The sequence below is a fragment of the Micrasema longulum genome, unplaced genomic scaffold, assembly GCF_059751315.1.
Source record: "Micrasema longulum isolate JH-2025_06_02 unplaced genomic scaffold, ASM5975131v1 h1tg000541l, whole genome shotgun sequence".
Lineage (NCBI taxonomy): Eukaryota > Metazoa > Arthropoda > Insecta > Trichoptera > Brachycentridae > Micrasema > Micrasema longulum.
This window is the reverse complement of record NW_028277737.1, coordinates 285,245-357,333: the sequence shown is the minus strand read 5'-3', so window position 1 is coordinate 357,333 and position 72,089 is coordinate 285,245. Positions and strand designations below refer to the sequence as shown.

General features: G+C 31.1%; 1 protein-coding gene across 4 annotated transcripts; it reads right to left on the bottom strand.

Annotated features, from left to right (window-relative positions):
- Window positions 1-18,288: 18,288 nt before the first annotated feature.
- Window positions 18,289-50,574, bottom strand: LOC148280773 (uncharacterized). 4 transcript variants are annotated; one of them, XM_088227834.1, is made up of 4 exons: window positions 50,307-50,574; window positions 34,720-36,128; window positions 29,526-29,582; window positions 18,289-18,571 (listed from the first exon to the last, which is right to left on the bottom strand). In XM_088227834.1, the coding sequence occupies exons 2-4, from the start codon at window positions 36,126-36,128 to the stop codon at window positions 18,370-18,372; spliced, it is 1,668 nt and encodes a 555-aa protein (XP_088083960.1). In that variant the 5' UTR covers window positions 50,307-50,574; the 3' UTR covers window positions 18,289-18,369. The 4 variants fall into 4 exon arrangements, with proteins under 4 accessions (XP_088083960.1, XP_088083961.1, XP_088083963.1 ...); XM_088227835.1 differs by having other exon boundaries at window positions 29,526-29,579; XM_088227837.1 differs by having other exon boundaries at window positions 18,289-18,594; window positions 50,307-50,551.
- Window positions 50,575-72,089: the final 21,515 nt, after the last annotated feature.

Sequence of the window (72,089 nt, the reverse complement as noted above, 5' to 3'; positions counted from 1 at the left end):
AAAATACTAACTCTTGTGCTTGGAGAGTGACTTGCACTGTTGTAGTTGTTTATTTATAAGAGTTTATACAATTTTGAATATACGAGCATATGAGTAAAAAATAAAAACATAGAATATATTAAAAAAAAACATAAAATAATAATACATTCATACTAATTAAAATTAAATCCAGTTTTTACACGTGTTAAAAAAAATATTTAGATTTACTTTAAGTTTTTAAAATATTATTTTTAATTTTTTTTAGTTCACTGGGGAGATTGTTATAATTTTTTACACCTTTAAAGACAAAGCCATTTTGACCATGACTTCTTTAGAATTTAGGAATTTTAATATAATGTTGGTATCTGAGTGACTTATTCATCTCAAACTCTTTTATTTTTTCTTGTTTATAAATTTGCATAATGGAATTTAATTTATAAAGAGTGTCTTCTTTATGAACCTTAAATATGTTATAAAGACTTTCCGTGTTGAATGTTGAGGGTTTTTTAAAAATTACTTTAGTAATTAATCTTATAAATACGTATATACATGTGTACATACATATTCGCATAATATTTGATGAAGTAAATGAATTATTTATGTCCCCTCGGAATTACATGTTCACACGTCAAAACTCGGTTCGAATGAAAAGTTTTTATTTAATCTTCTCTGAACCCTTCTCAAAGAACCCCAAACTAGCAGGTCCTAATGTAACCTATTTGTTTGAGGTTATTCCTTTACTTGGCAGTTTTAACATTCGAATTCAATTTCTTGGAAATGTCCATCTTGGATGTCCCTTCCAACTTTTAGAGTTGTTTAGCTTGGAAACTGTGAAACTTTCTAACGATGTACCGGCGTTTTAAATAATTTATACAATCGATAAATTAACAAATAATCAAACACATGTAATAAATATTAAGACCTTTTGGATATTTCGTTTGTAACACATCGTAAATTTGATAAAATAATAGGCATAATTCAAAAAAACAGAATTTCTAGGAGAACCTAAAAAACTTAACTTCTTCTCTTAGTGCCCTGTCAGGTATCCTCAACGTTGGAAATCACTCTGGCAAAAGTCTCTCTGTCCTGTGCTGCCCGGAAAGTCTGCTCCACAGTCCTGAAGCCTGTCTAGTCTCGTATATTTCGCAGCCAGGACATCTGTCTTCTTTCAGCCCCTCTGTGACCCCTAATCTTGCATTTCAAAATTAAATGAAGTAAATGGTAGTTTTCTCCATGCATTTTATGCCCCAGAAACAAAATTTTACGAATTTTTATGGTGGTTAAGAGTTCTCTGTTTGTTTTAACTCGACTAAAGACTTCTGAGTTTGTTATCAGGTCTGTCTAAGATATCTTAAGCATTTTGCAATGCAACTACATCTCAAAAACCTTCAGCCTGTTCATAGTGTTCACCTTCAGATTCCAAGTCTCACAGCCACCCAACAATACCGACCACACATAACATTTTACCAATCTATGCCTTATTTTCAAGTTTAGATTAGCATTGCAGAATAGGGATTTCATTTCATTAAAAGCAGCTCTTGCTGTCTCAATTTTGCATTTAATTTCTATATCTGGGTTGAGAGTCTCTGTTAGAGTGCTGCCGAGGTATTTAAACTTGTCCACCTTTTCAATGTTACTACCCTTCAATTTGAAAGAAAATGCCGAGTAATCAAGTCGGCCAAATGTTATTCATTTTGTTTTACCAACATTAAGTGTTAAAGCCAGTTGTTTGCCAAACGCATCCACACTATTAAACAGCTCTTGAAGATCGGTAATGGTATCCGCCAGCAAAACAGTGTCGTTGGCGTAACTAACATGTTATAATAAAACCATATTTTTTTCATCAAGTTTTTTCATTTTTCTTTACACCATTTGAAGCAATGCCGATGTGTCATATATATTTAGACTAGCCAATACGATAACTTGTCAATAAAATATTCTAGTGTGCCTACTAAGACAAACGAAAGTTGTATGTAGACTTGGTTCATTGACAGTCACGAACACGTTGAAAATATGAACGCACTGTAAGATGATCAGCCTTACGCTTCAAGTGCCAATCCAGATACTAACATTATAATAAATAATATTTGTCCACTATGTCGGTAATCGAACCTCTTGGGCTCTTGCATGATTGGAATTTTTTTCCCCCCCTTTTTTTTTTTTTGTTTTAATCTTGTAATAGGGCACTCATAAACATATTTATATGTGTGCTCTAATAATAACAATGTACATATATTTCATTGACAAGTTATTGAACACATATTATTTAACCTTCTGCTTGAATTTGGATATTTTTTTTTTCTTCATAAATGTTTTTTCCCATTTATTAATATTTTTTAATAGCCTTATATAAAATTGAATATTGTGACTTTCCTTTATTTCTAAATGGGAGTCTGATTTTTTTTTCTTTTGTTTTGTGATTATGTTCAATGTTCATGTTGGCTTTGATAACTTTTTCTGAAATTCTGTGTTTTTTTTTGTTGAATCAATATTATTATAAATAAATATCACCGTATTGTAAAATATCCTTTGCTTATATGTTAGTACTTTTAATTCATTTAACATCACATTTACACTTGGGTACCTGTTTTTTTTTTCAAAATGATTATTAAAGCTTTGTTTTGTAATATGTTCCAATACATGAAGGTGCTGGATATTAGACAACTGTACCTAAAAGAAGCACTTACACACTTCTGGTCGAACAATAAGGAAAGGTCAAAGCATAAATTACGTCATACCCAAAACCCATACGACGGTTGCTCAAAGACATCTCTCATTTATCGCACCGAGAGTGTTCAATGTTTTGGAAGAGCAAATTAAGCTCTCAATGACAAAAACTATTTTCAAGAAAGTAGTTAAGGACTGGTTTTTCCTTAGTGGGAGAGGTTTGAGTAGGAAACTCCTTGATGATTTTCCGAACGTTTGAGTTGACTGTTTACCATATTGATGTGCCATATATATATGTATTAAAATATATATATTTATTTGTGATGTTTCTGATCGTATATTTGTGGTGTCTCATGTGTCTGTGTCAACTTATTGCTAGTCCCATCTCTCAACACAGGACTTTTAGTCCAATGAAGTTGGGACTTATGTCTCAAATAATGTGCAATAAACTTATATTTGTAAATAAATAAATAAATACATGTGTTTGTTTAAATTTTCTTGGTTTGATAAAAATTATATTCTGATACAGTAGTTAATGTGTGGTTCAATAATTGTAAAATAAATAATTTTGCATGAATCCTTATTAACAAATCTTCTAATTCATCTTATTTTTTAAAATTTTTTAAGTATTTTTCTTTACCATCCTAGTATTTTTATGAAATGTAAGTTTGGAATCCATCATTACACCCAAATGTTTAATTTCACTAACTTTATTCAGTTTTTCGTTATCTACTACAATTCACGTATATGTTCTCGTAAACTTGTAATTTGGAGATTTTGTACTAATGAACTGAACGATTGTTATCGCGATACATATAATTTCCTTGAAGTTCCTTTTTAAAGTAATGCGTTGCAATAAGTTGCAAAAAATGAACCTTTTAATCAGAGTTCTGTTTCTCCGTTTGGGTACCGTTTAGCAACCTCCAGTGGCGCTGCATTCTCCCTTCCTACATCCAACTTCAGATTACTTCGCAAGATGGCAGAGTAGTATTGAAAAGTTTGACTGCAAACTGGTGCAGTTCCGGAACATTTGACCTGAATCGTAATTATGGGATAAAGCCAAAAGTTTGCAGCTGAAAAGAGGGAGTTACTTCAAGTATTTCCTACCCACTTGGTTATTCCGCTCTTGCCTCGCCCTTTTACTCTCACGCCGTTTAAATTTACATACATAAAAATCGATTTTAGTTTACCAGTTTTTATGGAATAATACATCCGATTTTATGTCGTGTCCAGACGGATAAACAATACAGTTCTGTGTGTGAAAGAGAATCAGACCCCGGGAAAAGCGTTTTAGACTAGGTGAATAACTTATTAAACCATGTTTGAGTATGTCCAAGTGCTTGCAGACTTGCTGTCAAACATTGTTGAATTAGATAATTGGTATTCCCAAATCACTAGGTCAATTTTTGTATTTATTTTAACACATATGCGTTAAAACCAAAATTACATAAAAAAATACCTTGATTGCGCCACTCACCGGATAGCAGGTAGACGCTTAAGTTTGCGGGTTTTACTTGTTTTTGGATTTTGTAGTTGCAATTGCGTTATTTTTTACATATTTTGCTACTAAACTTCAAAACAAATGAATGCACTTACCTACCTTGCAATTTAGTGTCAGTGAAGAATTCACTTCCCTCTTTTCTCAATCCAATAAAATGTACATTATGTTTAATTTTGTTGCAACAGAGAGGGAAAACATTTTTGAGAACTCAAAACATTGTTAAAGTAACTACCTGGTAAAAGAAGAAGTATACAAAATTGGAAAATCGTTTTCAGGCGTTGCCTAGTAAGTGAATTGGTTCAGCAGGATGAATCTCACCCGCATGCTAAAGGTTTCAGCTCTTTTACATCACAAAGGTCAACAGATGGAAGAGTTGAGGAAATGTGGATGTTCAAACATATGCAGAATAGTGAATGTTGCACAGTGTGTAAAGTGGCCAATTAAACCAGCTAATGACAGGTCATAAGCCCTGTAAATGACTCCCATATTCCTTTCTCAAAAATGTTTTCCCTCTCTGTTGCAACAAATTTAAATATAAACATCTCCCTAGGGAAAAAATCCAGCCAGTCTGCAAGCATTTGGACATACTCAAAACACTTTGTTTTTAACCATTTTTTTCCTACTCACCGGTTTTAAAGTTACACAAGCTTCTTATTAAACGTATAATTAACAAACTAATCATATTCATTTCAAACTTAATAATGTTTATAAAATATAACATCGAACCTATGGAGCTAAAAGACCACGTCTTTTTGTCTCGTACTTACTTATCGGGTCCGGACTTCAGACATTGCCACTCCAGTGTGCAGCGACAGATATTGCCTTGTCAGTGGTCATCCTCAAATCATTATTATCACAAGTTGACTGCGTTTGTGGACACCGCAGCAGATGAGGATCATCCTGCACCTCTCCACAATCACAGTTCATGTCATCTCCCCCCAGAAAACCCCACCTCTGTTGATTGTATTTGCACCTAGACATCCTACCCTTAGTCTATTGAGATTTTTCCACGCAGAGAAGTCCAAACTGTGAGCGGTGTTTGTGGTTTCGGATGACATTATCCAGAGCCTATCGCCGAGTTAATCTTTCCACAGATCCTCTTTGCGTTTTTCTGCAAAGGTAACGATAGAGAGCGTATTGTAAGATGGGTATGATCTATAAAACTAGACTTGAAATGTACAGACTTGACTTGAAACAAAAGAAATGTGTTAAAAATAAAATATTAAAATTAAAAAAGCTCAATTTACAATAAGAAAAAAAAAACAATATTTCCCATAGTCCACTCCTAATTGGGTACCCCAATATTCTTAACTTAAAACAACTGCGGAAACATATTGTTTATATAACATACCATTGTCCATTACGGTGCAAAGATTGACAGCCTTAACCCGCTTGGTCGTGAAGTGTGCAACATTTAAGTACATATTTGAATAAACTATATTAGGACACATTTTTGGTGTAATATTTTGGTAATATGAGTAAGAGTTTTTTCGGTTTATTAACAAGTTTAATAACAATCCGTATAGTCAACTTCAAATAACGTGCATTATTTTTTAATGTCTTCGGTCAGTTATGTTTCTGTTTCGACTTGTAAGAAAATGTGTCTTATGCCCAATACCGGGTAACCGATAAATAACGGGCATTTCATAATGTCTTACCATTCTTGCAAGAAGGTCAAAATATGCCATTTTACAGACATAAAATGAAGTTTTTTTTTCACATTTATATATTTTTTATGTTTTTTTTTATTTTTATTTTTATAAATAACCTACATCTTTTCTGTACTCTGATGTATTTTTCTTTTTGCACCACAATAGACTAGGAGGCTGAATTATATTTTTTGATTTTTTACACTTTTTGTACATATACAATTTATATACATATAAGGGCTGGCATATTGCTTTAAGCCAATTTCTTCCTACCTACCCAAACCGTTCAGTTTGAATAAATTACAAGTAAATGGACAAATTTTTACAGAATATAATTTTATATAGCAATTTAAAATAAAATTGAACTAAAAAATTTAGTAACTAAAAAAAAGAGAGGAGAAGAGAGGTGATAGTTTGGAAAGAAGAAAGAAATAGAAACAACTCAAACATTTAGATACTGACATTTCAATCTTGATTTAAATGTAAATACAAAAGTGACGTCTGTAGCATTAGTGGGTAGATTACACAATTGAGCAGCTTCTACTGTGAAAAAGGAGGCAATAAAATTAGAGTGGTGAAGGGGTATTGAAAGGGTTCTCTCGTTTCTAGAGCGAAGAGATTGTCCATGTTGTGATAGAGGTTGGAAGAGCTCTCTCATATAAACAGGCAAAGTGGGATTATTCAAAATATTGTGAAGAAGTGATAGAATGTGAATATTTATTATATGCCTGATGAGCCAGTGTAGTAGCGAATTAGAGTACAGAACACCTAGGCTTGAGAAAAATGATATTTTGATATTTTTTTTCTCACTAGTTATCAAACCCGGAAGCTTCCGTGCGAGACTCAAGTGTCTTAACCGCTACACCACGAAGTCCGCCATTTGTATCGAGGGACGCATACTTACTTTATAGCGTAACGTCTGACGATATCAAAAAACAATTCTGCATGCCGTAAAATAAAGTATTTTGTATGTACGTTTACAAATATGTTAGTAGACAAAGTAAAGTACAGATCTGAAGAAGTGTCGTCGGACGTCTATTAAGAATGGCAAATATTCTCTCCACGGAAAATAAGTTTTCAACAGCCGTTTCCCCGAGAAAGGATGTTGTTATTTTGTTATAAAGGGAAATACTTCTGCTACATCTCTTGGGAAGCGACGGGGCGACCTCTACCGGTAAAGTTTTTGAGAAGGATATCCTTAGGGTCCTGGTGCAATGTTTCCTGGATGTTCGAAATTGGACGAGAAAGGCGAGAATCGGTGGTTTTATCACGAAAAAACTAGTATAATTTATTCACCGGTAGAAGTATCTTAAACATAACCATAATACAAGCGTCACGTATAATGATGGCTAAGTAGTACCAATATTTTGTAATAAGTATGACGATACAACTCTTAATTATTTAGTGCCTAGCATTTTTAATTTATTGCTAAAAAAATAAATTTAACACACTATGTAACAAGAGCAAAATTAGAAAGTTGATACTCGATTATAAGTTTGTAAAGGATCTTTCATAATGAGTGATGATTATTCAGTGAGACATAATTTTTTTTTAAATTTGAAATGTTACATTATGCCATTAAGTATGAAAAATAATATTGTTCATGTGAGCACCACGACTTCTCTGTACATACAGCATTGTGTCAACCTAATTTTCCATCACTTTTTCACATAAATTTGGTGTTATTTCACCAATAACACGTTTCTCCAAATTCTGCAATTCTGTTTGTTTACATAACCGTTTAACCAAAAATGAGCTTCATCACTTAACACCAATGAACGGTAAAAAATGGATCTGCATTGCTTTGTTCTTAAGCAAAATCAGCAAATAAACGACGTTGGTGGTGGTCTGTTGGCTTTAATTCTTGAACCAATTGCATTTTGTAAGGGTGTAAACTTAAATGTTTTCTTAAAATTCTCCATTTTGTTGTTTGAGAAATTAAATTCTTAAAGAAGAAGTTCAATTGATAAATTTAGATTATCTCTTACACTTGCTGCTACTGCATTAAAAACTATCTTGTGGATGTGCATTTCTTTGTCGTACTGGTACTCTTGTATCGCGTAAAGTAAATTTATTTTCAAATTTGGCTACAATTCGACGAATAGTGTGTCGATTAACTGAATAATGTCGTCCATGAATTATTCTTAAATTTCTTTCAGTATTTACATATGAACACTAATTTTGATAAAACAATTTAATAATTTTGAAATGTTGTTGAAGCGTGTATCTTTCCATGATTCAATGGCATACTATACTGAACTCAAATGACACAAGGAATGATAAAAAAATATTATGCAGCGTTGCAATTGTAGCTATTTAAAATTGTATCATTTCTATTGGAAAACCCCTTATATAAATAGTTATTCAACTAGTTTATGTGTAAATGTGTTTATTTTTATTTTTATTGCATTTTCTTTCTCATATTAAAAAAAAAAACAAAACCATTTATTTGCAATTATATAACTGATCTTTTTGGCTGTCAATTATATCTGTACATTCATTGTTTGTATAAATTTATATAATATTATAAAAGTGAAAAGGTTTTCATTTTATTGATTCATAAAAGTCAACTGATGGCCCGTTAATTTAATTGAACTTCTAATATGAATTGTTTCTTTTATATTGGCACAAAAAAAGCTGAGTTAAAAAAAGTAAAATACTCGTTGCGTTTTCTAACAACCCATTTTAAAAGTGACAAAAAAATAATGTTTTTTTTAACACAGTTAAATTTTTATTGAAATAAGTAACTTTGTTAATCAATTGATTAAATTTACATAAAATAACTTCATTTTAACTGAATTACATTTTTGATCGATGTTCAATACTAATTTCTGCAAAAAAATAAAATAAATGAATTATTTTCCTTATTATTCATTTGATACACCGAAAAACAAATCCCCTAATTTAGAAACGAAAATTAATTACAGTACACCTGAATACTGAACAATGCATCCCGTTTTAAAAGGAATAAACGATCGAACAAAAATCCTGCCAAAAGCGGGTTCTAAAAACAAAAAGCCAATAAGGAACAATGGCGCCGCGCGCACCGAACCGCGCATAGATTTGGTAATTTAATTAGCCCATGTGCGTGCGTTTGATGTACAAGAATTGCCTCACTCCGTAATATATTCAGTCAAATAATAGCAGCCTCCATTGTCTGATTTTATTTGGCCTCATAAACACAGCCGACCAAGGACAAGCACAAAAGTGTGTGAAAACATTCGACGGCCATTGTCCGTCCAATAATGCGGATTCGCTGCCATTTTGAGTGCGCGGAACACGGTACTGGAAGCGGTGTAATTAACGATGTTTAATTAATTGTTGCTCCACAATGTCGTGTAATGAGAGCTTTTAATGAGATCATGATTTTTGACGATGGAAAATAGTTGAATAGATTAATTGTGCCATTATTCTAACTTTCTTCGCTAAACGTGTTGCGTGTCTACCAGCTCCGTTGTATTTGCGAACATTCTGAACATCAGTTCAGAAAACGTGGTGAAATTGTGCACTAGACAAATGAGGCAAAAATCTACTGCAGATGATTATAAGTTAACAATTTTATTATATTATAAATCTTTTTTCTTTTACATATTTCCTAGTTAGATTAATACAAGAGTTACTAATTTTTTTCAGAAAAAAATACTTCTTTTCTTTTAAAACGATGATAGTTTTTGGTAAAGCTGATAAAAAGCAAATAGGTACCCATGTTCATCCTTACGTAATTATTTTATGTGCAAGTTGGTATTCAACAATTATATGCGAACGCCTTGTTGTGCCTGAGTTTCGTTTCCGATCACGTCAGTAGGAAATATTTATTTTGAATGTTCTTGTCTTTGGCCTGGATCTAAATCTTGACATCTGAAAGCGAATGATTAATCATTTGTTTCCGCGGATCAAATTATTAATGGTGTTACGATTGATGCTAATCAGAGTAAAAAATAAACATATTAATGCGTATGCAAGCTTTTATTTTATCCAAAAAAAATACAAGTATGTTCTTAAAAGATTTTGTTGACAAAAACAAGAGTTCTAACTTTACTTTAGAAATTGCAAAGAAATTTATTGTACATAAACTTAAACAAACTACAAGCGTGAAAAATAGCAAAGCTGAGCATGAACAATATATTTTCTTGTGAAATCGCTACTTAAATGAAAATATATTGTTGCTTCTTCTTCAAGTAAGACATAAAAATGCACAAAAAACTTGTATGGGTAAAAATGTTTCGCAAAACAGTGCTCCTCACAATACTATAAATTCAGAATGAAAGTGAAAACCTTCGGTTATATAACGCGAGTTTTGCTAGTAAAAGCAGAACAAGCGTCGTATTACAATGAGATGGTAAAACATTTACCGATGACAGTAAATCTTTTTAGAAATATTTTTATTAAAAAAATATTGATTTCATAACAACACGAACAAATGAAACATTAATTCTAAAGTTCTTAAATGGAGTATTTCTTTGTTCCTGGACTAGCTCCGGAATCGTAAGAGTGATCACCTTACCTTCTAGGTTACCAAAATGATTTAGTTATGCTGCAATTTGAGTGAAAAATTAGTGCTCTATGCATCATTGGGTACAGATATGGAAATTATGATGATGAAGTAATGCTTATTGCTGGTGAATATTAAGTCTAAAAAAAATTAGTATATTTATTTAACTGTTGAATAAAAAAACCTCAAATTGAAACAACGATGCAGCAGATAATCCAATAGATTTTTTCTTACAAATCTATCTATATATATAAATGAACGAACATATGTATGTTTGTTCTTTAAATAATCAATAATTACTGGTCCAATTTACATACAATTTTTTCAAAATAATTTAATTTACGTGACTTAGGTTTGTAAATAATAATATCTTCAATATGTTCATCAGAAAAAAAGTAAGGAGTGAATATGTGTTTATCCTCGAATTTCCAGGATTGCATTAAACTGAAATGTGTATTAAAGATAAGAAAAAATAGGAAATAATTTATAAGTCAAGTCCACCCTGACGAAAAAGCTTGCTTCGAAACCGGTCGGTGGAAAAAAAAATAGTGGTTGAAACCAAAATCGTTTTATTTATTTTGTTTTTAAAATAGAAAATATATGCCTCTTAACATTTTTCAACGGCATATTTTATTTTGGTGTGTGATAATTTTTTTTTATGACTAATGTAAATTTTAGCGTGGTTAGCTATCTATCAATCGTCATTCTTTAATTATTTAAATGAATATTCTGTTTCAAAAGTTCATGATGCTCAGAAAACAAACACTATTTAGTTTGTTCTTTTGGAAGAAATTCCAAGTCTGAAACACAACAATAATAAAATAAAACCAAAAATATCACTATCGTTTTTGATTGCCTTGGATTTCGTTACGCTTGACATTTTTTTAAAAAGGAATACCCGCTAAGCCTCTATTTTGAGGCTTGTCAGCAAGTGGAATAGAGGGGATATAGAGCACGATGATGAAAAAATACACCACAACACCCAGACCAATTAAGAACAAAATATTTCTTGGATTTTTTTCTTGCAACTGGCGAGAATCGAACCCGCGACGCCAGTTTCACAGTTGGCCGTCTAACTAACTGCGCCACGGCGCCTGTCTTATTAATTGTTTAGTCCGTTTTGTTTCTTTACTAATACTAACAAGAATAACTAATACTATTACGAATAACATATACAAGTATGAGTAAATGCACAAGCATACGCACCTTTTTCATAAATGTACGCAGAAATGTGATATGCTCAAAAAATAAACGATGGAACAACCTCAGTATAGTTATACTACGTCGTAAATGTTTTTATAAGTAGCCTTTTTCGTAAATAGGTACTAAGGTTTTCACGGTCACTGTTATCAATATGTTTACTTTTTGGGTGATACCGTGTGCGTTGGATTTGTTCAGACGTTTCGGCTACCATTGCAGGAGCCATCTTCAGGGATAACTGAGTGTTTTGTAAAAAAAAAGTGTGTGTTTAAGTACAAGTAAATTTTACCGCGTCTTTTTCGTATACCGGGTACAAATAGTTACACCGGGTATATTTATTCCTTAGTATAAGGAAATCTAATAAGTAAGGCCCTAAATATATAAAAGGCCAAGTCTTGTTATGTCTCGTATGAATCAGATATTATTAATATTTCAATCATTAACTTTGTGGTCAAACATTTCGATTAATGTTATTAAATACTTGTATATAACCACTTACCGACTTTTCTATGTCTACCGGTTTCGAGCCGTACCCGTCTCTTCGTCAGGACACTAATTAAACCAACATGCAAACCAACATGCAAAACCCACTATAGTTGTTGCACAAAATATAAAACCAACACGACATGCATTTTAATAAGCACATGCACTGATTAAATTATAAAAATATTATGTTGTTTGAGAATTAATGAAAAAAGTAGAGGGGATGGAGGGAGGGGGTGAGCTTAATAGTTTTAATAGGGTGACCATTACAGTGGAACATCGTATAAAGGACTATATTGGTGTTGGTTTGCATGTTTGTTTAATTGGTGTCCTGACAAAGAGACGGGAACGCCTCGAAACCGGTAGACATGGAAAAGTCGGTAAGTGGTTATATCCAAATATTAAATAACATTTAGTAAAATCAGAATTTAAAATTGAAATTCGTGTACTTTTTATAATAAAGACACTTAGACATCATTCTTTCAACTCTACCAGTACAAGTGTTTGCTAAGCTTTATTCATAAGAAATTGCTCGCAATCCAGAATGCAATTTATTATTGTAAATGGCTGTTTTTCATCCTGTTCGGTTGCATTGTACTGAGCAAAGATTTGCTTCACTGCATAACTAAATGAAGAACAAAACAAAACTATGTATGGGATTCATTGTTAGGAGAAGAAATTTGATATCCCGGAATGGTCTTGCAAAAGCACATCCATTGTCAGAGACTCGTAAAACATTAAATTTAATGTTTGTAAGCAATACAGAACCAAGGGAATACCTTAGTTAGTAATGGAATATTTGCAAAGCTCATTTCGCTTTGAACGTAATTGTTAAAAATGGACAAGAAGCCGACTTTAATAGGCTTACATTGCACATTTTTATAACTGTTTGTAATAACGCTAATAGGTACTATGCATTTTTAAAATCCAACAACGAAAACTATATGGCAAAGGAATTGTTTTTCAACGTCGAGTGTTACATCTTTTGTGAAAATAACAATGAAATCCCAATGGAAATGTTTGTTATGTATTTTGCATCTGAATTCAGGTTAATTAATCAATAATAATGGAAGAGGTCTCGGGTTCGATTCCTGATACGGTTGACATGAAATATACAAAAATACCCTTTTTTTTTACATAAATGTTTCATAGTCCCTTGTTTGACACCTGAATCGTAAGAATGATAATCTTACTTTCGTTTAACAAAAATGATCAATGTACTCTGCGGTTGGTGTATATTTTAGGCATGTTCAAATGTTTGTACACAAGGCTGGATTTTACTTCACAAACGCCTTGATAGTCCGGCTCTTTTGTCGGAGTTATCATTAAATGTCCCCGGCTACCGCACCCGTCACACGTCGAGCTCTCTATTTTATGTGCCAGCAGTTCGTATGAACTATGCCAAGAACTCTCCACTAATACGTTTTGCTAGTGAATATAATTTGAACTTTCCCTTATTGATCCATTTGATTGTAAAAAAATAACATTTAAAATGCGCGTCTTAAAACATACTTTTTTGTCTTATACTTAGTTTCAATAATAAAGTCTTATTTTATCTTATTTTATTTTATTTTATTATATTTTTTCTCTAATTCTTAATATTTTATATATATTTATATTTTCGACACTTGACACTTGTGCAATATTTACACACATGTCCACCCTCATTCCAATATAACACCCACTCACCCACCCCCTTACTTACTTACACTCACACAAACACACCAGTATGTATTGTACGTGTATTTAATGTATTTCTGTGGATATCTGTCATTGATTTTATTCACTGTATATTTTATTTGTTATATTTTTGTTACATGTATTACTGTTGATATCCCCAATAAATGAAAAAAAAAAAAAAAAGGTCAACGAATGGAAAAGTTGAGGAAATGTAAATGTTTAAACATAGGCAGAATTAAGAATGTTACAGTGCGTGAAGTGGTTATTTAAACCAGCCAGTGACCGGTCATAAGCCCAGTAAATGCCTATACTTCCACATTCTCTTCTTGAAATGTTTTTCTCACTGTTTCAATGAATTTAAACTTTTTTGTTAAATAATAATATATTCTGTATAACGTACTATTATTTTTTATTTATTTGCTATTTTTGTATCAAGAAAATAGCTATATTAAAAGCATTTTGAAGCTGGTTATATAATTATACTAATTTTCGGTCAAAAGTCCGGGAATTTAGATGGATATCTCTGTGAATCAATGTTTTTTTAAGTAGATACTATGAATGACTATGTCGACATACGAGCACGCGAAAAACACTATAATTGTTTTTTTAGGTCGTTTATTTCGCCATCCGATTGTGTGGGAGGAATAATGACGGTTTATGGAAGGATGTGACGTTATATAATTCACTGCAATTTCAGGCTTACCATTTTTAATGAACCATAATGGTTTTTTACCGATAGTAAGTAAAAGTTAATAAAAAGTGTACTATTTATTTAATTTATTTATTTTTTCCTGCAAATATATGTATTACAAAAAAATAACGTATCAATAAATATGTGAGGCTAAGAACCTTGTGCTGGGTTGGGATACAGCATAGTAAAAAGTATGCATAATTCGTATTAAACAAAACCAAAAATACATTTTTTTATATCAACATATTATATTTTAATAAACATCTGGACAACATGCTTAAAAATATGTATAAATAAAAAAATTTAAAAAATAAAATGCTTTTTTTTTTCAGAATACGGTTTTGAAATTTAACATACTTAAAAAAAAAAAAAACAATTTATATCATTTCGTCATTTGAATTTTAACAAAAAGGTTTCTAACTTTTTACTAAGCTCTTTATTGTACCATTTTTAATACAATTTACAAGTTTTAAGCAAATATATTATTTTCATACTTACGCACCCATACACACGCACCCTCTCCCTCTTTCATTCCCACACGCACATGTATCCTCTCCCTCATTTATTCACGCATACACACATTCACATACACATGAATACAAACGTCACACAAATACAATTACTAAACTTCTTTTCTTATATATTATGTGTCATTATATTTACAGTGGATTTTTTTAATTGGCTTTAGTATTGTTAAGATTTTTCTAATTATTTTGTTTATGTAATAGCTGTAAAAATCCCAAATAAAATGAAATAAATAAATAAATAAAATCGAAATTTGTACACTCCCAAAAATGTCATTCGTTTTGGAGATCTTAATTTTTTCATTCAGGACATTGAACACTCTTGGAGCCACAAAAGAGAAATTTCTTCTAGCAAAAGTCATGCGTGTTTTTGGAATTAAATTAATAAATTTACAGCTCGTACCAGTATTCTGCTGTGATCTCCTTTTGTAACTGCATGACCAAATATGTGTAAATGATTTTTTTTTTAAATCTTGCCTGAAATATAACTTAAAAAGACGATACGAATATGCTGGGAAACAAATAAAACTATCAGAATAAGCTGAAAAAAAAAATCCTAGTAATGCTGACCACCATCATAAATTCGAAAATCAATGGTTGAAACAATTGAGGAAATACGGATATTAAAACAGTGACAGAATGGTAAATTTTACATAGTGTGTAAATTGGTCACCTAAACCTGCTAATGAGCATTCATAATACCCGTAAATATCCTATTCCGTTTTTTTATAGGTTCTCCATCTTTGTTGTAACATGTTAATCTGAATAAAACCCTCGGGGGTTAAATCTAGTCCTTATCTACAAAAATTTAGGCAAACTCAAAATGCTGCATGTAATTTAGCCGTATTGAAACAAAATGTCTATTTGCAGTTTAAGAAAACATGCTTAAAGACGTTAAATCTTTTTTGACACATATGAAGAACATTTTAGATACAGATATAGGTATCTGAAGGACTTATGACCTGTTATTGGCTGTGTAACATTCACTATCCTGCCTGTGAGATTCATCTGATGGAATTATTTAACCTACGTACTCGGCAATGCCTGAAGATATTTTAAACTTCTGCTTAGATCAGGTGAATTTATCAACAATGTTTAAAGTTTGTTTAATTTTTTGTAGACATGGGCTGGATTTTCTTCCTTTAATTCTTTAGGATGCAGCATATGAATTTTAACATATTGCAACAGTACTAAATGTTGTTCGTTTCTATTGTAGTATGTTAATGATGTTAACTGCTCTCTACAGGGTTGAATCCAGTCCTTGTCTAGAATTTGGACAAATTCAAAACATTTTTAGAGTTAAAGCTGTTAAGAACACAGGAGTCTTAAGCTTTAAAAGTATTGATAGAACGAATAAAACAAGTTCTGCAGTGCAGAAAAGACAAAAAGAAGCCGGATCTTCGATAGCCCATTTGAACCTGAATATGTGAAAGCATTCGCACAATACCTAATAGGCCGATACTTTAAGGACTTGGGCTTCGAGGAGAAGATTAAGCAATAGACATAAAGGCGTTAGTCCTCCATCCAGTAGTCGGCTCTTAAAATACCTCGTCTTAGGGGGCAAATGTTAATCTACAGTGATGTCAAGAGCTTATTTAGCACTGACCCCTTTATTTAACAATAAGAATAGGAATAATCAAACAATTTTTCATGAATACATCTTTATTAGTTTTTTTTATGAAAAAAATCACATTCTTTAAATTATTACCTAAGATATTTCTTCATAGTTATACATATTTTTAAAAGTAATTTAAATATCATCTTGGTAAGTACTTTAAAGTTTATTAATATTGAAAATAAAATAAAAAAGTTTACTTAAAATGTACCTGATTTTTTTGAATCAATACCGAAGTTATATCGTTTAATTAATATTTTTTACTGTTTAATCGTTTAAAATAATTGTATTTAAAAGACAAAAACATATTTTACAATAATATATTTTTTTGATATGCATTAAACAAAACAGGAAATCAACCTTCCAATTCAATCTATAAACACTTTATTTGTTTTCTAAAAACTCAGTTATGTAACATTTTTTTTAATATTTAAATTTTAAAATAATATACAGTTAAATTGGAAGTTTAAGATCTGTTTTATTAATTGGAAAATATTTATTTCCTCACATATATATGTTATATATAAGTGAATACAAAGTAATAAGGATTTTTCTTAAAATAAATCTAATCGTACCTTATAAATCAATCTATTTTTTATCATAATATAAAATACATTTTATATTATATAAACTAAAAAAGTTTAAGTTTAACATATAAGATAAAAAAAAACTATTGTGTTCTTTTAAATAAGTATTTTCTAGCAAGAAATATAAATTTGTTTTTATTAAGTGAAAATAATTTTTGATTAATTTAAAAAATACACCTGATGTTTTTAGTAGTAAACACTAACATTTTTTTTTAAACATTGAAAAAAAAACGTAAATGGTTTCAATGATTTATTATCAATAACAACTAAACATCTGGAGCTTAAAATGTTATTTATATTATTTCTTTGTAAAAAGAAAAATAATATTTTACACTCATGCCGTTAATTTATTACCCAAACAAATAGTCATCTAAAATTGCATAGGTAATCAACATTTATTTGAAAAAAATGGCAGATGTTAAATTTTAAATCCTACTTGTTTTTCGAAAAAAAAAGTGGAGACCAACTTGGGGTAGAGTGGGATTCGAACCACAAACCTTTGATTCGTGAGTCCGAGACACTAGCCACGGGACCACAACTCGATTCCTCTTGATTTTGAGCCTCAAGTTTGTATAAAACAATGACAAATAGAAAGATAGCAAAACGATTAGGCGTTTTTGGGTCATTTTACGAGCAAATGAAAGCTATAGCATATTTTTTTATTAAATGTTAATTAATATTTGTATGTAACCACTTACCAATTTATCTATGTCTACCGGTTTCGAGACGCACCCGTCTTTCCGTCAGGTCTTCAATTACACCAACATCTCCCTTTTCAACTATTTCTCCCACAACATCAAACATTTTCAAAACCTAATCAATGCATGTACGGGTTGCCTACTAAAAAGCATGGAATGTTAGTTTAATATATTTGTGCAACAACTATGTTGAAGGTGTATAGTGGGTTTTCGTGTTGGTTCAATGGTGTTCTGACGAAGAGACAGGTACGTCACGAAACCAGTCGACATAGAAAAGTCAGTTATTGGTTAAATATAAATATTAAATAACAGTTAATAAAATGGTTGACCAAAAAGGTATTGCTTAAAATATTAATAATACCTTCTTTTTGTTTGACTAAATATTTTCCCAATTTCGAACTTCTTACAAATACATATATTTCCAATTCCATTAAAAATTATAAATATTATCGACAACAAAGTATGTTCCATATTTCTTTTAGTATTTTTTTCTCTTATTTTGTTGTGATTGAAATTTCTGTCTTTTGGTCCATCGTTTACCCATTATTTGGCTTTAAATTGTGATACATACTAGCATTTCTTTATTTTTCACCACAAAATGTTTTATGAATCTTTTTTGTCAGGAGTCACCGTAGTTTCGTCGTTTTTCTGGTCCTCTGTGGGGTGTGTTTGGTTGTGATCGTGGTTACCTTCCTTCGGGCCGTCGTTCATCTGGGCGGGGGTAGATTTCTCGGCTGAGGGGCGGTCGTAGAGGTAGTCTGGTCGGAGTGGGGGGGAGGGTCTTCTCCACCCGCCGCTTTGATTGCTACAAGGGCAGAAAGAAGATTACTGCAGTTAGTTATAATATTGTCAATTTCGTGATGAAAGTCAATTGATTTTGTTAGAATTATGTTGTTATTATTTACAACACACAAAGCCAATTTGTATGGCTAGCCGTGGTAGATCTGTTTAATTATTGCAAGAAATATAGATGTTCAAATATGGGCAGAATGGTGAATATTACACAGTGTGTAAAGTGGCCACTTAAATCAGCCAATAACAGGTCATAAGCCCTGTAGATGCCTAGACTTCTATATTATCTTCTCAATTGCAATATGTTAATATGAACAGCTCTCCAGGGAGTTGAATCCACTCCTTGTCTACAAAAATTTGGACAAACTCAAAATAACGTTAACGTGGTTATATATATTACACAGTTTTCAATTTGCATTATCGGCCTTGTGGTGTAATGGCCAGCGCATATGCCTACCATAGGTTTCGAGTTCGAGTCCCGACATAGTTACATGAAATATTGATTTAAAGGGGTGTTTCCACACTACAATATTTCATGGTCCCTGGACTGGTAACTGAAGCGTAAGACTGATCATCTGACTTTCATGTAACAAAAAATATGATCAAGATACGCTGCAATTGTTGTACTAATGCAGAGAGAATGCTGATGATGATAAATATATATGTAGGATTAAGATGTTGAGGGTTGGTGATCCTGCCCCAATTGGAGGTGGACAGAAAAAACGATGTTGTAGTCTAAATAAAGAAGCCTTATTCTGTCACAATTTCGTTTCGTAAATTCATTCGTTTGTCGTATATCCATTTCATTCTAACACAATCAAAACCATATTTCACTCTCTTTCCCTCTCATTGATACGAAATAATTTTTGAAAAGAAATCGTTACAGCGTAAGGCCACAAACTTTTTACATGGAGAAAAAGTAATGAATTGTGACGCGTGACTGTTACGGCGATAAGGAATTGAAGAAACTACACTTGAACTACGTGTTAACTCTTCGGGCTGGCTGGGCTGACTGATGCCGACTAGGCGTTACCATGCACTGTGGTTTCTTTATAGGCCACGTTCCATTGTTCTTCATATCTCGATGGTAGAGACTATGTTAATGTACTGCAGGACGATGCTCTTGTCATCATATACAATACAGTTCCAGACCTGTATAATACGTTGGTTGTATTTAAATAAAACGATGACTTGCTTTTTTGGTCGTGGTATTATAATTTAGAAGAAATTATTTAGCGCATATGTGGTACATTGATCGTGATTTATGAACCCCACATATTAAGCTTATACCTTTTTTCAAATATTTTTATTCATATAGAGGGAATGCAACTACATTGTAAGTACGGTGTTTTAGGGCCAGACCGAGAAACTTCGAAGCAACATTCCTCTAAACTTTTTATAAAAACTTTTTTTCTTCAATGTTTTTTTTTTAATTAAAAAAAATAATTGAAAAAAATTTATCCTTCATTTCTCGGACAAACACCCCTTTCACAAACTTCTAAATTGGTAAAAAGGAAGTCCGTTTTTAGAAAAAAAATATAACGGTTTTTTAAAAAGTTTAACCATGAGGAACGTTCCTCTGAAATTTGCTGTCTGACCATGTAACACGTGTATACAAATTGGACTAAATAATGAAGTATTTTGCTCAATATTGTTATTTACGTTTGTAAAAGTAATTTGTTTCACATGAAATACTCAGTAACCGGAATTGGTAAAGATAAATATTGCATTTCATTGTAATGAAAAGATGGAATATCAAACTGCAGCCAGTGGAATGTGAATATTTTATTAAACGCGGCACGTTTGAAATAGGAACAAGCATTTTATTGTGTTTGTAGCGCAAACACCATTATTTTGCGTGGTGAATAATTTATCGAAAATAATGTTGAGGTTTTCATAAAAAAACGCGCGGTCAGTACAAAAGGCGGTAAAAAACAATTTAACAGATGTTTTAAAACAATAATTCTTCTGAAACAGTTTAAAAAAAAAAAAACAGTTATGGTAAAAAAAAAACTTTGTCTGGATATCATTAATTCACGAATTAAACTGTTTATATTTAAAATATATTGTTTGTGCCAGGGCAGATGAAGAATATAGTTCTGTTTGTGAAATAGAACCAGAATCCTTGACGAGTGTTTTTGACCCGATGGCTGCTATCAGGTAAAAATTAGTTCGTTTTTATTCAAATCATTTTTTTCATACATATTTAAGAAATTTTCAATCAAAATTTAATGCTTTAATTTTTACCGCGCGTAAGAATACATTTTTAGTATCCAATTTCTCGTAGGGTTAAATTCCTCAGTAACCCATTTCAACAATGTCTCTTTTGATTAATAAAATAACTCATGTCTGTTAGCTTTCCTAAATAAACAATGGTGTCGTACTGGCTAAAACGCATAGAAGGCTTCGGGTTCGATTCCCAGTAGGAACAGAAAAATTATAATGTGCGCGGCGAAAGTGGTGCATAATAGGGGCATTTTTGGACACAGTCTAATGTATTAATGTTGATTCTACGCTCCTTCTGGACTATTCTTAATTCTATGCCTGTTGTATAAAAAACATATTATGGTAACTCAAGTAACTGTACTACTTAACATACATAAAAATAACAATTTAAATCATCGTAATATCCGGTCAGTGAATGTGTTCATATCACCTATAGAATTACGTGGCCTGTCACGCCAAGAGATCTCTCTATTGAAATATTCTATTATTGAATCCAATACAAATATATTGTCAACGGACATCGAATAAACCCGTTATTCAGTTTATAACGGTAAAAAAATTACAAATTTGACTGCCATTTTTTTCACTTCCGCCTTTTGTACCTGCGCAGGTCATAATAACAACTGAAATAAAATGTTTTAAATATACATAAGCTAAAAATTAAATGAATTTCGCAATACGAGTATCTAGTGGCCCCCGTAGCGCGCTTGAGTAACGTACGGAGACTTCCATGTTCGATTCCCGATGAGGTAAAAAAAAGTTATTTATCTGAAAACAAGGTGTTTCTTTCATGTAATTCACCGCTATAGTTGGGCCTCTTGACCTGCTGTGGCGCAAAGAAAGATGCAAAAATAATATCGATTAACTTATTAATTTTGTAAAAAAAAAACTTGGAGTAAGTTATGATGGTTATCAGGTATTTCAAGATCAAGAGATGGGTAACCTCATTAGAAAGCAAATATGAAATACAAGGTACCGTCTATTCAAATCTTTAATATCTGTTCCATAAAGTATAAACCACGAGAGTCACATTGAACAAAATGTTCAAAAAACAAGATTTTGTGATTGTGCGATTCCCAATACAAGATAACTTTTGAACCAATCGAGATAATTTCAATCTGTAAAGAACTTTCGATCTAAAATAATTATTATTTTGACAATAAAAGTGCATATTTAAATACCTTATCCGAACTACCGATGTTTTTTTGCGTTAAAACAAAATAGATTTCAGATTTTTATTTCAACTTAAAAAAACATTTTTTTGAAGAAATCGTGGTGTTTTATTCACGCATAAAATAGCTTATTTTCAACATCAAAACGGAGAAAGTGAACTCCCGTGTTTTATCCTCTAAAGTACAGATATGTGTTTTTAAAGAAAATATTCTAGCGAGCCTTCAAACACAAACGAAATTTATATGTTCATTTGGTTCATCGACAGGCATTTAAATATTGATATACGCCATCAAACATATCTACTACACAGTATCTACATGGTTTATGACTTGTCATAGGTCAGTTAAGGTTATCTACTCGTATCACTTACAAACTGTAATAACAGTAGCATTCACCATGCTTCCTTTGTTTAAACGTCCGTATTTATCCAGTTAATATGTCTGTTGTTTTTGTTTTTTTGTTGTTGTTTTGTTTGTCCTGTAAAATTAAAACGTGCCTTTTTCCTTCTCATTGAGGTTTTAAACATCTGCATAAATATTTGCTGAACTTAAATTTTGTTTGTATAGATACTGGTTTCGGAAAACGTCACATCTTTATTTTTAATTAATTAACATACCCTTGAAATATATTCTAACGTTGTTTCAACTTATTTAAGTAGTTGTATTCCCGTGATAGAGTTTCGAACCCGGCTCTACCACAACTTTATTTATTAATTTTGGTCACTCAATCAATCACTCCAAAATTAAAGTGTTTCTGTTATTATGGGAATGTAAATATTTTATTGTTTTAAGAAATATTAATTCATCAAATAAAACGTTGATTTTTTTAGAAATTCACTTAATTTTTATTTATCCGGAATTATTTTAATAACCAGTTAGGGTAATAAAAACATATTTTAGGGTAAAGTGATCTTATTAATATTGATGTTTTTTTGTTGATATTTCTTGATGAAATTCCATAGTTAATGATTATGATAAAATTTAAGACCAGTCTTTAAGATGCCTACTTAGGCGAAAGCGCTCGTTGGTCAAAATAATAAAAAGTAAAACTAAACCGAGAATTTTCATTGATAAGTTTATTTATAATTTTATCATAATCATTAAAGTGATCTTATTTTTCATCTGGTAAGTAAAGCATCATCTGCTTTTTTATGTTTATTCAAAATTTGTTTCCAATATAGTTTTTCAAGTAGTCATTGTGGTGGTTATGTTCTTTGTATAGTATTTTTAACTGGCCTTCATTCGTCCTTATTTTTTGATCTGATAATGTTGATATAAATATTTGTATACGTCACCAGTTCTGGTTACTGTAATGTCGTCTTTTATATTTAAGAATCTATTTTGTTGACACTGATAATAATTTAAGAATAAAAATTGCTATATTCTTCTCGGAAGTATATAGGAGTACAGTGAGCAGAAGGGAAAAATAATTATAGTCTCACCGCTGTCCAATCATTTACTAATTATTTGCCTACGATACTGAGATATATCATCATATATTTTTAGTCTTCAATCATAAAAAAAATGCATTTCATTTCTTTTATTTTACAAACGAAATGTATAAAGAACAACTCTTTTCAGAACAGAATACGCAAGCTGTTGCGAGGGTTTATTATAATTAAACACGCACCAGGTTCCAAAACGACCCTTCCAGGGAATAAAAACAAATGAAATTGCGACGTAGATATCGTAATTCCAAGTGATTGCTGATAATTTGGTGTAAGGGTTCTAGAAAGGTCCAAAAATACTGGAATCTCAATCTAGGCGCGCCGGTGAAATCAAAAGGGCTCGTAAATACGGCAATCATTGATCTCGAGAGAATTTATAGGACGCTGGATGCTGATAAGGGCCACACACACATATATTCGAAAACACTTAAGGTAAACTAACTTTAGTTTTATCTTGAAAAGGAACGATAGTTTTTAAGATATGGCTGTGTTCGTGTCAGCTTTAAGCTGTTAACAGCTTGGCATCAAAAATAATAAAAAAAACGTTTATGAACAATTGTTCTTTGAATAGTTTTTTAAACACATCGAGTTTAAGCGTACTATTGTATTTAAAATATTTTTATATAGCAAAAGTATCTGTGTCTAGGCGAATTAAGAAAATAGTTTCTAGTCTGCCACCTGAATCGTAAAGCTGATAACCTTACCTTCATGTAACCGATAGTTGATAAATGCTGATTTAGTGTACCAATGCAGTTTCCTATCCACCATCAGGCGTAAATGATGATATGTCAAAATACAAATTATTTATGAACAAAAAAAAGTCAATTATAAAATACCGTTTAATTTTTTAAAGTAAAAAAGTGAATAGTAAAATTGCAGTGAAAACTATTTATACCATTTGACATTTAGTAATAATAAAGAATTATTGTATCTGTGTATTTTAATAGGTAATTCAATTATGATATCAACCTCAATAACAAAATAATGTATTTACTTTGTAAATAATCGTCGATTCGATTCCGTTATTTCTAATAACAAAATTACACAGAATATATATAATTACATATTGACGCGACGCTGGAATTAAAAATGTTACCAAACGACATGTAGCAACTTTACAAAAGAGCCAATTAAAGCTTTTTGTATTTTTTATTCTTATTTTAAATTTTTATTTCAACTAGGTATATAGAAATCTCGCAAAAATAATACGTATTTATGAAATTTTCTTCTAAATATAACATTACTTTTGGTACAAAGTCTATGCAGATTAATTAGGGAGGCAGAGGGTGTATGTATATATATAATGTAGTGTTGCTGTATTTCAGTGAAAGTAATTCCTACACATACCCAAAAACCATTTAAAAGACCGTGTGTCATCTTATTATTCTCTTTCATACAAAGAAACAATGCTTTTTAAAAAAATAAATGACTTACTCTTTTAAAACTGTATCTTTCAAACATATCGATTTTCATTGAATTTAACACTACTACTTTAACTGTCCTTTTTGCTGTGAGTTTGGAAAATTATATGGAGGGCCTTTGTCAGATATTATCAAGCTTCCTAATGATTATATTGCAAACACAAATCGTAGCTTGCAGTATAAAATTACCCTATAAACAAAGAACAAAACTTTTTTTTTTGATTTTCACCTATCAGTAATCATTGAGTCGAAAACACTCGTTCCATTTCACACATAGAACTGTGGGCATTATTCATGCGCTAGTTCATTAATAAATGTGTATCTTAACCGAAGTTATAAATAACTCTACTATTTCCTGAAATACGTACGAGAACATAAAGTGAACCTGAAAAGGAGATCCAGTCTGTGAGTGTTTCATGAAAGGAAGTCAATTCAGGCCTGAAAGCCTACAACTGAATTCTGTGCTGAATTTACATTCAATGTAAAATGTGAATTTGTTAAACAACGCAAGGGGCGGTAGTGCCATTTATCTTGCGTCACTTACCTACTACAAATAGATCGAGGGGTGACGAACATCAAACAACCGAAATAAAAGTAAAAATACAGTTTCTTAATGTTAATAAATATTTGTATATAACCACTTACCGACTTTTCTACGCCTACCGGTTTCGAGACGTACCCGTCCTTCTCTAAAAACTTCTCTTAAAACTTAACTATACTGCCGAAAAATCACAAAATGAATTAAATATGAGGTAATGTTCTGCGAAAAATTTCGAACCATTTGATATATAGCGAAAGCAATAAAAAAAAATCAGTACAAAGAAAGATATAAGTTTTCTGTTTTTTATTTCTATTTATTTAAAAGCAAAAAACATACTGTAAATATGTCAAAAACCGGTTTTTAGTTTAGAAACAATTAAATAACTATGTTTTAACTCTATAATTATTTACAGTTTTGAATTATTTATATAAAGTTTATAAATACTCAAAAGTGTCATATTTCAAAATATTACTTTTCAAATAGCTGCTATGTTGCTGATGACCAATTAAACAAAAATACATAAAAATACACTCCTAGGACACATGCCATTAAAATATAACCCTTACGTGATCTTTAGTGGACGTGCACGTTTGTGTTAACTTCTTATAGCTCGTGTCCTTTCCGCACGTTGGATTTATATTTTGGTACGGGCACCAAAGTACACGTTGGTGTAAACTTAAAATAGCACACTGGTATGTCCTTCAGCACGTTGGTTTTATATTTTTGTGCCACTACTGGTGAAGGTATCTCTTCGTTCTAGTAACGAGAGAACCCTTTTAATACCCTGTCATCGCTCTAATTTTTTTGCCTCCTCTTTCACAGTAGTAGCCGCTCGATTGTGGAATAATCTACCCACTAATGTTAGAGACGCCCCTTCATTATTTACATTTAAGTCAAGATTGAAATGTCACTATCTAAACATTTAAATTGTTCCTTTATCCTTCTTCTTCCCTTCCCATCCCCTCTCCTCTCTTCATAGTATGGTGTTATTTTTTTAATATTATTATTTATATTTATTTTTGTTCATCTTTGCTTTTAATTTTTGTATAAAATTGTAAGATTCAATATGTCCATGTATTTATAATTTTCTCAAACTGAACGGTTTGGGTAGGTAGGAAGAAATTGCCTTAAGGCAATATGCCCGCCCTTATATGTATATTTATTGTATATGTATATAAAGTGTCAAGTAAATAAAATAAAGGTGTATAGTGAAATTTGCAAGTTAGTATAATTAGTGTTCTGACGAAGAATCAGGTACGTTTAGAAAAAAGTAAACATAGAAAAATGGTAAGCGGTTATATAAAAACATTTTTTCGACGCGTTTGACAACGAAGTCAATACTTTTAATAATTGTAATATAACATATTTCTTGCTGTGTCCGTGTCTGTGCGGTTGAACAGCACAGATCTGTAGATGAATTCAAAACACAACCATAAACGAGTGTTTTCAACTCGATGTTACTCTCAGATATTTTTATTATTTTTGTTTTTTTTAAGAAAAATAAATATTTGCGTTCTTATAATTTACCCAAATCTTTAATTTTGAGGACCATTTTCAACGAGTTGTAAATAACTCACTATTAGAAAATTGGATATGAGTTGGGGTAGAGTGTGATTTGAACCACGGACTTTTGATCCGCGAGTCCGAGATACACGGGACTACAACCCGATCTTATCTTGACGTTAAAAAGAATCAAGATGTACTGCGTTATTAAGATTACTGCCCTATGCCCCACCGGCTCTAAGAAGGGGAATTATGATGAGGTAATATTGTATATTTTAAGACGAGTAGTTCCGTGGTAGCGTTGTAGACTCCGAATCAGGATATCCTTGTTTTGTTCAAGTATTCAAAGACAAAACTTAAGGTGAGGAAAATATAATTATAATTTCATTTGCAGAAAATAAACTGAAAGTGAGGACAGTAGACTGTACTCTCCAGTTTTACAATACAATACATTACTTTACAATAGAATGCGCTTTCTTCATCTGTGAATACGTAAAATATATTTCGGTCTGTCACAACATTTGTGTCCATCTTTAACACGATTTTAAACTTCGCTAATGATGGACACATAATACGTAAGATAATCATAAAAATGGAAATATATTAATAAACCTTTTTTAAAATTTTCAATCCCTCCTAATATTGCTTTCGCTATAATTGCTTGTTGTTATAATAATAACTGCTATTATTGTTTGCCTCGTTGTGTAGTGGTCAGCGCGTTTGCCTACCACGCAGCAGGTCTCGAGTTCGATTCCTAACATGATTGACATGATTTAAAAAGTTATTTTTACATTAAAAATATTTCATAATCTTCTGGACTGGCACCTGAAGCGTAAGACTGATCATCTTATCATCGTGTAACATAATTGACTGTGTCCTATGCATCATTAGGTGCGGAAAAGGAATGATAATGATGACAATAATTGCTTGGGTCTTACCTGTAAGCTAGGTATAAAGTTATGCCTGGGCATACAGTAAATGAACCCACCTTTTTCCTGCAACTGTTTATAAGGATTTGTGTCTTTCTTCAGTTTCGCCCATTCGCTGTTAATTTTTTAAAAACTGATAAGGCAAAAATTTAATATTTCTCTACAACCAAACCGAGAAATTAACAAAACATAGAAACTTTAAAAGCTTTTATTTTACCTCTCACTGCAGTATTGTTAATTTGTGATCAATCAAATACACATGGTCAGTACAATCACATTTTTTCAATTTCCCAGTATAGCAGCGAAGGTATACAGTGTTAACTCTAAATTGAGAGCGCGGCCACATGCTCCAGAACCCGCTTCGGAAAGGAAGAAGAACGTAGTAATACAAACGACACAAACCCCAAATAAATATTAGAAACATTCGAAAAATTTGCCCTATACAACATGCACTGAAGTAACAGAAGAAAAACAATACTCTTACTAAAGCACATAAGTACACAAATTATCAAAAAACTACTGGCAAAGTCATTCTCGAACTCAAGCAAAATCACCTCTCGTTATTTTCAATTCAATTTTCAATTTCAATTCAATTTTTAATTTCAATTTTTCAATTTTATAGCTAGGAATAACTTTATACCTGATTTATAAGTCAGGCCCCTTACTTTAATAAAACGACGAATCTCAGACATTGCGTACATTCAATAAAAGTTGAATAAAAATGTTAATATTTAAACCATCATATCGTTTTCTTGTGGGGATAGGCAGAGATAATAGAACACCACATCACTCTGTTATCCATACATCTACTTACGCCTGCACGGTGATTATTGTAATTTTTGAATTGTCCATCATCAAGTATTTACTGAATTTGGTTAGCCATGTTTTTTTTTTTTTTTTTTCCTGCACACATTAATATTCACGTCATAAATTATTTAAGTATTTTTTTCACTGTCCATTCAATCTACGGGTTCAAACCGACGTAGTACTCAAGAAAAATACCTTTAGGTAGATACAATACATAAAAAGGAATGAAACATGCTCCTTTTCAAGTATTTCACATCTTCAGTAGTCATATTTTATGCAGATATAAAAGATACAATAATAATTGTTTTTAAAAACGCTAAATTTAAAACTTAAAATGTCACTTAACAGATACCATAACAACATGACAATTTCAAACGCGTTCATTGACGTTCAAATTATTTCCACTAACTTTCGTGAAGCATAATAGGGAAACATAACGATTTTTTTTTACAATTTTAAATTAATGATAAAATATGAAATATTTTTGAGTAAAAAAAATTTTTTTTTTACTTTTTAGTAGCATAAACAATATTTTTGAATTTATTGGTTTAAATTTCATCGAAAACGGTCCATTGCATAAGCCGCGCCCCTTACACGTCACGATTCGGTTATATTTTGAACTTTATGACCGTTTAAATTTAAATAAAACATCGTCACAAATCATGACGTCACAATTGTCATGGCCAAGCACGTCGTCTTTTTTAAAGAGACATCATTTTTAACAATTCGATTTTAAAATTTATGAATGAAAACATTTCTCCATAATATCCACATTGAATTTGAAAATACAAGTACTTTTTGTAAATCCATTTCTCGTATTTTTATTAGATTTGTAGAATATGATATTTACCTATTACACATACAAACAATATATTATGAGATATAAACATGCGAAAGTTGAAATTTTTAAAAATACCTACATATTTTTATCACCTTCACCAACATCCGGTCTTGTTCCAGTGCTGGTTGAAGGTCTTCTAAAAGGTATTAATCAGTTTAAAAAATGTTTAATCAGCCTAAAAGTAACATAATTCATCTAAAAAATCACAAATACAAAAATCAAAATAAAATCTCATCAAATAACCACTAAAATTTCGATAAGTATTTTTCATAAAATTATTCATTTATCAATGTTAAAGAATAATTTAAATAAAAAGACACACTTTTGCTCTAACTAAAAGTTTCTGGTTCGATTCCCTATGAAAACATAACAATTACATTAGATTTTCTCATGCCTAGGTGTTTTATTTATTTATTTGACACTTTATATACATATACAATATATTTGCACATAGAGGCGGGCATATTGCCTTAAGGCAATTTCTTCCTACCTACCCAAACCGTTCAGTTTGAGAAAATTATAAATACATGGACATATTGAATCTCACAATTTTATACAAAAATTAAAAACAAAGATCAATAAAAAAATATATTTAAAAACAATAACACTATACTATGAAAAGAGGAGAGGGGATGGGAAGGAAAGAAAAAGGATAGAGGAACAATTTAAATGTTCTATGCTGTTCACCACTGTAATTGGGTCTTTTGGTCTTGGTGGCGCAAAAAGTAATAAATAATTAAAAGTACAGAAAAGATGAAGGTTATTCATAAAAACCAAAAAAAAACTATTAAAAAAAACAAACATTAAGCGTACAAAAATTTCGATGATTTGTCATCTTTAATTATTAGCGGATGTCTTTGAAATGTTGTAAGCTAAGTGCAATAAAAATCAACGATGAATTTGTCAACATAAATAAGATAAAAAAGATGTCTAGGAGTGGAAGGGTTGAATTCGAACGACCCTTGTCAGGAAGGGGATGTATGGTTATCGTGCTACACCCGTGTTCAATGTTTCGCCATCGTGTGACATGTCAACCTGCGGTCTGTTACATTTTTGGATACACAATTGGTAATTTTGAAAAGGGCATGTCACCAGAATATACACGTAAAAACTTTACTCAATTTAAGGGGAAAAACCAAGTTTTTCTTTTACTAGAATATTTACAAACAGGGCATCACGTTATTTTAGAGAGAGTAAAACATCATTTATAGTATTTGCAAACACACCCCGCTTCTTCTACATTCAGAGGTATGTTTTTTGACATGTCTATGCCATTGACATGATATGACATGCCTAACTGGCAGTGCACAATGCAGTTTTAGTCACAACACTTATGTATGGAAGTGAAACATGGAACTGGTAGAGAAAGGATGAAAAACGAGTGAACGCGGTTGAAATGCGATCTCTTAGACGAATGTGTGAGAAATCAATGTATGACAGGGTCACGAATGATGAAATCAGGCGAGAGTGTAAATCTGAGTCAAGTGTAATTGATAAGATTAAGAAAGGGTCTCTGAGATAGTTTGGTCACGTAAAACAAATGGACGACAAAAGAGTGGTAAAATAAGTATATATGGCAAAAATGAACAGCAACGTGAGACGAAGACGACCAAGGAAGACGTGGCATGATCAGATAAACCAAAATCTTAAGTCTGATCATGTCAAAAGCAGATAGAACCGAAGGGCATGTATGACAAGATGTATGAATGTAGAATAAGCTAGGAATGTGTGCCAGGATAGACGTGTGTGGCGGTCCATTTTCTCTGCCTACCCCTACCGGGAAATGGCGTGATGGTAGAAGTAGTAGTAGTAATCTTCAAGTATTTTTTGGATTTTGACATGGGTTTCTCTATCTTCCTCCTTTTCTGCATCGATCAACATACAAATTCTAAAACTTATTAGCCCTCCTTTTGCTAATGAACTCTTAATTTTGTCAAAAATGCTTATCTCAGACTGACATAATGCACGAATCTCGATATTTGTAAAGTCAAATTTATCGCAGTAAACTTATAAATAAATTAAAGGATTGAAGAGTTTTTGTTCAATTATTTACAATATTTTTGTTCAGTGTTTCTGACAAAGAGCTCGTTATAAAAATAAACATGTATAGAGAAAAGCATAAACTAAAATGTCAATGATAGAGTCGATTATTGTAATGGTATCTACGCAGGTCTACCAATGAATAAAATGACTCGCTAACAGTCTGTATTAAATGCCGCAGCAAGACTTATTTTTGGAATCTCCAATTTCAGTCATATCACTCCACTACTTCGGGAATTACACTGGATACGTTTACCACAGAGGGTGGAATACAAACTCTGTTGGCTTATGTATAAGTCACTGCACAACTCTGCTCCGGAATATCTAAGGGAACTCTGCATTCCAGATGAACTTGCTGACAGACGTCTTACGCTTAAATCAAGTTATTATACCTCTTCGCAAACAGCGTACTAAATTTGAAACTGTGAGAGTGAAGTGATGTTTTGGAAGAAACTTAAAACCCACTTGTTCTTTAAATCATTTGAATAAATTCTAAGCATGTGGTGACAAAGTACATTATATTTCTTAAATTAAAAAGTTAAAATCAAATTTATATCTTTATATAATCACTTTGTAAAGCGCTCTTGAGGTATTATATTACGAAAATGGCGCTACATAAGTTATCCATAATTATTTTAACAATTGTTTACACATTACGTCCGATATCTCGCTATTTCTGTGGTCGTTATAACCAAGTTCGACTGTATAGAGATTGTCAAATAATTTAGTCAGCTTTGACTCAGTGATCGTTTCTAGACATTCATAAGACCTTGCTCATAAACTTGGCATAAAATTACACTGTATAATTTGGATAGAAATATCATCCTTATTGTAGTTATAGAATAAAGATGGTATTCCCATCTAAATTGTATCACTGTACTTAGGCGTAACCTTTTACCGAGTTTATGCATAAAGCCCTTAATGTGTTAATCTGTGTCCCAGCGGATAAAGAAAGCAGTTTTGTGTGTGAAATAGAAACATAACACTGGTCGAGCGTTTTCGACTAGACGGTTAGTCTCAGGTAAAAATCCCGAAAATGAAAATCGAGTAGAGATAAGTTAACCTCGTAGTATAGTAGTTGGCGCTTTCATCAACCATGTTTGAGGTCCCAGGTTCATTTCTCGGCAGGATCATAGTGTAATATTTATTTTTACAGTTAAATTCCTCAGAACAGTTAACAAAATTTAGCTAAACAGTACTGTCTATGCGTTTCTACAGCAAAAGAAAGCATTTAAGAAGCAAGCTGTGTTATCACTCCTGACTTGAGATGACACACTTGCTATGTCTGCCTAGATCATGCCACGACTATACCTATTGTACAATTCAAGAGATTCTAAGATTGTTTATGTTAAGTTAATTCAATGTGTTAGTTTAGAAAGAGAAACATCTTTTAAATGATGTAAGATTAAATAGAATGCGAGATGTTTTTGGGAAGTAGGGTGGTTGGATGAGTTATCAATGACGACATCCGTGTAAGTTGGCTTTCGGAAAATGTTAAATTCTATTTGATTATTGATGTTCGTTGATGTCAAATCTAGTAAATTCAATTTATTGTTTTTTTGAACTTCTTACCTATTTAGTTTATCTCCTCCCTCCATCCCCTCTACTTTTTTCATTAATTCTCAAACAAGATTTGGTTTGTCCTAATCAGTGCATGTGCTTATTAAAATGCATGTCGTGTTGGTTTTATATTTTTGTGCAACAACTATGGGGAAGGTGTATGGTGGGTTCTGCATGTTGGTTTGCATGTTGGTTTCATTAGTTTCCTGACGAAGAGACGGGTGCGTCTCGAAACCGGTAGACATCGAAAAGTCGGTAAGTGGTTATATAAAAATATTTAATAACATTTAGTCAATGTATCATATATCATAAATGCCAATATATTGAGGCTTTCATAAGCCTGTTGTTGGCTTAAAAAATGAAAATGGCAATTTGATTTGAATGCTACCCGAAGCGTTAGACTGCTCACCTTGCCTTCATGTAACAAATAATCGAAATACGCTGCATTCTTGGCGTATGAATGCAGTGCTCTATGACCACTGGGTGCAGAATGGGAAATAATTTTGATGATCATATGATTATAATTTCGGCATGCAAAATAAGCGTCTATAGCTTTTTTTAAATTATCAACAAGGCCTATACAAAGATTGTTTCTTTTGACGGATTTGTAGCAATATAACTGATTTCTGTCTTTTGATCGATATACACGCTATGATTCTAGTTTTAGGATAAAATTATTCTTGCTGTTCAAAATATTCATTTCTCGGTCACTACAATTTTCACATTACTAATGAAATAAAATACCGTGCCTATTTTTGTTGGCGGCAATGTTCAAAACTTGGGTTATCACCCTTAACCTAATCCTGTGTACGTCGCGTCGAAGCAAATTATTCTAGGCGGACGATATTGTAAGGGAACTGTTCGCAGTAATGTAATTAACAACCTTATACTATGTGCTACCCTTGGAGATCTGCTACGAGAGGTAGAGAAATAACGCCCTTACTCTAATTTCATTAATTTACCAATAAAGTATGCACAAGCTTTGGAAAATGGCGAGCATGATACTGCCCGGATGTTATTAATTATAATTACCTACTAAAGATGAGTAATATTGAGCCCCTAATGAACCATTTTACGATGCGTGGTTTATTCAAACCAAATTTTTGATGAAGAACTCAATTTAAACATTGTTTTTTCCAACAAATTACAGTGATGGAAAACATTTTAGAAAAGAGAATATCTTTTGTCTAAAAACGTTTGGAAAAACTCAAAATATTGTAATAGTTTTTTCCTTTTGTTATTTAGTTGTTTGTGAATAAACGCATTGACAAAAAAAAAAAAAAAGTTTTTTGGTAAAATTATGAAAATAAATTAAAAGCATATTTTGATATTTTTAATCTACTTTTAATATATTTTATTAAATATTTAATTTTATACTAAGTACAAAAATGATTTTATTGCAAGTGAAGTAAATTTTTTACTAATATTGTAAAGGCTAACAACTCATTACATATATTACATTTCTGTAATCAGTATAACCAAAAAACCTTTTTTATCTGTTTTTTTATGTACGAAAAATCCATTTAAACTTAAAATTTCACAACAGTTTAATAAAAAAAAATAGTCAAAAGGCTCTAAGATTTCCAATTTTTAATACAATTTTTTTACCATATTGTCACTTTGTTTGCTGCACTTGTAATGGGTTTAGAAATAAGGATATATTTTTAACTCACCGTTGGTCATTCCAGCCTCCGCCTCCACCGCTTCCCGCTACTGCCCCGGCATACCAATTGCCTCCACCTCCAGCACCGCCTCTACCGCCACCGTAGTTCCAGCTTGAAGCGTAACCCTTATCTGAATCTCCTCCCCACGTGGACACCGCACCGACGTCTGGTCTTCCAGATGCGAAATAATAACCTCTTCCTCCTTTGTCGAACCCAGACGTTCCTTTATACGTCTCGTCCCAAGGTCTGATACTCCCTTTGGAGTACCTATCGTCTAACGGCCTGTTGTCATACCCGTAACGGTCATCGCCTCTATCTTCGTAACGCGAGTCTGGACTGTAAGGTCTCGGAGCATCGTAACCGAGTTGTCTGTTCCCATATCGGTCGTAAGACTGCCAACCTCCACGATCGCGGTCACGATCTCTATCTCTCTCGGGCGGATAATACGGTCTTCTTTCATACCTTTCGTCATCGTACGCGGGAGCTCTATTAAATCGATCGTCAAGATAGCTAGGTCTTCGGTCATATCTGTCTTCATAAATGGGTCTTCTTCTTTCATAGAAATCATCGCGGTAAGGTGGGCGTCGGTTGTCATAACCATTTCCCCTGTCGTCGTACGGATCGTAATTACTCGGTCTATATCGATCTCGGTCTCTGTTTCGATCATAGTCTCTATCTTGGTCCCTGTCGCGGTCCCTGTCTCGGTCTCTATCTCTGTCTCTATCTCTATCCCTGTCGTCGTTTCGATCTCTATTGCCACCGCCTCTTCTATCTTCTTCCGGCCTGCTATCATGCCGATTATCAAACCTGGTATCAGGTTTTGACCATCGCTTATCGCCTAATCCATCACCACTTTTATTTCTGTCATTCCCCGAAGGTCTCCCATAGCCATGATTTCTATCATCATTTTTGTTGCCCTTTTCATCGTGCTTATTATACCCCTTATCATCGTACCTATTATGTCCTTTGTCTTCATGTCTGTTATCATTTTTCTTATCATCGTTTTTGTTATATCCTCTATCATCATTTCTGTCTTTATCTCTATTGTTGTTGCGATCCCCATATCCCCTATCTTTATCACGGTCATCTGGCCGTGATCCATATCTGTCATTTTCTGGATATCTTTCTCTATCATATCTGTCATTCCTATCGGAGAATCGGTCGTCCGAGCGACGCGGAGGCCAATCGTCACATCTCCCGCAGTTGGGATTACTCGCACGAGAGTTCCTCTGCACGGATGACTGACCTCCAGCATATCTCGTTACTTGAAGTTCATTGCTCTTTGGATTTTGAAATAATGAAGGGGTAGCTGATGTCGTTGATAGCAATGGCACTGGTATGAATGTATTAGCAAATACAAAATCTTGCAAGACCAGTGAAATTACGAGAATTTGGTGTCGAAATTTTGGCTCCTTCATCTGCAATTGAAGAAAATACACGATAAAAGTGAATATTTTCTTAAGCGTCCATTTTGCTAGAAAATAAATTTCAGCAGAGCTTAAATATGGAAATGCATAAATACTACGATTGAACGAATTTCTATGGGATCTAGTATCAACTATCGGAAAACGTTTACTTGAAGTACATTTTCAATCTATAAAATATTCCTTGCAATAGGTGAAATATAAACTATTCTACTGTAACGAAAATAAATGAGGTTGTAATTAGCAGACAAAACCTTTTAAATGAATACTACGGATCAAGCTAGTTTCAGTAAAATATTAAAAACTGGACGGAATAAAAAGAAAACCAAAAACATTAAGTACCTAGAATGATTATTTAAATGTCTTACAATAAGTACCTACATACAAAGTAAAGGATTTTAAATAATATTATATTTTGTTATGAGTTGTGATTCATAGAACAGATAAATACATTGTTGTTTTGAAATCCAATACTCAAGATTCATAAAAAGTACTGACTAACATTTAGAATACAAAAAAAGAAAGTTATAAAATATTTGACATAACTGATCATATAATCAAACTCGATTTTGCTAAGTGCCCATTAAATTTATATACATATTTGTATATTTACATAACAATATATTTATACGACAGAAACAATTCATTCAGTGGTACATAGGAAATATGTACCACTGATATTGCAACAATTACCAATGAACTAATTTTTTAATTTATTTATGCTGAAGTATACAACATTCAAAATGTAACGTTGTGTACATAATAATATGTACATCTGTAAGATTTAAATACTTAATATATACCTTATATTTTATTACTTTTCAAACGATTTCATCACAAATCTTATAATGTTTATATTTAGTGCGCTTTACCTTTATTATGTTTAACCATATTTATTTACCATATTTTCCCTTAACTATGTTCTACTATACATTTTAACCTTGTTCTATATTGTGTACAGATAAGCAGCGGCCCTTGATAAATAATTAAATAAGTACCATTATCAATTATTCAAAATGGTAAAACAAGCCTTTTTAAATAAAAAAAGGACTGAGCGAAGGATATAAAATACGATTTGTTTTTAAAATTGAAAAACTTAAAAAATTAACACCATTTTATAAAATATAATCCAAATTAAAAAAAAACAATGAATTAACAGACACAATTAAAAGCCGAGAGAATCAGTAATATAGATATAACATAACATTTTTTTTATTCAAGAAAGAAAATAAATATTAAAAAAAAATATTTACACATAAGCTAGTTTAATAACTCATGTATATATAAACATTTGATCCAGGAGCCACTCTCTTATTTTAGAACTGTTACATTGCGAGTAAAATATTTCTTTTGGCAATACATTAATAATGCTAGGTACTAAATAGTACAAAAGAGTTCTGAAAAAAACATATTTATTACATATTTTTGGTACTACCAAACCATCATTACATGTGAAGCGTGTGTTACGGTTATGTTTGAGAGGAATTTTGAAATTATTACCATTAAATTGTTCTAAAATGATGCAAAGCCACAGTAATCCTCAAACTGACAGAGTTTTAAGTAATTTGTACAGGAGAACTTTATCACTTCTTTGCCTGTAAATCTCTGCTGGTACAATTATCTTAACTACAGAGTACTGAATATAAAAAAAACTTTTTTACTGTAGAAGAAAGAGCACATGAAAAGAATTTTTAACAAGGAAAACAAAAACACTGTTCTGTGGCTGGTGTTCGTGTGAAAAATACAGAAACAATAGAAGAAATTAGTTTAATCAGGTGGTAATTGTCAGTAAGCGGAAGTTCACGCTAGTTTTATGACCGGATTATTTATGATTTTGAATTTATTTTGCCATAAAAGGCTTAAATTATATTGTGATTCCTATAAATTACTAGCGGACTCGACAGACATTGTCCTGCCTGAGCGTTGGCTTGCCTGCTATTAACTGGTTGAATAAACATTTTTTTCGTAATTAATTACACAAGTAACTTATTTTGGACTTTTTTGAGCTATTTACATATTTGAAATACAGATTCGTTTTTCGTTCTATCTCTTCATGTGATTGGCTAAGAGGTCTCGTCGTGCTCCAATCAAAATCGTGCAAAAATCACTACTGAAAAGAAAAATGCCTGATTGTGTAGTCAAATTGTGCAAAAACTGTCCGGATAAAAGAAAAAAAGCCTTTTTATTGATTAGTAGGTGCCTAGATACTTGTGTTTGATTGAATTCCAAAACTTAAAATTATTTATATTCAAATAATTAGTTAAAGTAGGTACCTAGGTAATTGTTTCTGGTTGAATTCTAAAACCTCAGTTAATTGTTGTGAAATATAAAATTCATTTTGCAACTGTCAAACTCTGGTCTACTTACAAACAGTGGTGCATCTCGTGTAAGAACCCGTTTTTTTTTAAATGTATCAAAAGTCAGATAAAATTATAAAGGCATTACTAAAAATCCATTAAAAATAACTCGATATGTAGAAAATAAGAAATTGTGAGGAAATTATTCAATTTAGTATCCATTAAAAAATTTTGTTAATTGTAAACGTTAAAATACAAACTTTGTTAAAATACAAAAAAAAAACATCCTCCAAATTTTTCAATATATGCATTTAAGACAAATGTAGCCTAGGAAATTCTTTTTGTTTAACAATTTCACATCTAAAACCTTACATATTTTTAATAATAGAACAGTGGGAGAATTGTACGTTTTTTTTAAAATAACTTTTATATTTAATTTTTGTATTTTTTCGACCACTAAAATATTTGTTTTATAAGCACCACCCCATCGGATCATTCATACTGAAATATGGATTAGGCGAATGCAAAGTAAACTGATTTGAATTTTTCGAATAATAATATATTCCTTAATCTAATAATATATAACTTCATAAGTTTTCTCATTCTGTTTACAATATTATTTATTTGTTCCTTCCATTTTATATTTTCATCAACTATAATGCTTAAATATTTTAAGCTTATTTTTTTCAGTGATTTGAAGGCAATTATCATTGTGAAAATGATATCCTTCATTGCATTTTGTCGTGTGGATACAAATATTTATAGGAGGTATAACTTGTTTTTTCAATGTAAAAGTTATTTAATGTGCTTTTTCAATAGTCAGAGACAACATTTTGTCATCGAACCGTTCTTTTTATTTATTTATATCTATATTTGATCACAATTCTTTTTTGACATAATTTATTTATTTATTCACACATGCAAACATACACGTCCAAATATATCTATGTATGGGAGGGACAATCATATATATATACATTAAAATGCCTTACTTTTCAGCACAGTTTTTTGTGTCTCAAACATTGCAGGAATCAAATCTAACATTAAAAGAATGTCAATTTTTTCCCAAACTTATTAGAATTAAATTAGTACCAATAGTTGAGAACACATATAAAAACTTTTCAAAGTTACGTGGTTTTAGGCATAAAGTTAGAAAAGGTTCTCCTTCGAGAAAACTTTTTTGGTAGCCAACAATTTATTTATTTATTATGCTCAAAGAGATTTTACATATACAGAGGTTATAAACAATTAAAACAAATGAAAATACCCGAAACAAAAATACTATAAATTAAAAAAAAAAAAATTGTCCTGAAATTTGATAAAGTTTTAGCAAATATATATATTTTTGGGTCATCACTGAATTTGTTTCAGAGAAAGTGAATTCTCGGGAACAGAGAATTAATGTGTGAATTTGACTTATTATATTAATATATCTAAAGTAAATATAATGTCTCATTGGCCTATTAGGCACATTGAAATAGATACATTTAACCAAATCTGGAACATCAAAAAGATTATTAATAATTTTAAACAAAAAACTGTATCAGATATTATTATTTTATCATTAATTCTAATTCAATTTAATGTAAATAAGAAAATATTATGAATTATGGTTTCTCGCGGTAAATGCAATAAAAAAATTATGAACCGGATAAATTTATGCTGGATTTTTTCAATTTTACGACAGTGGGTAGAATAGAGGGGTGACCAAATTGAAGAATTGTATTTCAATTTACTCCTTACCAATGAACAATATAATTTTTTCATTGTTAATATTGATTTTAATTTTTTTGCTGACCTCAATACAAATACAAGCATTTGCATACCCTTCTTTCTTTTACTAGTCATATTGATTATTTGATATATAATCAATATGACTACTATAAGAAAGTGTTTCATCAAAGAAGTATTCACTTCCATCTTTTCTCAATCCAATGAAGTGCATATTATGTACTTCTGAATTACCTTCTTTCAGCACAAAGATGCTAAGACAACCAGATTATAGAGATCGGGCAGATTTTTTCGTTCGGCAACGAGCAACTTTTCCGTGTATGTGGGCACCGCTAAGGAGAGTTATATCCTCAGATGCGGTGTGCGGTATGTGGTGGGCAAGATGTGGCCGATAATTAATAAATTTATTAAGAACAATAAAGTAAATTAACATTATCCTTAATAACGTTATTTGGCAAACGTGTTTTGAAACAAGTGTGAACATAGAGTTTCATGCTTAAAGATGAGCAAATAAAAAATAAAATAAATAGTTGACCCTTTTTTATGTACTTCATATTTATTAGTAGTGGAATATTTAAATTTTCTTTGTGATTTTTTATGTTATTATTGTTTTTATTTTTTTTAATATAAAACTATTTAAATAACTAAGAAACAAACGCGTACATAGACATGCACAAAAAGTAATACAATTTACAAAATAACTCGTGGAAAATGCCCACAAAATCGTTATATTTGGGTAAATCATAAGAACGCAAATATTTAATTTTTATAAAAAATAACAAAAAAAACTATAATGGACGTAGAATAAAGTGATAAAAGTTAATACAGTTTTCGTTACCATTCGTGTTAGCAATATAGTCATTAGGATTAACGTTATCAAAATGCTAACTCTGAATTACTTGATAAGTTAGAACGATTGCAGAATGTTTGTATACAATATATCTTTGATCCTAGCAAATTCGACCGCATAACCGAATATCGCACGCAACTACACTGGCTCAGTATCAGTCATAGAAGAAACATTCACATTCTATCACTTCTTTACAATATTTTAAATAATCCCACTTCGCCTGTTTATCTGAGAGAGCTCTTCCAACCTCTTTCACAACACGGACTATCTCTTCGTTCTAGTGACGAGAGAACCCTTTTATTACCCTTTCATCGCTCTTTTATTTTCTTGTCTCTTCTTTTACAGTAGTAGCTGTTTAATTGTGAAATAATCTACCCAATAATGTTAGAGACGCCCCTTCTTTATTTGCATTTAAGTCAAGATTGAAATGTCACTATCTTAATATTTAAGTTGTTTCTTTATCCTTCTTCTTTTCTTCCCATCCCCTCTCCACTCTTCATAGTAAAGTGTTAATTTTTTTATTCATTTTTATTTTCTTAGTAATGGTTTTTAATTTTTGTCTAAAATTGTTAGAATCAATATGTCCATGTACTTGTAATTTTCTCAAACTGAACGGTCTGGGTAGGTAAAAAGAAATTGCCTTTAAGAAATATGCCCGCCTTTATATTAATATAAACTTTATATGCATATAAAGTGTTAAAATAAAATAAATAAATAAATGATCATATCCAATAAAGGCTCTCCATCACAGTAAAAGTATTAGAATTTTGTTAAAATCGCTTTTTTATAGAATTTTAAAAACTACTCGTTTATTGACGTAAAAAAATTGCTTCTTAGTACTAGTGAAATCGATAGAAAGACCCGTGGTTTTGAAAATAGTGTCAGGTATGTAAAAGAAATACTTTCACTGAGACAAAAACAAAATAAACATTTTTAAAAGATTAAAGGTCCATCCATTTAGAGGCATTACCATTTCACAGCATTCAAGTTACAAAATTCATAAATTTAATTTTTAAAAGAAGCAAAAAGTAATACATTATTAAAGAAAAATTAAGAAATAAACTTAAAAATTAAAAAAAAACTAAAGCAAAAGGCAGGTCTTTACAAAATTTATCTTTGGCAACAATAAATGGAGAACGCTCCTCTTCAAAACGCTTAACGGGTCTCTAAAGAAATCAATGTTTCTCGCAGTACTTTTGTGTAATTTGTTATGCTTGAAATGTGAGATAGAAGGATGGGAGATAGAAAGAGAAGATGGAGTATAAATGATCAACTCTGAATATCTGGATAACGTAGTCGTGAGTTTCCGTGTATTAAATTAACATTATTAAGAGATGTATCAAGGTGAGAGTAAATAATTTTACGTAACCAGCAAAAATCTATTGTGTAATGTATTATTATTTTTATTTTTTTAAAATTGAGTTACAATATGTTAACAAAAAGAAATACATAATAAAACAAAAGTACAGAAACAAAAAGCGAAACGAAATAACACGCCAAAAAAGAAGCAACCTCTTGTGCTTGCTGTGGGATTACAATATTAATCATTAAGAACAAAATACATATATCAAAAAATAAATGAAGGTATATTAAACATTTTTTTGTAAATAAGTGCAAATACATGTGCACGCAAATGCGCATGCGTGCGCATGCATGTATAATTGTACACACATATACACGCACACGCGCACTCACTCACATGCACATCCACATTCACCCACATACATACTATAACATGGTGAAGAAAATGACAAAATAAGGTTTTCAAGTTACTTAACAAAAGTACTTCAAGTACTGTAGAAAAAACACTGAGAGAAAAAAAAGAAAAATAAACGTAATTCCTTGATTTTAAAATAAAAAAATTATAATATATGATACATTTAGTTTTTCTACTGACATTTCTTGGTAGAACTGCATTTTAATTATAATAATAAAAATACTTTATAGATTTGTAAAATTACACTTTTTAAATATATTTTGTCAATTGATGAAACATTAAAAATTTGAAACTGCTTTTTTTTTGGAATGTTGATGGTTTTTTTAAGATCACTTTAATTATTAATTTTTGTACTATTATTACTGATTTTATTTAGATATTTAGTTGTAAAAATACTCAAATAATTAGTTATAACTTACATTATACTGAATACATAAAAAAAAAAATGTCAATTACTATTATGTTACAAATTTTTCAATTCACACGCATTATGTTTTAATTTTTTTTTCAGATTTCCCATTCTTCATCCTTTTTTTGTATTTATTTTTATTTATAAAGGAAAATATAAAAAGAAAAATAAAAAAAGGAAAAGAAACCCACTAAACCGCGAAACCGGCGTGTCAGCAAGTTTCTTATTTTTCCTTTACAAAAAAAAAACGTTAAGAGAAGTTATATAATTTTAAAAAGTAAAATAAACATTATTAAGAACTAAAGCCATACGTATTTTACACAAAGTTTATTAAAAAAAAAAATAGATGATTATTAACATAAAATAATAATCAATATAAAGCCTTGTTACATATGAGCAATTTAATTATTTTTTCCTTAAAAGTTTTGTCAACATTTTCTTTTAAGACCTGCAGAGGAATCGTATTAAAAAACATTTGATTAAATTATTTGAGTAACTTTGTATGCGTCTCTCTTTGTTTCTGGAGTTTACACAAGGGTTGTTGTATACCAGTATTGGTTAGTTTTGTTGTTAGTTTTTGTCGGCCTCGTGATGTCATTGTTAGCGCGTTTGCCTACCATGCAAGAAGTCAAGGGTTCGATTCCTGACATGGTTGATATGAAGTGTTTACTAAAAAGGTAATTTCACACAAGAATATCTTAGTGCCTAGACTGGTACCTAAAGCGTAAGACAGATCAGCTTACCCCCATGTTGCAAAAATGATAAAAAATTATGCGATTGGTGTACCAATGCAGTACCAATGCAGTACCCTATGCATGATTAGGTGCGGAAAGGGAAATATGATTGGTTAGATTCCTTAAATACATATTTTCAAGTACGCATGATATTGTACTTCTTTTCATCACAAAACGTTTTTTCTTATCATTTACTTCATATATAGAAAATTCATACTATTGTTTTCTTTTTGATGTCCATAAACAATTTTTTTGCTTTTTTTTTTTTTTTTGCCTCTTTTATAACATGTTTTTTCCACCAGTTTTCGAAGAAACCTACTTAAACATTATGAACATGGTTTGGAAAATGACACACCACTGCATAATATATTTCTTTTATACATTTATTCTTAACTTGTATAACTTTTTTAAAATATGCAAACGACCATAATATGATATTCAATGCAAAAAATCTGCTGTACTTAAATTGCCGTATTTAAACATAAGAGGTTAATTTTTGAATTCGTTCATCTATCACCACCTGTATTCCTGGACAACAACAGTTTAACGGTAACTACAAAAGTCAAGAATCTAGAGCACATACTGACTGATTATTGTAAAGATGATTAGAATAGAGAGACAGAGAAGAGCCATCAATGTCAGGGCCTATTATTGATTATTCATATTATTTTTAGAACGGTTGATCTTGTAGAATATAGTATATTGTATTCAGTAGAAAATGCTGAGTTGCTTCTTGGGTTGTTGCTCTTTATTTCAGGTAAAATCATGTATGTCATCAATCACTGAACTTTGACCCTTACACTTCTTTATTGAAGACTATTAAGTTTCAAAGAATTTAAACGATTTATTTAGTCAACTATGTTTTGAGTTTGTCCAAATGTTTTTAGACGGGCTGGATTTTACTCCCTATAGAGTTATTGATATCTAGATTTATTGCAACAGAGAGGGAAATTCTTATTAGTCTATTCGCATTCTGTTACAATAAATTTAGGTTTTAATAACTACTTAAATAGTGAAATCCAGACTGTCTGCAAACATTTGGATATACTGAAAATATGATTTATTTATTTATCAATATACATGACACGTTGTGCTTTTACATTTCAAAAAATACAAATAGTGTAGAAATAAACACTTCAAATAATATACAGTAGATAAACGAGGAAAAAAAAGCATAAAAAGTTTATATGTACATATTACATTACAATGGTTTCATTCAATGAACACGCTAACATTTTGTATCCAAAATCATTATAAAGAATAAATAAAAACTTCTCAAAAGGAATATAAAAATTAAAAAGTTCGTTTTTTTTTTAAATTTTCTTTTTTAAAAGTATTTTTTTTAAAAAAAGGACAAGAAGGTATATCTTTAATCATAATTGCATTGAACAAAAAAAATATAAAATTAGAAAAACAAAATAAGAAAAAACGTTTTTTTTTAACTTAAAAATAAGAATCCAGAAAACATTTAATATATATTCACAAAAATATACAAAAACTAGAAAAAAAGTCAAGAGAAAGCAATAGTAAATGAAAAAATCTTAGAACAGGCTGAGCCATGTTAGATGGAGATTATCATAAATATAGAACACTCAGTTTTCATTTTACATTAATTTGTTTTATATGGATTCCCTATATCAAGTATGTGTACTAATTTTTTGCAATATTTTTTTAAAATAAAATAAATAAATATTCAAAAGTAGTTTCAGGCGTTGCCTTTTACTCAAAGTACCTACAAATAGTAAATACCAGTATCGGTTTAGCTAACATGCATAAATTCCGGGTTGGATTTCAGATATGGTCAACATGAAATAACTAACAATGTTTTGAGTGTGTCCAAATGTTTGTAGACAAAACTAGAATTCACTCACTTAGAAATTATTAAGATTAAACTTTATTGCAACAGAGATGGAAAACATTTTGCCTGTAGGTGAAATAATTCAGTCATATGAATCTCACTCACATCAATAAAGGTTTAGCTCTTTGAATTAATAAATGTCAATACATGGAACAGTTGATGATATTTTATTTTATTTTATTTTATTTATTTGGATAACCAACAGCTATAATTATATCATATTTATATAACAAAACAAATAACAAATAAGCCAATTACAGGTTTTCACAAGTAGCATCACAGTAAGTTAAAAAAGATTCTCGAACATAAAATGAATAGTAATTAAATGTAAATTTAAAAGAAAAGAAAAAAAATACTACTAGTTATTTTGAAAGCAAACGCCGCACGTTATTAAGATTATTTTCAAATAAATCTATGTTAAATGATTTATTTAGTACATTAAAATTATTAAAAGTTCGCCATAAATATGAATTTTGCCTATAATTAGATGAAACAAGAGGTATGTGAAGAAGAGGGTGAGGGGGGGATATGTGGATGTTTATACATAGGCAGATTTGGAATGTTACACAATGTGTAAAGTGGCCACTCAACCAGCCAATGACAGGTCATTAGCACGATGGCGAGATGTATTCAATATGGTATAAGTCCATAATTCGAGAGAAAGTTGTTTCGCAAAAACTAACATTGAACGCCTTCTATAACCCATCGTAATTAATTCCTTACTGATCGACCAACGCCCGAATGCCGGACGCACTACAAGCCAATATTGGTTTAATGGGGGCTCTCATCATCATCATTCTATGTCCGCACCCTGCTTGGAGCATACGATGTCAACAAAGAGCTTCCCGTGGTTCTGACATAAACTGCTGACGAACAGTCAGAAGCGGACGTCCAGAAAGTCGATAACCTGATAACTTGTAAAGTAGGTAAGCGTGGTTGAGACTTCCAGGAGGCATTCACAGTATATAGCCCAGCCAACCGCATCGCTTCAGCTTGATGACAGAAATATCAATCCACCGCAATTTCACCATGTCTTACGGATTTGGTCGGTACGTGTAAAATGGATAATTCTCGTTCGGATATCACGCGGCTGGTTTGTTGAGTTGGAAATTCTAGATGACAATTGTCACCGGAGTTTGCTGCGTCCGTTCTCTTATTACTTTATTTCTTGTAAAGTCAAACCCCTGAACACCCAAAGTTCATCAGAGACACCTCTTCTCAAAATTCAGTATTTGGCTTTGGGCCCTAGTGAGATGCCACGATTCGCACCTGTAGAGGAGAACAGTTGTAATGCATGCGTTATATAGGCAACATTTGCTTTTCACTGAGCAAATAACAGATCTCCAGAAGCCTTCATACTGCTGAATGTGGCACCTGCTACTCCTAGCCGCAATCCAAGTTATTTTTGAAAGCTGAGATTGTCTGTTATATATACTCTAAGGTATTTGAATGATGATTCTACATTGCGATATTCAATTGTTCATGGCACCTGAAATCTAAGATCGATCACCTTACATTTTTGGTATTGGGACATACGGTATACTAAAACGATAAATAATTTTGAAAAACAGAAAAAATATCGACGCAGAAAATTTTATTCTGATATTTTCTCTTAAAAAAAAAAACAATGTTGGTTGAGTTTTGGGGTGCGAAAAGCGAGACAACAAAATCTCGATTTTGTCGGTTTTAGTTAGTCCGACGTGTTCAAATACCTATTCATTGAATTTCACCGGCACCCCATATCCTTTTAAGATCCGCTTCAACTGTAGTACCGATGCAGTGCTCTATGCACCACTGAGTGGAGATAGGGAAATGATGATGATACCTTTGACCTGGCAATAGTTTTGGAAGATTTTTCGTTGTTATTATAACTGATATATTTTGTTTATTTTAAGTTTATTTTTATTTGAAAAATATTTATTTATAAACCCTTATGGATAACATTCATTTTTTTATTGTTATTGATTGTATTTTTAAGATCTTTTGTTAAGGTTGTCTGAGTCTTTTGTTTAGTTTTGTCTGGTAGTTTATTGAATTATTTTAGTCCCCGGTTTATAAGTCTCGACTGTCTCGTTTTAGAATGTTGTCTATGACATAATTCTGAAATTATAGTAGTGTGTTCATGTTTACTACAATTTAGATTTAATTTAATATAGTGATTTTGAATTTGCATTTTTGTCATTTTTACTTTGAAAAATAAAACAAACTAGTTTGTTGCCTGCCTCGTATTTTAGTAGTAACTGCGTTTGGCTTGTATGAAGGTCAAGTTTAATTCCAGAAAGTTTAACACGAAGCTTGATATTTAACTTCGTCGTAAACAATATCACTTTGGACACGAATATTTTTATGTTTCTGATTGACTTTTTTGACGCATGATTACATTTCGGTTTCGAAAATAATTTTGTTAATAATATATTAAATATTTTAATTTTAAAAAATGTAATGTACCTTTACATTTTCACAGAGGAAAACAATAAAAAATAATTGGAAACTTTATTCTTTCATAGTTGCTTTCATATAAAGGTAAAACAGTTAAAATTGCCTTAATATAAATAATATCAAATAAAACTGTATTTGGTGTACGTTTATAGTGTCTTATACACATTTTGGAAATAATGATGTTGATATTTACCACGGATTATTTTTGTAATTTTTTTTACTAATTTTAATAACACGGGATATTTTTATTTTATTTCTTTTATTTATAATTCGATTCCTTCGTTAAAATTACATTTTTATACAAAAGAATATTTAAAATATTTTCATTACTATGCACTAGTTTATAAATCTTTATTATTTAAATAATGAAATAATAATAATTTTATGTAACAAAAATATATATTTTTAATTTTATATATTTTTAAATTTAATTCATTAATAAAAGCAATAATGAATGTGCTACGCATTCTAGTGATTGGCAATTTTAAGAAAGTGATTAATGAGTTAAGAAAAGAAAAAAAAGTCGTCAATCATTTGGGGGAAGAGAAGTTAAGAATCAGGAGCGGCAGATAATGAAGAAAGTAAAAGGAAATGAATCGAATTTTTTAGATAAAAATGTTTGTCTCAAAACCGAATTTAAGAATAAAAATCGGAATGAAAGATTGCCAAAAGTAACATGCTTATGTCTGATTTAAAAACCAAAGTGACTTTATAAATATTATCTCTGTATGCTTTTATATACAGACATCTACTAAAGAAATATTCCACAAATCACAACTTATGACACCAAAACAATTGTACGCTAAAATAATACTCACTTACAGATTCAAAAATTACTTTCACTCAAATGAAAGATATAACCCCTACTATACAAATAATTATAATCACTAGATCCTCAAAACAAATACAACTTAAAAAAATACAAACTAATACCACTTTCGGACAAAGGGATTTTGAGTATTATTTAATTAAAATCTATAACCTACTTCCACTATCTATAAAAACAATTAGTAACGAGGAAATGTTCAAAAAGGCTATAAAAAATGGATAGTGGAGCTAGGTAGAAGTAAAATGGATTGTCTTATTGCCCCAAACCAACATTAAATCAACTGCTACACAAGTGTATGGCTTATGTTAGGTTTTTGATGTTTCATTGGTAATATAAAAAATATAGATGCACATAAATCAATTATAAATATAAATATGTATTGTTTAAAACTGCCTGAACATTTTGTTAATTATTTCTGTTTATGAACTTAGTCTTCTATGTTTATTTTCAAATGTCAAAAAAAAAAAAAAAAAAGAGTTTATTGTTAAGTGTCCTCGGCACGGGTAACCCCCCAGTGAGGTCACATTATTTTTATTATTAATTATTCGTTCGTTTCGTTTTATTATTAATTATAGTTCGTAAGACAAAAAACATCAATAAAAAAAAGAATATAAGTATAATATTACTTAACACAAAAAAGACATTATGTCTTCGTAAAATCTATGCCTTTTATATAAATAAAAGTACTTCGTGTTTTGACATCTTGTTTTAAAATAACGCATATCTTTTTCGGTACTTTCATTTAGAATCTCATGCTTTAATAAAAAAGTGACTAGAAACCCAGATCCAAATGTGTTTAAAACAAATTAAAAATACTCAGTACCTGTAACATGTTAACTGTATTCTTCAACTGTTATAAAACCTCTATGAAAACATGTTAATTTATTATCTTACATTGCGAAATGAAAAACATAGTTTTCAGTGTAACTAAATTTTTTGTCATTTAAAAAGCGGGAGATAATAAAACAAAGTTTCTCTTTTTAAACACACTTTTACATAATCACTCGCAAACGAGTGGAGGCGTATAAAAGAAAAAAAAACTTTTAATTTATGAAAAGTTTTGTAGTTTTATATATATGAGGAATGGTGTTTATTTACCAATTATATGTATTTTATTTGTTGCTTGTTGAACTTCCAAATATACAACAAAATAAAATAAATAAATAATCAAGATTTATCACGAAATCATTAAAAAATTTCCATTGTTTTTATTTAAATTATTGATAAGCAACAATAATCATAATGAATCACGAAATCATCAAACAATTATTTTAATAATTTTGATAAGAAACATGAATATACACATACCTTTAAGCTATTCCAAAAACAACACCGATCACGTTTTATTTTCCACCATTTTTGCACTGGCTTTTAAAGATGACCACAATTTCCACAACACATTTTGCCACGAAATGTTTTTTTAATTTTCTAAAAATGTTATCGGAATTAAATTCGAACTACCAGGAGAACACGAATAGCAAGCGGAATTCTTGGCCGGATGCACGGTCTGCCTACCGGTGTCTGCCCAACTAATGTTCACTCACACCACCTCCTCGCGTTTATATGGCCCTGGTAGATTTATTCTCTCGGTCCATTGTTTTATTTATCCCCCCGTGATAATTAGGTCCGTCGGATGACCGGCGATAGAGGTAAGTACTACCTAACATGGAATGGGCTATTTAGCACTGGTGATGGTGGTAAAGTCGGAAGGGGCGGTATGGCGGCGTGGTGGCGAATACACCTACTAACATGTTATGTTCTCTTGTTGGATGACAAATTTATTCAGGAAATTTCGTAACAAAACGTTTAATTAATTTTTTTTCCAATAACTAACTGTTTTTAATGATTGCATGTATATAATTTGTATAATTAACATGTATGTATAATTTAATATGTGTGACACTTGGATTTAAATTCACATCTCGTATACACTCACATTGTAGTAGTTTATTATAATACTGTAATACTGTGCAATGAAAAAATACAGTTTAATTATATATTTTTATACACTGAAGCGGAAAATATCCAGTTATATGACAAAGTACAGGATATATATCTATTTGTAATAACGACATAAAATACGAAAGTAATTTGTAAATAGGCATTATAAAAGCATACCATAAAATATACCGTTTTTAAAAAATAGTACGTCCGTATCTTTCATAATTATAGTTTTCCGTGAAAATTTCACTAATCGTGATGTAAACTGAACAATTATAATATATGTTTTGAAGAGTAATACTAATTTTAAAGAAACTATGTCAAGATTTTCGAAGAAAATATTGTTGGTTTGCTAAAATAAATTATAAAAATAACCCCTAGCATTGAATTTATTTGCGTTAATTTCATGTATTACGGACTAATTAAGTCTCGTCTATTACAAATGTTTCTAGTTGTTTATTAAAAATTTGTTAATTTCGGAATCGTATTGAAATTCTTAGAGGAAAAAAAAAATATCTCAAAAATTTCAAATATTGACCAATAAAGTGAACAATTCGCTATTAAATAATTTGTAATATTATATATTATTGTTTTAATATGACAATCAATTAACTTTTGTAAGAAAAATTATTCTTGTAAATTTTCAATATCTTCAAATACCTACTGTAAAGTATATTACAGAATATATCGATATTATTCTTGGCCGATTACCTATCTTTCTTATCATTTCCTGGACCCACCCTAATGGTACCCACATACCATATTTATTAACGGACATTGTCCATTTATACAATTTATAGGGTTTTAATATTACAATAAAATAATACTTAAAAACACAAAAAAAAGAAGCATTGAAAATCATAAGGGACATCAAGACAAGATCTGGATTATTTATTTAGTGCTCGTTAAAATCGCAGTAAACTTAAACCAAAAAAGGCCAGATCTTGTCATCAGTTAACAATACCAAAAAGACGGATCTTTGGAGAATTCAGGCCATATTTTGTTTTATGCACAGTACTGATGATCAACAGTACTTCATTGTTTCTCAACCTACGAGTCAGAATATGGAATTTTACTTGTCCCAGTAATGATGGAACATCGATCATACCATTGAGTCTACTGAACATATATGGAATCAATATTAGTTTTAAGTTTTTGTAGACTAGAAATATTAAACATTGACTCTATATCAGCATAAGAATAATTACCTCGCTCTAAACCAAGCATCCACGCTACTTTTCGAAGCAAGCGATGTTGGACTGATTCAATGTGATTTATGCGATTCACATAGAATGGACACCCGACCACGGAACCATATTCTAGAAGAGGGCAAACAATTGAGCAATAAAGAGTTTTGATTGTACGGACATTAGTAAAATCAGTGGATATTCTGTTAATGAAGCCGGGTAATTTCAGTATTTTTTAAAATGTATTATCTAAATGCTCATTGTATGTCAGTTTATCGTCCAAAACAACCCCTAAATCTCTGATGTTCTTAACTACATTAATTTTGGAGTTTTGTAATAGGTACTCGAAGGAAATCGGTTGTTTTGTTCTATTAAATGACGTTATTTTGCTTTTTTTATATTTAGTTCTAATTTATTGACTTACATTAAGATATAAAAAATACAAAAAAGAACATTTGGACTGGGAACAAAACAAACAAAATTTTGTGTTCAACAACGTCATCCAGTGACCAAAACTGAAGAACATCCTAATAGTATCAAAGGTCAAAAATCAGTCCATATCCGTGTTCCTTTCCTGTCTTCAAATATTTTCAACCCTTTATTAAACTAAATGAAATTCATTTATTCGTTACAGTCGGCTTTTTGTTAACACCTACATACATACAAATGTATATGAAGTATTTTCTTACCGAAATATTGTTGGATAAATTACACGTCAGTAGGTAGATTTAAGGCAGTAAGCATTAGTAAAATGAAATAGCAATTGAGTCGTAGTTTACCAGAAGCAGAGGTATGTAATCTTTTTCTTCCGATGCATGTATTAACAATATCATATTTTTTTCACTGCATTATTCCTATGTGCCCTGACTGGATTTATGCACAACCAATGCTAGGTGTTTTATGAACTTACAAAGTCCCATATCCCTCTTAATATAAAAAAAATACAATTCAAACCGATGCACGTCCAGCTCAAAGTATTTATCTGACAAACATTTTTTTATTATTGTATGATTTATTTCGGGCCGGCCGGGTGTCAAAACTACAATACAAATTCATATAGAGAGAAGCGACTTGAAGGTTTCGAAATATTCCCAAACTTTGATTGAGATACAGTGAAAATTTGAAATTAATTACTTCGAAGTAATTCAGAATATTACTTAACTTATTTTGCCTAGGACAGAAAAGGCATTGAAAAAAAGATGTATTGAACCACCTTCCTCCCGTATTCCCCTAACTTGGCGCCTTCAGACCATCATATTTTCACCTCCTCGAAGACACACATGGGTAGAATTAAATTTTTAACCGTCGAGCAGGTACAGAAACAGGTTCTGAAGTGGGGGAATAAAAAAGCTAGTGCCACGGCTCAACAAATGCATTGAACGGAATGAAGAAAAAGTGTAAAAATAATCAACAAGTGTCTTAACAATATCTTGTACTTTTTTTTTCAATAAAAAAAAAAAATCTAGTAAAATTACTTTCTGAACGTTCGTATCTGATCCTTACGGACAAAAGAATCAAACAGACGTAAAGTAAACATACAAAATTAACATCACTCATTTTAAATATTTTCAAATCTTTGAATGGATCATCATCATTAGCTTTCTGCATCTAATGGTGCATGGGGCACTGCACCGGTACACCAATCGTAGCGTATCTTGATAATTTTTTTTTCGTGAAGATAAGATAATCAGTCTTATGCTTCAGGTACCAGTCCAGGGACTATGAAATATTCTAGTGTAAAAATACCATTTTAAATAAATATTTCATTTCAACCATGTTGGGAATCGAACCCGAGACCTCTTGCTTGGTAGGCAAATGCGCTGACCACTACACCACGAGGCTAAAAATATTGAATATGGGACAGTAGATACTATTATTATAATAATATAATCGAAATTTTGGAATAATATTTTCTGCATTTTTACCATTTATTTTCTTATACAAGTTTATGGGAAGGTTTTTTTGGCTTTTGAATTGAATTGAACCTTTCATTGATAAAACAATAATAATGAAAAATTCAATTTATGAGATTCGCTTGCCGTCAGTTTGCTATTGCTGCTCCAGAAACTGTAGTAAAATCTAGAGGATATTAAAGAACGGAACAAAATAATGTGTCTGCAAATTTACCGTCCCCAGTTTTCCTCAATTTCAATGCGGTGGAACTAATGCTTTTATAAAGCTCTAACAAAAGCAGACAAAACAATAAAGTAATGCTACATTACATATTATCTTGGAGAAAAATGTTTATTTATTGCTACTGTAAAACAACATAAACAATTATGTGGAATTATTTAATTATACTGTCAAAAGTACATTCACGGAGATTGGACCGCGAACCGTCAGCTCACTGCGATATCACGTGATAGGCCCATTTTACACCTTGATAAAAATCCACCTGGCATGTTTAAATAACAAAGGAGGGATTAATATTTGTTGTAATTAATTTTTTTAGCCAGGAATGACGCTGACTAATCTTTATTTGGTTTTCTTTTGCAGGATAACTTTTACCCAAAAGCCGTTGAATTAATTTGAATTAAATACAAAATAATATAATCAATGTCATCATCATTCCGTGTCCGCACCCTAGTTGGACCATATGGTGTCAACAGAGTGCCTCCATGCATTTCTAATGGCTGCCAGCTCCTGTGCGTCATCTTAAGTCAGGTTCGCGTCGTCCCGTAGTTCTGACATGAACTGTTGACAAACAGTCAGCAGCGGACGTCCAGGACGTCACGAACCAGATACCTTGTAACGTAAGCAAGTGTGATAAAGGCATTCGTAGTATATGGTCCAGCCAACCGTGTTGCCTCCGCTTGATGACAGAAATGTCAATCCACCGCAATTTTACCAAGTCTTATGGATTTGGACGGTACGTGTGAAATGGGCCATTCTCGTTCGAATATTACGCGGCTGGTTTGTTAATTTGGAAATTTTATTAATAGTAAATAGATGCATATAATTATGCGTGTTTTTTCTTTTCTTCTTTTCCACATTTGCTTCTAAGTTGAGAATATTCATCTCATGCCTTCAGAAGACTCTATTGCCAGCCAGCATGCTCGTCTTCATCCATGAGCTCCCTCGACACATACAAAAGACTTAATGTTTTGACTAAAAAACGAATTTATGCAAACGTTTTACTTATGTTTGCATACAAACATTATTTAAAATCTCACATGACACCAAACACAATTACTAAAGTTATTAGTCATTCTTCCCTGATACGGCAAAAGCAATCGAAAATAAATACAACTTTCGGTCGAAGAGGATTGGTCTACTTCTCCATTAAAGTGTACAACCTACTTCCATTGTCCATAATGACAATAAGTAAATACTGTCATTATAATATTTATATTAAGAAATAGGTAATGGAGGTAGGATGCGCACGTATTGATGAGCGAATTTGCCCAAATATGTAGAAAGATGTTTATAATGTTTTCGTTTGTATCTAATTTATAATGTTTTCGTTTGTATCTTTTACATGTTTTTATTACGTTTTATATATATTTGAGATTATGATTTAATTATGTTTAATAAGGCATGTTTCAAAATTGTCTCCCTTGGTACGGGATACCCGAGTGGAAGAACATTATCCTTAATGAAAAAAAAGTAAAACATAAATTGTAAAAGAAAAAAAAAAAATGAATCCTGATTTATTAAGTTTCGACTAAAACATTTAAAAAGTTTTCATCGACGGCCTTCCTGGAACGCAGAAGCTCAAAAGCCGGCAATTGTAAAGAAGAGATGGCTTGAGTTAAGGCTCTTCTGAGGCAAAAGCAATTAAATTACATTTATTTATTTATTTACATTCATAAGTTTATTGTATATTATTTGAGACACAAGTTCTAACTCCATGGTACTAAAAATCCTGTGTTAAGATGGGACTAGCAATAAGTTGACACAGACACATGAGTATATCATCACAAATATAGTATCAGAAACATAAAAAATAATTAAAAAATAATACATGTAACATACCTTGATAACCCGCCACAGTAAGACCTCGTGTTGTATATTTTTTCGCCAAACGTGTGCCGCATCACCATTTGTTTTCACCAACCACCAGTGTTCAGCTCCAGATCGGGGGCCTATTCTAGCGTTGGTGCCGCTCGCAATTGACCAGTTTGACCGTAATTCCATCAAGAACGAACCAGGTTAGTGGCTTCCATTCCTGATCCATTTCATTTGTTGGAGTTGTGACTGATTGACATTGCATACCGCATATCAAAGATATTCACCATATATATTAAAATTTGAAAAATACAGTCCACTATATCGTAGAAGCCCTGGGGCTTTGCCCCCGCTATTTCTCACCCCGCACCCGCGTGGAGATTCGTTTTCCCGCCATTATGGTAAGGTTTAGCGTAAGACTGATCATCTTACCTTCATGTAACAAAAACGATCAAGATACGCTGCGATTGGTGTACCAATGCAGTGCCAAATGCACCATTATGTGCGGAAAGGGAACGATGATGATAATATATGGTACATCAATATGACACAAAAGTTGACCCCAATAAGTATGTTTATGCATATATATTATTTCGCTAAGCTTTTGTTTCCTGTTCTTTCTCTCCTGTAGTTTGGTGTCATTCGCATTTGTGGGATTTATAAAAATTGTTTTTATGTAATGGTGTATTTTGTATCTGTTACTAATGTATACATATTTAAAATGCAAAGAAAAAAATATGATTAAAAAAAAAATGCTTTTTCCTATTGAAAACTAGTATTGGATACATTTACTATATTTACCACGTATACACGTTATATTACTAGTTCTATTTAGTGTTTATATTTTTTACGAATTGCTACCAAAACAATAACGATTTTTATTTTCTTGGTTGGTTAAAAAAATAATATTAATGAGCCCACCGATGTACAAATTAGGTTGTTTTTAAGACAAATAAAAAAAAAAAAAAAACTTTTGCAAATTGCTTAAGTTCTACTGAAAACTGAAACTTATTCTTAATTAATGAGATTTTTTTGGACGAATATTCCACTTATTGTTTACAAATTTTGAAGACGTTTCGAATGATTCTGCGGCATCCACCATTAAGCGCCTCATAGAAAAATATAAAAAGGGCACGAACATTTAAGAAATAATAAATTCGTTTTGATTTTGGAAATATTATAACTGAAATTTTGATTGTTTTTACTACAAATGAAAATTAATCGCCCATTGCGTTTGATTCGCACCGCAATTAAAACAATTTTCTCGTTCAATTTGTAAATCCTTTTATGATCGGATCTCAAGCGAGAGAAGCTTCAAGGCAAAGCAATGATTTAGCTGTTTTGTTAATGAATTCGACCTAACCATTCGTTTGTGATCTGTCGAAGGTCTCTTTTATCCATCTCCGTAATGCTAAGGGGGGTATTTATTCGGGGAATCATTAATTTTATCAACGGAAGGTTAAAAATGAACCAAGCTCTTTGTTGCCATCACCTCTTTTCAGAAGATTTGCATATAGAGTGCGGAGAACCTGACTGCGTTCAGACAACGCAGATACCGGATGTTATTGTCCGTGAAATTTAATCACTGAGAAGGTCTACGAAGTAAATTTATCTTCTTAAGTTATTCGATTATGCACCCAAGGCAAAGATCAACGTTGGAAAATGCGATTTTTAATTCTCAAATGCAAATAAACGTAAAGAGCATTTCTAATGAAAAATCTAGGCTGTATTTTTGTAACAAAAAATTAAAAATCTGAGTCATTTGCATCAAAATACGTAAAGATCAAGTGTAGTAATGCCTACGTTTTCATGAAAATGAGTGGCATAATAAACTAATACCCATTTTGCGTAGGACAGTAGCACAAAAAAGATGATAAAAAATAAATAATGATGAATTACTATTACGTTTTTGCCAAAATAGACAACAGAGTCATACGAATATTGTAATATTAAACAACACATTTTTATCATATTCAAATTGTTCAACTATTTTTACACAACTTTTATTGATGATATAATAAATAAAAGTTACAAATTAAGAATACTTGGTAGACTTTCACTTATATATTTAACCAATTTAATGGGCTCCCTTTTATGGGCATCTTCAGACTGGTATTTCAAAAAAAATAAATTTTTAATGAAAATGAAATGTTTGCATTTTTATGATTGATCCAAACATTTCAATTTTGGGGGCCATGTTCAACGAGTTGTTAATAGCTCACTGTTAGAAAATGAGAACCAAGTTGTGAGCGGGGTGCGAACCTCAAACCTCGGAACCTGATCTGGGAGTCGGCGACACTAGCCACGGGTTCGCAACCTAAAGGAATATAAGTTATTATATCATTACAATGGAATTTACAAAAAATTGACAACAAATAACTTAAATTAATATTTTTTTATTAGAACTGGCACTCACACTTTCCATGCCATTGATCATTTATTCAATTTGCTTATTTAAATAATCAAAATGGCACAAAAACATTGACAAAATTAGTTTGTTCTAGGAATAGGCTCAATATACGAAGAGTTTGCAAGACATAACGATTTTTATGCCTAAAGTTGCAATCGGTTCCATTATTTAATTTTTTTATTTGCACCTTGTGTTACATAGGACACTAGTGGAAGCGCAACAATTATTTAACTTTTTTTTTACATTATTGACTAATTTGTTGAAATTTTGCTGTTGTTGTGTTCTCTTAATTTGGAAAAAAACGAACACAACTTATTTTAACACCCTTACTATTTTAATAACTGAATACGGCTTAAATAAGAACTTACCCTTCAAATTTTTAAAGAACTTGATAAACCCCCAATTGATGACGTCTTTAAAAAAGCATGTATTATACCAATTTTCAAATAAATAAAAAAATACTAATTTAAAAAATTCTCGAAACTCTAGATTTACAAAGAATTTAACTTAACAGATATGCAAAACAACTGCACCTATAAATCATTATTCATATGTTGGTAAATAAAACTTTATTAATAATCCAGAAATCTTAAAATCTATACCAAATATTGAAACATTTTAGTCTATATTTAAAAAACACATGAGACACCCTAGCCTCAACTTCATACTGTGAAAAATTGTGTATATTTTATTAAACAAAAACTTATTTTAAGGAATATGTTTTAGATAGTAAAAATAAAATATAAAATACATATGTATCCATATTAAATATGTAAATATATTGTATAAAAATAAATGTAAAACGAACTCACCCTCTGAACACGAGTTTCCACTCTATTATAGAGGTAGTAATGTTATTATTAATTATGTAGGTACTAACCATTTTGTAATTTTAAAGTTCTTTTGTCAAGATTTTTTTAATAAATATTTTTAAAAAAATCAGCATCAAATTAAACTATAAGGTGTCTTTGTGTAAAAAATATGTTTTTTTTGTAAAAAATCCTTTACGTATTCAAGTCAATTATTAGCATACGAAATCCATAGCCAATGTTTAATACTAGAAAATTTATGAAATACGCGTAAATTAACCTTGCTTATGACAGCTTATTTTGCATGCATATTATTTTAGAACAATTAGAATCTCCTTTGAGTATTTCTTAAGACATATATTAAAAACTATAAAACGCTGCAAATTACGCAATAATTTGAATAACACATTTCCCGTCATACAATAAACGACCTTAGGTCCGTGAAAGACTATTGCGATATAATCAAATTCAAAGATACGTATTCGAAATAATAATAAGGTTTAATTCTTACTTATAAACATTGCCAAATTGTGTTTCTTGTGTTTGAGCTATTGTTTTCAAATAATTTATTCACATAAAATGATGGTAGCATTGTTTGAAAATGTCGATTTCGTTGCTAGTACGACAAAATTTACCGTAAAAAAGAAAAATAATTTTTAATTTACACACATAATTTTGATTTGTTTATTTTTTAGATTATTTGTATGTATCCACTTGGTGATGTAGTAATTAGGACAATTGACAAGCATGCATAATATCCCAAGTTCAATTACGGAAGTCAACGTAAAATATTTCCTTATAAAATCTTAACGGCTATGTTTCATAGTTCCTGGGCCCCGATTACATTGGGAACTTAACACGTATCTTCAATTTTATCTACTAAATAAAATTAAGTTTTCTGTATAAAAAGTAGAAAATGCATACATTTTTTTCTTTTGAACATGTTCAATTGTAGGTTACCTGCGAAGATACTTTAAATGTCAATGCAAATATAATACTTTAATTGTAGAATACTAACAAAGCACTGTGTGCACAACAATAAAATCTAAACAAATAAATAAATCAATATGAATAGTGCAAATAATAATACTATGAACATAAGAACCTGTTCGAAACACTCGGCAGCTAACGTTATTTTTTGAATCTCCTGGCAGTCACAATTATTATTATAATTCACCAATACCTTGACTACACCGGCTAGGTAACGAGTATGGTGAAGTTGATATATTTTGTCTGTCTTTATATAAATATAGGTTAAGTATTCAAAAGGTTATAAATTAATTTGTATAAAATTTCTTAATATTGTTCTTTATTTACTTTTTTTTCTCTCATGTATCTCTATAATAATGTATAAACTTATATGTATGTATATGTATGCGTGTATAATTTCATATGTAAATTTATTAAATATTTTTCTATGTACCATATACCTATGTTGGTACATTTCCTGATTTTTACTTATTATTGTATCTTTTAGCTTTACTTATGTTATCTTTAATTTTAACTAAATTTACATACTCATGTTTCACTGCTGCACTTGAATGTAATTTCTAAAATATGTAAAAGCCCGTAGGGCGTGTAAATTAATAAATAAATAAATAAATAATAATTTATTAGTTTCCATTTAACACTTGCAGTAATAGTTTAATTGGATCAAAGCAAGTTTTCCCATGGGAATTATGCTGAATTGTATTCATATGTTACAAGGGAAGTAACACACCATAACGAGTGCATGTGCATGTGCATGGGTTGTGTTAACTAGAAGTAGGTACAGAGAATATGTTCGTTTACTAACCACAGCAATCACCGCTGCATAACGAGTGCATTTCCATTTATTATAACCATTACATTATATTGTATCGTTTTGTTTATTAAACCTAATCGTGTGGTTGGTCCCACAGTACCCAACTTAATTAACTCCAGTCATTAAAACTGATATTATGTGAAATGTTTGAATATTCATTTAATATACTAATTTATTTTACGAATACGGTAAAAGAACGATAGAGTTGTCAGGATGCGAACCAGTGTTAGATTCTTCTTCTTCTTCTTTTCCATATCCGCCCCTAAGTGGAGCATGTGGACGTCACCAGTTGCCTCCAGGAGACCCCATCGCCAGCCAGCAATCTTGCCCCCTATCACGTCAATCCAGAACCCCTTAGTTCCGCCAAATAAAGTCGAAAGATCATCATTGACGGCCTTTTATGGCGGCGTGAGCCCGCAGGTTTAAAGAAGAGGCAACTTGAGTTTAAGCATGCGCAGCAAGTGTCTAAGACAGATCCACCGTTATAGGAGGCTGCTGCGTTCGTTCTCGAAATTCAATGTAGTTATAAAATCGAACCACATTATACCTAATATTCTCCTCAAGCACTAACTCTCAAAATTTGGAAGTTTGGTGTTCTGAACTTTGGTAAGGTGTCGAGATTCGCATTTTGTTTTGACCAAGTATGGACTTGAGTTTCAAACAACTCGCATCATGTAAAACATTGCTCCAGCATTTCCTAGGCGGGTTGCGAGCTCTTTGTGCATGCTTTCATCCTCAGTTATGAGAACTCCCAAGTATTTACAGCTGTCAACTTTCTCGATCCTCTGTCCATTATTATAGAGAGGCTGATAACGGTCGAGACAGGATTAGTTGCACATACATTGATTCTTTTTGGTTTTAATGTTAAGACCCAAACGAGTAAAGTTTTTATGCAGCTTATCTACAATTTCCTGAATATCATCAACTGGCTTTTCAAGAAGAATGTATTGGATTTTTCCCGATTAAACATTATTAAATTATTTTTTTTTTAATTAGGTAAGTAATAATCAACAATGTTTTGGGTATTTCCAAACGTTTTTAGATTTACTGGATTTCCTAGGGAGTTATTTAAATCTAAATAACTCAAGGCAAGGTAGTAGATAAATTAGATGTTGAAATTGGGACAATAATTGAGACTGCATAATTAAATGCTCTATTTATATAAGTTATAGAGATAAATTATTTGTTTGTTATGTAGATCTATAAATAAATGTAAGTTAGATATATTTAATTAACAATGGTTTGAGTATGTCTAAATGTTTGAAGACAAGCTGGATTTCCTCCCTTGGGAGTTATTTAGAATAACCATCTGTGTTGCAACAAATTTAAATCAAAATAACTCCTTAGGGAGAAAATTCAGTTTGTCTACAAAAATTTGAACATGGTTAAAACATTATTGATTAAAAAAACTGGTATAAGCAGTATTAAGCATTTTTTTAGGCGTTATATAGTAGGTGAAGTGGTTGAGCCGGATGAATCTCACCCCCGTGATAAAGGTTTCAGCTCTTTTACTTTACAAAAGTCAACAGATAGAAGGTTAAAGAAATGTAGATAGTAACACAGTGTGTAAAATGGCCACTTCAACCAGCCAATTACAGATCAAAAGCCCAATAAATATCTAGACTTCCATATTCCCTTCTCATAAATGTTTTTCTTCTCTGTTGCAATAAATTTAACTAAAGATTATTTAAAGATATGTTTGTGGTATTAAACGATGCGCGATTTCTTCATTGTTGTCTTTAACTAACTAAACTTTCAAATGACTATAATAATTTTACGATCAAGAGCATTAGAGATACATTGTCACATGTTATTTCGGAGGCTGTTGGCGAGGAAAAAAAACGATAGCTCTTGCGTTTTTCTATTATCGCGTTTTTACACCACCCTCTGTTGTCGGTCTTGCGTTCAGGCATAACACTTTAAATAATATAGCACCTTTAATATTATTTTTATTTATTTATTTATTTATCAGATAACATAAAGTATTTTACAAGTATAATACGTTGAATTACATTCCCAGGAGGTATAACTCAATTATATTTTTATATTTTTCTATTATTATTCTGTATATTGTTTTGATTATTTTGAATATTGTTTTTAAAATGTATATAACGGTTATCAAAGTATTATTATATAACTTTTCTGCATTCCATTTTTCAAAATGTATAAACTTTTAATATTTATATTTTTCTAAAATCATTTTTATTATTTATATGCTTCTAATAATATTTTGTATATTGTTTTACTTACTTGTATATTGTTTTAATAAGTAAATAAATTTTTTCGATTTATATATCGAAGATTCCTGACTTAACACGGAATTTTCTTACAAGTCGGGACATAAAAAACATGTAATTTTGTCTATGATAAAATTGTGTATTTTGCGCATTAAAAAAAAAATCGGGACATAAATAATATAAACATTGAGAAAATAACACATATTGAGAACAACAAAGAAACAAAGCAAGTTTAGCACTTTTATAACTAAATATAGCACAACAATCTAGACGCCAAAAATCTTTTCCTACACAAACAGTATAAATATATATAAATAAACGCTTTTAAGAATAAAAAAAGAAGTGAATCTACTAAGGGAGATAAGGTCATTAACATCACATACCACGCAGATGATGCTGCCATAGTGAAGATGAGAACATATCCATCTCAGTTAGTTAACATCTGGATGCCTAAGAAATGTTGTATAGTACAATGAACACGTGATTATTGGAAACATAATTATATTATAATAAATTTCTTTCAATATCTAGCTGTTAAACATTAAAGCAATTTGATATGCAAAAGAGAAGGAGGTAAGTTAGAGACCTTGCTGACAGAATCGATATTTTAATATTAATATTTAAAATATGTTTTTTTATGGATTTAAAAATATTTTTTTCGGTAGATTTTAAAGAAAGTTAAAATATATATAATCAAAATATGTAATTGTAGGAGTATCTACGATATACGGTCAAAAAAGCAAATAAGAATAGTTATGAAGTTAAAAATTACAATTTTAAAAACAGACAATATTTTCTAATAAAAAAAAGTTACAGATATGAAGAATGCGCAGATTATAAAATAGTATTAACACGGAGCTTGACATGCATGTCTGCAGATTGTTCAGGTTAAAGAAGTGCACTTATACAATAAACGTTTTTGTACTAATGCAATAATTTTAACAGCAATTTGCTAACCAGCGCACTAAATTCTGTGGACGCGCATTTTCGTTCGCAAGCTCTATGACATAGAATGCTCTCCAAGTAAGTGGGAAACCGTGAGAGTGAAATGATGTTTCGGGAAGAACTTGAAACCCCCCAGTTCTGTAAGACACTAAAATTAATACAAGCATGTTATGAAAAAGTTTTATCAAAATTTTCATTTAGAATAACATTAATATTTTTTGAGTCACATTGTAAAATGCCCTAGAGGTATTAAATTACGAAAAAGGCGCCATGTAATCCATTATAATCTTATTTTTCACGTGTCATGTCAGGTCCACCTGACTGATTTATGTTTTTTGCTTTAGTTTAGTTTAACAGTTTATTTCAGATAGTGTTAACTAAGCCTTATTCTGCTGTGAAAGAGTAAAGAATCCTATTTTCACAAGTGCCTATTTTACTTGTTATGTTTGTAATGTAATTTCCTAGCAATTGTACGAGTACTTTACTTCTTCCTGCAAGAGCTGAATAAGGAGATCCTTTAAAATACTAACCACTTTCGTTGGTAATTCTAACAATAAAATGCCCTGTGTTAATCCTGGGACTTTGCTTATGCACGAGTGTTAAAGAGATAAGACCAAATTTACTGTGAACTAAGAGCTTGAATATATTTTTCACAAGTATTTTAAACCCTACATTGAGGTTTTATTTTTTTTTCTGCACAGCAACAATTAATTTATAATTTTGTTTACAAACACAAAAAAAAAACAACATAAATTTTAAATTCGCATCTACTAGTGAACAGTTTATAAGGCACTGTATTGGTATTCTAATTGCAGCGTTCCTTGATCAATTTCGCTATATGGAAGATGAGGTAATGTCTTATGCATCAGGTTTCAGTCCAATAATAATGAAATATTGCTGTAAAAAAACTGTTTTAAATCATTGATATATATGTTTTCAATTAAAAACGTACGTATTACAAGAAGAAAAACATAATAAAGAAACTCATGTCAAAATAGTAGGAGTATTCTGCTCCGAAAAACCCCTTCAGATAAGTAGAACAGATCTACGTCTAGAGCGATGTTGTTAAGCATAACGGTAGCCCTTCCAACCGGAATAACCATCGGCTAGCTGGTCCTGTATATTTCACTGAATGTGAAATAATCAATGCTGAAGCTGTCTTAGATAATTATCAGGAACATACAAACCAATGCTCATGATAATCTTACAGTTATTAACCATATCGCGCAACGATCAATAAAAATGTGTCTTCAAATACACATTCCTTCTAGTCTCTAAGCTGTTAGTGTAGCCAAGCATACTCTAAAGAAACTCTGTCAGGTAGAGCCAGGGATAATACCCGCATTCTCTCATGTAGAGATATCTCAAAAATTTCTTTAGACTCTTCTTTATCATGAGAGAGAACTTCAGTTCAGTAACTTCCCACCAAGGAGTTCGTAAAAAGTTCTCAGTACGCGGGTATTTTCGAAAACCCTGGCAGTACGCAGAACGAATTCTAACATCTTCAATGTTTTACCACTAATTGCCTCGTATACACTACGTTTACACTAAATGCGGCATTGAGCACCCATTTTGTGTTCCATTCAACCAAAGTTCCAGAACTTATCTTGCATTTGGTGGGAAATAGTGTTGTACGCGCAGCGGTCAATAAAAATGAAGCCGCGTAAAAGGGCGTAAAAAACAGCTTTAAATTTACAGTAAACTGGCATAGACAGTTAGTTTCTTTTACTGTAATATGCATTTTATCCAGAAATATATTGATGCGTCATGGCACGACAAGTCTCATTTTTAGAACACAATTTGAACCTATTGTTCTATAAAAATCATGTCTATTTGATTATACTTCAGCGTTTTGAACCAATATTTCATCATCGCCTCACCAAGAATCAATTCTGGAACCTCAATAAGGGTGAAAAAATGTGCCAAATATTGCACCACGGGCTGACTTATTTCCAATTGATTCACTTTATCAGGATTTTTATCTAAGAGTAGTAATCTAGTCAAAAACACTCATCCAGAGTTTTGGTTCGATTTCACATAGAATACTGTGTTCTTCATCAACTCGGACACAGAATAAAAGGAAATCATGTACCATGTCTTCTTCACTGGCCTTGGAACCTCCCATTCCGGTTAACTTTCACTGTTGAAGAGGTCAGACACCATAAACAATGACCCTAAATTGCAAAAGCTATTATGTTTATCATTAGTTATGGTACAGTAACCATATGCAGGGGTGTGCAAGGATGGTGTATAAATTAATAAAAGTTTTCATTAGGGCGCTTTACAATTGTATACTAAAACTTACATTTTAACTAAGCTAAAGTGACATTTACACACATACTGTTGCGGTATTTAAAAAAATATATGGACAATAATCTTCGCTATAATTTGCTCCTGAAGTAAAAATTATTTACATTTACACTGAAAAAAGAATGTTTGAGAGTTAGTTCGACAACATGTTACATTATTTTTTGATTTAAAAAATGTTTTTTTTTATTTATATTAATATGTTTCGTCTTTTATTATAAAATTACTTCCATTTTTTTTGTATTAGAATAATAAATAAACAAGTTAACCCGTTTAGAATAATCCAGCAAACGATCTAGATAACAATATTTTGAGTGTGTCCAAATTTTCGTAGACAAGGACTTGATTCAACTCCATGGGGAGCTGTTAACATTAACATATTACAACAGAGATGAAGAACATTTAACTTATTTTAACTTTACAAACATCAACAGATGAAAGAATTGAAGGAATATAGATGTTTAAATATGGGCAGAATGGTGAATGTTACTCAGTGTGTAAAGTGGCCACATAAACCAGCCATTGACAGGTCATAAGCCTTGTAAATGCCTAGACTTCCATATTACCTTCTCTTAAATGTTCTTCATCTCTGTTGTAACATGTTAATCTAGATAACAACTTAAAGTTATTTGTAAACTTTATCTCCGGTATTATTTTACAGTTAAATTCAGTATTTTTGTATTTGTCTACAAAAATATGGATAAATTAAAAACATTATTTCTAAAAGTACAGCAACGCTTTGACAGGGGTTTAAAAAGGCCATTTAAATTAAGCACGCTCGGAGCCATAAAAGAAAATTTCGTACTCTTGTCCATGGCGCAGTTTAATTTTAATATGACTGCAGACAATAAACGAATCGCGTTTGCCTGCCAAACGTAATTACGGGCGTCCAATGACGCTTAGTAAAACCTGTGTCTAATTTTAATCATAACACACACACGGTGCCAGAGCCAGACCAATGTCCAATACTGAAGATACCTAATATTCAATACAGAATACCAAACCCACCTTAAACGTGTCTAGTACGGTAGAAAAACAAACTTTAACAGGACACGAATAAATAACATATTGAAAAGTAATAGCAGTAAATATTATTTTAGATAAAGTAAAAATTTAAATTTAATTCATAAATACTTTTAATACTGTAAATTTTTCGTTTTAAATCTTAGTTAATATTTAAAAAAATTGAGTTTGTCAAAATGATTGTAAATAAATCTGAATTTTACTCCTCACAGTTATCAAGATAAACGTATTATAACGTTCGAGAGACATACACAAAATAAGATAACAAAGGCTCCTGAAGCCGCAGGAAATTTTTTGTTCCTAAGTTGGCGCACCTGACGTAGGTGGGATCCAAACGGTCAGTTTATTTGATCGCGCGTGTTTGTCAGCCATTTTCTTAAGTCGCAGTATTTTTTTATCGTGTCAAGGGATGAGACATGGGTGTATCACTAAACCTCAGTATTTAAAAGGCAATCATTTCAGTGGGGACATTCATCTGCCCCATCCACGAGAAGTTCAAAATGACCCATATATCCCGAAAAATTATGGCATCAGTTTTCTGAGACTGTCTTTTTAGTATAATAGTGAAATATATTTGTGAATTGCAAACAAATACAATCATTTTTTGACCCTACATAAATGTTGTGACCTTATTTTGTGGATGACCCTTGTAGACGGAGAACATTTTAAAGAAGGGATATTTATTGAAATGCAAGCATTTACAGCGCTTATTAGTTAATTTTTTTTTTTCGGAAACTACTTTCAACACTTACATATACACGTACAAAACAAAATACAATTAGGACAGTATTCTTTATAGCTGTCCACAGCATGTGAGTTACAAAAATATATAAAGAGTTAAAAATAATAAACCAAAAATTCATAAAATACTGAGAAAGAAATAAAAAAGAAAAAATGTTTCGGACTTTACCAAACTTAGGTAATTATGAATGATTTTTTGCTGGAAGTACTGTGAAACAAATATGTAATACGCAATGTGTTATGTATAATTCACACTCCATTGTTTTTGTTTTTATCAAAGATAAGGAAATAATATTCGATTGTTTGTATTCAAGAGCGTTCATTGGTTGGTAAAACATAATTATGGCAATTTATTACCTAGGTATCTTTTAAAGTACCTTATAATCTAATTCTGAAGCAAGAATCATCAAATTAAAATATTCGAGATACTTAAGTTAAGTTTGTAGGTCGGAAAACGGAAAAAGATCTTGAGCAAGATTTGACAAATTGAATATTGTGTCGTGTGAGACACAAATTGAGTGAAATCTGTGGTCGAATTAATTGAAATTCGAACACGTCCTATTTTTCAACAAATATTTCAACCAAAAACTGCGTGCGCTTAAAAAATATGCGCGCGCATCCAATGGCTGTGATACTGTTAACTGTCAACTTCAACCGTCAACGCTTGTCAATTTGTTGTTGATGTGTCGCTTTGTTTACTTTTGGTCTTTTTTGTTTCACTGCACTGTTTGACATCACGCTTTCCTTGATTTACTAAAATACTGTTTTTAAAATATTTTATTTGAGAAACCTGATATTGATTGTTGATCGCCAAACAATATATTGTTAATGGTCGATAGTTGCGTCATCACATGATATCTCGTGTTGTCATCTGTGAAAATGTCTCTTATCTGTCTTGGAACCGAAAACATCTACGTACTGCACATGTTTTTGCGTAATTTTTATCCCAGAAACTGTCACTTGTAAAAAAACAAATAAATAGGTCAAAGATTTGGCACAATAATTATTGTTCAAGAGACCACGTAAGATGTTGCGCAAGATCTTTTTATATTTTTGACTTATGTTTAGACAATTTTAACGTATTTATTTTTTGAAACAATAATCAATGCATGTTACAATAATCAAAAGATATTTACAAAAAAAGGAATAAAATACAAATATTGAGATGTAAAATTAAAAATATGAACTAAACGAAGGCCGGTATATTTTATAAGAAGTTATCCAAGGGCGACAATAATTGGAAAACTGTCCTTTTAAACGCTCAAAGACTCTCCAAAGAGATCATTCTATTTTCGCACTTATTGTGAAAATTACTGAAGTTTCAAAGACAAAAAATACAATTTTTCAATGCACGTTAAAGTTTTTATTTACAAATGTAGGGCAAGACAGACATTAGAGCAGTACATTAAAAAATATAACAAAGAAATAGTATTTGCAAGAATTTCAAAGACAAACTTTATAGTGAACATAAAAGAGTGATTCATGTAAAGAACAAACTTATAACGGGTGATAATTCTATACTTAAAGCACCCCAAAACACACTAACTTTATGTGAGTTAAGAACTTTTTTCATAAGGTAAGCCTTAAAATACTACACTAATGCTACTAGTATTTTTAACGATTTTTCATTAAAATACCTCAATGTATTCATTTTTAAATATTAAAAAAAAACATATACAACATACGAAATACGAATAACGTGTCCTCACTGGAGCAACCCGAGATAAGAACACATACTATCAGACCATTTTTGTTATACCGGTATTACAATTTAAAAAATCGGAAACCTGGTAAATAAATAAATTTCGATATTTTACATACTTTTTTGCTAAGTACTTAATAAGTACTTCAAAATAATAATCTTTTTTGCTTAACCATGTTCAGTTTTAAGGTTAAAATCGTAGTGAAAGATGGAAATCCTCGAAATAAAAACAATATCAATACGAAAATCGGAACTTTTAAGTAAGTCTGTAAGCATGAAATAAAATCTAAATAAATACAATATTCAGCGTGTTGTTGGTTGGCATGGTTTGTAGTAGTAATGCTAACTAACTAAAATGACTAGGAAGCTACGGTCGCTACTGACGCAAGTGACGGAGTTTGGTTCAACGAGCATCAAACATTATGATTTCTGATTGGTTGAATGAGCGGAATTGCATATAGCGTGCTAAGAATCACATTTGAAGTTTGAAACTTTAAAATCCGACAAAATAAAAAAAAATGTCCTCTTTGAAGGAAAAAAAGGCAGGAAGGCTGATCTGAGTTTACTCCGTGTGCATCTGCTGACGGAAGGAATTTTTAAAGACAGAGTCAACAATATTTTTTTTTCATTTTATTATATTTTTTTTCCACTATTATTGTTTTATTTGACTTTTTACAGGTGGAATTATACGGAGTGGCTTTTCACGGGTACGTTTTCTTTCTTTTTTTATATCGCATTGTATTTACTTTTAAATATCTTTGATGGGCGGACGTACATAAAAGTATAACAGCAAAAGTGCAACTTTTCGGGAGAACGAAAAAACGTTTTTTTGAACTTAATTATTTAGCTACAGAACCGACTGGCGGGCGCCGTGGCGCAGTTGGTTAGGCGGCTATCTGTGAAACTGGCGTCGCGGGTTCGATTCGCGCCAGTTGCAAGAAAAAAATCCAAGAAATATTTTTTTCTCAATTGGTCTGGGTGTTGTGGTGTATTTTTCATTACCTTCTTCCATATCCCCTCTATCCCACCTGCTGACAAGCCTCAAAATAGAGGCTTAGGGGGTTATTCCTTTAAAAAAAAAAAACCCATATTTTGCAAAATGTGTTATAATTTACAGATAATTTCATTTGTTTAATAATATTTAAGTAATTTTTACAAATTAATAACAGAAAAATTCCAAATATACTATTCGAACCATTAAATATGGGACATAAATGAGTGTACTTTTACTTCTAGAACTACTAATACTATTTAGAATGATAGAAATTAGTCTATTTATTTTACTGAGACCATTTTGTACTATTTGTACCACTAGAAATATGACACAAATGTGCATACTTATTTTATTAAAACCATAGTTTAATAAGCACAAAGTTGTTTATTTATGTTTTTAGTAGCTTTAGAAGTGTACTGTTAATACCATTGATACAGGCATGTACATAAAACATTTTTGCATATAAATTACATATTGAACAAAAGTGCAGTTATACCTTTCGCTCCTGAGATATTTTTGTCAAAATTTTCTTTACTCTCCTTTTTTTTGCACCATCTCTCCACTTCGGATACTGGAACTATCATATAAAAAATGTTATGTTCTAAGTGGCCAGTAACATGAAAAATTGTTGTGGCCAGGATCTAACAGAATATGGAAGGCAATTTAATTTTTTTTTACCCACACAAACGTGATGGCCGGGAGCGAAAGGGTTAAACTCTTATGTCAGTCCATCAAAGATAAAGAAAACTATAATTGACTTAAAATTTTGATTTATTTGTAAATATTGTATTTTTTATTGTGACAATGGCTGTTGTTTTCTTTTAATAAATTAATAAATATCGAGCTTCCGGTAATAGTGTTTATATTAATAAGTGTTTTTATTATCGCGTTTTTGGTTCAATATTTCAGTTTCTCCATATTATTGAAAACCGGTAATAATGCTCTACCCGTATCTTTATACCCAACTCTATAAATGTTTAGAAGAGGAAAAAATACCCGACGAATGGCAAAATGCAGAAATTAAATTTTTGTTTAAAAAAGGC

Excerpts from the sequence above, each read along its gene's own strand:
- LOC148280773 (XM_088227834.1), bottom strand. The coding sequence starts at position 36,128 with ATGAAGGAGCCAAAATTTCGACACCAAATTCTCGTAATTTCACTGGTC. Across the intron at positions 29,583-34,719 it reads GGAGGCTGGAATGACCAACG|AAGACCTTCAACCAGCACTG; the intron begins GTGAGTTAAAAA and ends AATACCTTTTAG. Across the intron at positions 18,572-29,525 it reads GGTGAAGGTGATAAAAATAT|CAATCAAAGCGGCGGGTGGA; the intron begins GTAGGTATTTTT and ends CTGCCCTTGTAG.